This window comes from Corylus avellana, chromosome 11 (assembly GCF_965113065.1).
Source record: "Corylus avellana chromosome 11, dhCorAvel1.hap1.2, whole genome shotgun sequence".
NCBI lineage: Eukaryota > Viridiplantae > Streptophyta > Magnoliopsida > Fagales > Betulaceae > Corylus > Corylus avellana.
This window is the reverse complement of record NC_142500.1, coordinates 8246757-8318845: the sequence shown is the minus strand read 5'-3', so window position 1 is coordinate 8318845 and position 72089 is coordinate 8246757. Positions and strand designations below refer to the sequence as shown.

Below are 72089 nucleotides of genomic sequence, written 5' to 3'. Positions count from 1 at the left end.
AAGGGATGCCTGAGTCAATTGTATGTGATAGAGATCTGGCGTTTACAAGTCAATTTTTGACAGAATTATTTCAAGTCCAAGGGACTAGTTTTAATTTCAGTTCTGCATATCACCCTCAAACGGATGGACAAACTGAAGTTGTGAATCGCACATTGGAGATGTATTTAAGATTCAAACTCCATGGGATGCCTAAGTCAATTGTATGTGATAGAGATTGGCGTTGACAAGTCAATTTTGGACAGAATTATTTCAAGTCCAAGGGACTAGTTTTAATTTCAGTTCAGCATATCACCCTCAAACGGATGGACAAACTGAGGTTGTGAATCGCACATTGGAGATGTATTTAAGATGCTTCACGAGCTCACAACCAAAGGAGTGGGGTAGGTGGTTGGCTTGGACAGAATACAGCTACAACACTAGACTAGTTTTAATTTCAGTTCAGCATATCACCCTCAAACGGATGGACAAACTGAGGTTGTGAATCGCACATTGGAGATGTATTTAAGATGCTTCACGAGCTCACAACCAAAGGAGTGGGGTAGGTGGTTGGCTTGGACAGAATACAGCTACAACACTAGTTGGCATTCTACGATAAAAACCACTCCTTTCTATGTGGTTTATGGGCGGGATCCTCCCACTTTGCTCACCTATGTGCATGGTATAGCTAAGGTTACTGCACTGGAGGGAGAATTGATAGCAAGGGATGAGGAGCTCAAAAGTATCAGGGAGCACATTCGGTTGGCTCAAGAGAGAACGAAGAAACAGTATGATTGCAAGCATAGGGAAGAAGAGTTTGGCAAAGGCGAATGGGTATTCCTAAAGCTCCAACCATATTGACAGGGTTCAGTAAAAGTGCGTCAGAACGCAAAACTTGCGGCCCTTTATTTTTGTCCTTTCCAGATTATTAAGAAGATTAGTTAAGTGGCTTATAAGCTTGATCTGCCACCGGAGTCCATAATCCACCCTATTTTTCATGTCAGTTTATTAAAGCAGAAGTTGGGAGGTAATCAAATATCGCTGTCACAATTACCAAAGGTGAATGAGATGGCCACATCTTCCCCATACCACAAGCAGTGCTCGAGGAGCGAGTGAAAAATAAAAAAAGGGAATGTCTGGTTCACTGGCAGGGACTTTCCCCTGCTGAAGCTACTTGGGAAGACATGGCGTCTATTTAAGAGAAGTTCCCAAGTTTTTTCCTTGCAGTCAAGGAAAATGTGAGAGGGGAGGGATGATGTGTACACGTCATCGCAGAGAGGAGTTTAGAGGTCTTGTAGTCCAATAAGGAACCTAAGTTCTAGAGCAGCGTCCAAGTAGCGTCCATCTAAGAACTCTGTTCCTCGTTAGTCTTTTATTTCCTAGTTAGTCAGTTATTCTAATTCCTAATTGATTTAGAACTCTTTCTATTTTATCGTAGAGTCAGTACTGGTTGATAACAACAAGGATAGTAGAAGTCAAGTGTATTTCCTACACTTCAATGTAATCAACCTTAATGTTCTCCTATAAAAGGAAGAACTATCAATAAAGGGAAGTATGTTTTGGGTATTCAATCTATCATATAGTTTCCTTGGATTCGGTACTAGTTGATCCTCATCAGTTTTGATGGCAACAACTACAAATGCTGTTAAGTGCTAAAAATTCATATTTTCAGCCCTTAACTTGCATGTTTTAATCCCTTGGTTTTAGTTAATTAGGTCATTTTAATTCCTTTTTGTGTTTTTCATACTTTTGTAGGCATTTGGAAGAAAATGAAGTAAATCTAGAAGATTTGGGCTCAAAAAGAAGAAGGGAAACTTGGGAGCCCCCTGACACTGCGATCGATCACAGGGTACCTGCGATCGAGCGTAGTACCCGAGAAGACAAAGCACAATTCAAGCCATGAGCAATCGAGCACATGACAGAAGAGGATCGATCCTAGACATGTGATCGAGCGCACATTGGCTGCGATCGATCGCACCCGTGCGTAGGAGACACATCAAGTGGCGGCCAGAATGTCTTTCTTTCCATATTAGGATTTTCCAACTCCCAATTGTAATAGGTTTTGAAACCCTACGAAATCCCTAGGTTTATTACTTTGACAAGGACTTCTAAAGCCCATAAATAGACCCTTAAGCCTCTAGAATAGAGAGGCTTTGTAAGGAGAAGAATAGGAGCTCTTCAAGTTCAAGTCTCGGGTTTATTCTTTTCTTTTCTTTTCCTTATTTTATGAAGATGTTTAATATCAATTCCATGTGTAGTTAATTTATTTAGTAGGGCTAGATTGAAGCCCTAGTTATGTTTTGTTAATATTCAATATTGGCGCCTTTGTGATGATCTTGTTATGATGTCTAACTTGATTAATACCTAGTTTCATGAATTTCTCATATGTGTGTGCCTGATCAACATGTGCATGTGGTATGTACTAGTTGGTTAAATCAATTTGGATGACCGAGTCCTAGGTTTAACATAAGTAACAAAAGAATCCACACCGCAATTCTTGGGTTAATCAACATGGGGAACCAGGAGTAGACACCCATGCCCTAGGCCTCATGTGTTTGTCGATTTTCATAGTTTTATGCTTTCTTAGAGAACAACTTAGTAGACACCCATGTTAAATCATTTAAGAAAGAAAAGAATTAGAGTAGACACCCATGTCTAATTCGTTGCTTAGGGAAATCAATAGCTTAAGGAGTAGACACCAATGCCCTCAGGTTGACAAACATTAAATATTCATAACATGATCAAAACATTGGTATATTGATATATTAGCTAAATATAATTAGTGGTGGATATCAAAGCCTTACCTTTTTATCATTATTAGTTTAAATCCAATATTTTGTTTTAATTTTACTTTGGCAATTTAATTTAGACAAAATTCAGCAGTCCTTGTGGGAATGACTCCGTATTTGCACACTATGCTACTATGTTAACCTCATGCACTTGCTGGTAAAACATACAATTATTTACCTATTAATTTAGGTAGATATTTGCAACAACAAACACTGGAAGGAGAAAGTTGAATTTCTACTGACAACATCGAAGGTTTGTTATGTGCTCGACACACCCTGTCCAGACGTTCCTACGGAAGGAGCAACTAATGAACAAATTTATGTAAAGTTCAAATGGTAGGACGACAACTACACATGTCGGGGGAATATCCTCAACACCCTCACTGATCCTCTATTCAATATGTACACACCAAAGAAGTTTGCCAAAGAGATCTGGGAGGCATTGGAGAACAAATACAATACTAAGGATTCTGGCAACAAAATCTATCTGGTAAGTAATTATTTTTTATTTTAAAATGGTCGATAATAAGCCTATTTTGAATTAGGTTCATGAGATTCAACTTATTGTCCAACAATTGTATTATGAGGGCATTCCAATTGATGAAAAAATTCATGTGGGTGCTATTATTGCCAAATTGCCATCAACTTGGAAGGATTACTGTAACTCACTTAAGAGAAAATGTGATGATCTGACTCTGGAAGGTCTTCAGAGACAACTTCATATTGAAGAAGAGTCAAGGCTTCGAGACAAACTCGAAGACAAGGCTAAAATGAGCAAATCTGCCCATGTTGTTGAAATACACAACAGAAAATGGGAAAAAGCCCAAATATGAAGTTGGTGGTCCTAGTAAAATAGGTCCAAAGAAAAAGGGCAATTTCAAGACAAATGTGATTTGTCATTACTGCAAGAAGCCTGGTCCCTTCATCAAGAATTGTAGAGTTTTGAAGAAGAAGGAATAGGCCAACAATGTTGAAGAAAATCTTATTGCTGTAATTTCTAAAGTGATTATGGTAATCAATGATTCTAGTTGATGGGTTGATACTGGTGCAACTCGTCACATTTGTGGAGATAGAAATCTCTTTAAGAAATATGAGAAAGTTGGTGATGAGATTGAACTCTACCTGGCAAATTCAACTACCACAAAAGTAGTTGGAAAAGGTACTATTGAGTTGAAATTTACTTATGGCAAAATAGTTACTCTTATTGATGTATTTCATGCGCAAGAAATTCGAAAGAATCTAGTTTCTGGTGGTCTTTTGTCCAAACATGGCTATAAACTTGTATTTGAGTTTGACAAATTTGTCTTGACCAAAAATGGCATGCTTGTGGGCAAAGGATTTACTATAGATGGAATGTTTAAACTAAATTTAATAAAGGAGAATGTTTTTGTTTATATTGTTGACTCTTATTCATTATGGCATGCTAGATTAGGACATGTAAATTATAATTCTGTGAATCATATGGTTAAATTCGGATTGCTGCCTTCTAATTTGCATGATGATAGAGTTAAATGTTAAATTTGTGTTAAAACAAAGTTAACTAGAAAACCGTTTTCAAGTGTTAATAGATCATCTTCGAATTTACTTGAATTTATACATTCTAATGTATGTGATTTGAATGGTAAAATTACAAGAGGTGGTAAAAGATATTTTAGTACTCTTATAGATGATTTGTCTAAATATTCTTATTTCTATTTGATTAGAACAAAAGATGAAGCTTTACATAAGTTTAAGATTTATAAAGCTGAAGTTGAAAATATACTTGGTTGCAAGATTAAATCATTAAGGAGTGATAGAGGTGGAGAATATTTTAATAATGAATTTGACAAATTCTGCGAGATTAATGGTATTATTCATGAGAGAACAACACCTTATACACCGCAAAAGAACGGTGCAGCGAAAAAAAAACATAGAACACTAATGGACATGGTTAATGCAATGCTTAACCATTCTGGTTTGCCTGTAAATCTTTGGGGTGAAGCTATTTTTTCTGCAATTCACATATTAAATAGAGTGCCTTCTAAAAGAAATCATTTTTTCCCCTATGAGTTATGGTTTAAACGTAAACCCAACATAAATTATTTTAAATTGTGGGGGTGCCTAGCTAATGTTAGGTTGCCTGATTTTAAAAGATCTAAATTAGGACCAAGAACTTCTAAATGTGTTTTTCTCGATTATGCTTTTCATAGTAAATCTTTTCTCTTTCTTGAATTTGATTCTAATGTAATTATTGAATCAAGAGATGCAGAATTTTTTGAATCCAGTACAATTAAAAACTCTAATTGTTCTAAAGCAAGTACTTCTAATAATGAAAATATTGTTTCAGAAAATGATGAGAATTTTGAAATTAGAAAATCCAAAAGAATTAGAAAAGAAAAAAGTTTTGGTCTTGATTTTTTGACATATTTTATAGAATGCAACTCTCAAGTGATTGTGAATGAAGTTGGTGTGTGTTACAATATAGAAAATGAACCTTCCAACATTGAAGAAGCTATGAGATCTAGGGATGCCACATTTTGGAAGGAAGCTATTGATGATGAAATGGAGTCCATTATGTTTATTAACACATGGATTCTTGTAGATTCACCTTCCGGTTCTAAACCCATAGGATGTAAATGGATCTTTAAGAAAAAGATGAAATATGATGGATCCATTGACAAGTATAAGGTTAGATTAGTAGCCAAAGGGTTTAGACAATCAAAGGGCATTGATTATTTTGATACATATGCTTCTGTGGCTAGGATTTCTTCAATAAGAACTTTGATATCTTTGGCTTCCATATCTAACCTTGAAATCGATCAAATGGATGTGAAAACTGCATTCTTAAATGGTTATTTGGATGAAGAGGTATGTATGGAACAACCATAAGGGTTCATTATTCCAAGACAATATAACAAAGTTTGTAAATTAGTCATGACATTATATGGTTTAAAACAAGCTACAAAAAAATGGTACAAAAGATTTGATAACGTAGTTATTTCTAATGGTTTTCGTTTGAATGAAGCTGATAAATGCATTTATTTTAAAATGTTTGATAGTGATATTGTCATTATATGTTTGTATGTAGATGACATGCTAATTTTTAGTAAAAGTATTTCTTGTATTAAAGATACAAAAGATTTTTTATCGTCACATTTTGATATGAAATATATGGGTATAGCAAACACTATACTTGGTATTAAATTACACAAAATAGGAAATACATATGCCATATCTCAAACTCATTATATTGATAAAGTTTTAAATAAATTTAGTCATTTGTGAAAAACCTAATTGACTCCAATTGACACCTATTCTGCTTGTATAAGTGTTTTACAAAATAGTATGCGGAAATAGATCTAACCTAACATATAAAAATCAACCAAATACAGATATGCAATGAATACTAAAGAACACAGATATTTAGTTACAAAGAGGAAACCGTTTAGAAAACACTCTAAATGTAAAACCTCTCCGGGGCAGCCAAACCTAGGAAATCACTTCAATATAAAAGATTAAGGATTACAAAAAGTTCACACTTACAAAAATTTGCAATTGATACTCCCTTGCATAAGACAAGCGATCCAATTGGCTTATACCGCAGTAGCCCTTTCCAGAACATCTAGCACAATTCTTCTATATGATCTCCTTCACCAAAAACGAGAATGAGATTGCTCATCTTTACTTTAAGAGAGATCCAAACGCTCCAGTTTGATATCTCTATCTCTGTCTCTTAGCTCATAGTATTCGCTCACTGAATACATACTTAATAATGTGCATAAGGATCGTTTAAAAAGAAATTCGCACAACAATTAAGCGTCCGTGTCCGGATAGGGATAAGTAAATGTCTAGACACGGCTAGGGGTTACATATGTGTAAACCCTTAATGTCCGGATAGCCAAGCCCAGTGTTCGGATAGGCCAAGCAAAATGAACTTTCTGTAAATGCTGTCCAGACACTACTTTTGGCCATCCGGATAGGTGTTCAAAGAAAACAAGTTGAACTCTCTGTAAATGCTATCCGTACACTGCTTCTGTTTGTCCTGACAGCTCTTCGAAGAAAAACAAGTTGTGCTCTCTGTAAATGTTGTCCGGACACTACTTCTGGCTGTCCGGACAGGATGTGCCAAAACATAAACTAACAAACTTCCCCTTTGGCCATTCGAGGATAAAAACATTCATGAAAATAAGACAGACATAAACCGCCGCTTTTTGTCATAGAAGGACAAAAGGAAGCACAAAATAATTCACCTGAATCTAGAGTTCAACAAATAAACAACCCATAAACCCTAGAAGCGTACAGTTAAAATAGGCAAAGCAAACAAAACTGGTAACAAAAAAAAAAAAAAACATTCGTCTTTTAAGAAAGAAATGTCAAAGAGAAGTCTTGTCATTTGTGGTTCTTGATGTGCTTCACATCTTTCTCCAAGCAGCAAGGCGTTTGTTGATAGCTTCGATGCTTTGGCCTTGAGATTGGATGCATTGACTTTGAGCTTGGAGTAATTCAATGATTGTGTTCAATTGACTTGACACATCTGATGACCTTGAGGAAGACGCAGTTTGTGGGTCGGGAATAACTAGAGGAGGAAGTTCTCCTTGAGGTTGGAACCTTTCAAGTTGAGCAATTGATTTCATCACTGCTCCTTTGCCAAAATTTCCTTCAGGAATTTCCTCACGTTCATTTGCAGCAATTTTAGGCACCGTACCTTTCAATAGCTTAGTGATGAGGATGCCATATGGAAATGCAATAGAATGATCCTCATGAAGCTCAAGGATGGTCAGCACCATATGAGTACACAAGCAAAACTGAACACGCCGAATGATGCCATAAATCATGATAGCTCGGTCAAGGGTCACATCATTGTTACGGGAGGTGGGCTAGATATTTTTCAGCACAATATGAGTCAACAACTGCTCTAGAGCCAGCATATATCCAATGGGAATTTTGGTCATGTTGTCGTCATATTCGAGCCCCCCACCAGGATTAAGAACCGCCATAATGTCAGCTTTAGATGGTTGTGGCTCGGTCTCTAGAAAAGGAGTTGACTTTCCATTTGTTAAGGGAATCCCAGTGACTGATAAGTGCTAAAATATTCATATTTTCAGCCCTTAACTTGCATGTTTTAATCCTTTGGTTTTGGTTAATTAGGTCATTTTAATTCATTTTTGTGTTTTTCATACTTTTGTAGGCTTTTGGAAGAAAATGAACTAAATCTAGATGATTTGGGCTCAAAAGAGAGAAGATGAAAAATTGGGAGCTCTCTGACACTGCTATCGATCACAGGGTACCTGCGATCGAGCACAATACCCTAGAAGACAGAGCACAATCCAGGCAAGGAGCGATCAAGCGCATGCCGAAGAGGATCGATCATAAACCTGGGATCAAGCGCACACGGGTTACGATCGATCGCACCTTTGCGCAGGAGACATACCAAGTGGCGGCCAGATTTACATTCTTTCCATATTAGGGGTTTCCAACTCCCAATTGTAATAGGTTTTGACCCTACGAAATCTCTAGGTTTAGTACTTTGTCAAGGACTTCTAAAGCCTATAAATAGACCCTTAAGCCTCTAGAATAGGTATGCCTTGTAAGGAGAAGAAGAGGCGCTCTTGAAGTTCAAGTCTCGAGTTTATTCTTTTCTTTTCTTTTATGAAGATGTTTAACATTAATTTTATGTGTAGCTAATTTATTAGTAGGGCTAGATTGAAGCCCTAGTTATGTTTATTTAATATTTCAATATTGGCGCCTTTGTGATGATCTTGTTATGATATCTAACTTTGATTAATACCTAGTTTCTTGAATTCCTCATATGTGTGTGCCTGATCAACATGTGCATGTGGTATGCACTAGTTAGTTAAATCAATTTGGATGACCGAGTCCTGGGTTTAACATAAGTAACAAAAGTAATCCACACCCGGTTCTTGGGTTAATCAACATGGGGAACCGGGAGTAGACACCCATGCCCTAGGCCTCATGTGTTTGTCGATTGTCACAGTTTTTATGCTTTCTTAAAGAACAACTTAGTAGACACCTATGCTAAATCCTTTAAGAAAGAAAAGAATTAGAGTAGACACCCATGCCTAATTCGTTGCTTAGGGAAATCAATAGCTTAAGGATTATACATCAATGCCCTTAGGTTGACAAACATTAGATATTCGTAACATGATTGATGTGGTATTTTTGTGACCAAAAATATAAATTATAAAAATAACCACTCGCAATAGGACGAATCTTTGTAGGATACGGCTATAGAGAGGGTGTCGAACCTCGGGGACTGCAGGGGTTTTATTATCAAATTCGAAAGATCAAAATGAACTTATTTAAAAAGAGAATTGATTTGATTTTGCTTAAAACTTAAAGTGCATAAAAATAAAAGAGATTTAAAATAAGAGAGAGTGTAGGGTATTGACTTCACCTCTATCCGCACAACAATGGTTAATCATAATTAATCCCAGAAATTCATTCTATGCATGTTATAAATAAACAAGAAACTACCTTATTAAAGAATAAACATAATCTATCTTCGGTTAGCACGAATCGTCCACCTAACCACTAAGATGCGGTACGACCCGTCTTCCCTAGGTATAAATTATCAAATTCTTTAACAGGATACATACAATCAATGCATAAGTGTAACCCATCTTCGGTTAGCACGGATTGTCTACCTAAATTACACAAAACTAGGGTGTAGTACAATCCGTCTTCCCTAGGCATGGCCAATCAAATCCTATTGATCATATGTCAATTAAACCTACTGTATAACCATCATTCTCATAATCACAGAAAACAAGAATGATTTGAGATCAATAAAAGTAAAATACTTTCTAAGACAAGAGAAGAATTTCACAAATATTGATTTTCGAATTTAAGAACAATTGCATTTAATATGAAGAACAGAAATCAATTGTAGCAATCCTCATAGTTATACAATCTACATGCATAAATTGAAAATCTAGAAATTAAATACAATCAAACCATTGTGCTTGGATAGGGTTACATCAACACCCCACGAAGGGGTTTAGCCTCTCATGATCTTCTCAGCTCCAAAGACAATTTACTGAATTTTTACTCTAGAAAGCGGTGTGTCTGTTTTCAGTGTTTAGAACCCTATTTATAGGGATTAAGAAAACCCTAAAAACCCTAGAAACCCTTAGAAAAATGCTAAGGAATTAACATATGTAAATTAAGGGGCTTGAATGTGCAACATTCGGTGCTTATCAATGATCAAAACATTGGCATATTGATATATTAACTAAATATAATTAGCGGTGGATATCAAAGCCCTACCTTTTTATCATTATCAACTTAACCCAATCTTTGTTTTAGTTTACTTTTGGAATTGATTTTAAGCAAGATTCAGCAATCCTCGTGGGAATGACTCCATATTTGCACACTATACTACTGTGTTGACCTCGTGCACTTGCGGGTAAAACACACAATTATTTGCCTATTAATTTAGGTAGGTAATTGTGAACAACAAGTTTTTGGTGCCGTTGCCGGGGATTGCGGCGAATTTTATTTAAAATTATTTTCCTTTAGTTGTGTTATTTTAATTTTCAAATTTTAATTTAGTTGTTATCAAAAATCAAAAAGAATTTCTTGTTTTCCTTAACTTTTCTATTTTCTGTTTTAGGTTGCGAATTGGCATTCTGTGATTGCGATCAATCATCAGCCAAGTTCGATTGAGCTCATTGCGATCGAACGCAACAACTTGCGATCGAGCGCAGTTCCAGGGAGCATCTGGACCAGCAGCACTGAAGCTGCCTAACTGAAGAAGTAATTCAGTTAATGCAAGGTCGTCGATCTCAAGCCTTAACCGTTCTTCCACTCGATCTTGAAATTGGGCGGACAATTCGACAATGACCTAGAGACAAAGAAGAAGAAGAAAAAATCGATATGGAAGACTTGCAAGAGAATCCAATTGGACCAAGACCATTAGAGGCAAATCCACCACAGGTGAGGAGACCAATGAAGCAGGCATACCTTCCAGCAAACCTCCATCAACCCTCATGCATAGCATATCAACCAGAGGTGCATTGTAGCTATTATATCTCTCCCCAAATCCTTAATGCATTGACTCACTTCAGAGGCACAGCTACTGAGGATCCCAACTTGCATCTTAAAGAATTCTTTGATTTATGCAAGTTGCAGCATGTCTAAGGCCTAACTCCAGAGAGGCTCAGGTTAGTCCTCTTCCCTTTCTCTTTAAAAGATAATGCTAAATTGTGGTACAATTCCTTGCCTGCAGATTCTATCCATACTTAGGAAGAATTGACCACCAAGTTCCTGAAGAGGTTTTTCCCAGCCCAGAGGACAAAACAACTTAAAAGGGAACTTCAAATGTTCCAATAGCAAGACGGAGATTTGTTCTTTGACTGGGATCAATTCAATTCCTTGCTTCTAAAGTGCCCACATCACAACATCCCTCAAGATGAGTAGGTACAAATTTTCTATGAAGGTTTAGATGATACTAACAGAGAGATGGTTGATACAGCTTGTGGAGGTATGCTGATGGAGAAGAGCAGTGAGGAAGCCATAAGGATCTTTGAGAGGTTGAGTGAACATACTCAACAATTCCCATCCAGAAGGAGGCAAGGCATAAGGAGCAAAGGCAAGAGTGAAGAAAATAGTGGAATGCAAAATCAGATGGCTGCTATAGAAAAGAAGTTGGACATGATTGTCAAGGCCATGGCTGCTCAGAAAATTTCACCTCTACAACAGGACACACCAATCCAGGTATGTGCTATTTGTTCCCAGCTAGATCACACCACTGAGACGTGTCCTTTGTCTCCATTTGCAGAGCAAGAAGAGGTGAATTATTTGGGACAAAACAATCATCCCCACAAGAACAATCCATACTCCAACACCTATAAGCCAGGGTGGCAAAACCACCCTGATTTCTGAGGGGATAATAGTCAAAATATTCTGAACCTTCAAGGACAGAAAAGCAATCCTCAACAAGCAGTCCAACCAGCTCAAGAGCCAGAGAAGGATGACCTGAAGGATCTTGTAAGACAATTGGTGACTTCACAATAGCAATTTGTGATTGCGCAAGAACAAAGCAATACAAGGCGTGATCAATCCATTCAAAGACTGAAGTGCAAGTGGGGCAAATGGCTAAGGAATTTAGTGAAATAAAGCGGGGTGAATTTCCATTCCAAACAATATCAAATTCAGGAGATCAACAGCAGATGAAAGCAGTCACAATTCTCAGGAATGGCAAGGTTATAGGAACTGAAGAGCACCCTCAGGCATCTCCAGATGAAGCATCAACTTCAGAGGTAAATAAAATGGAGAGCGTCAATGCACCCCCCTTTCCTCAAAGGTTAGTCAAACCAAAGAAAGAAAAACAACTTATGGATATCTTTGAAACCTTGCGGAAAGTAGAAATTAACATTCCTTTATTAGATGCAATTAAACAAATTCCTTCATATGTTAAATTTTTAGACGATTGTTGCACTAACAAAAGGAAGTTTCAGGAATATGAGACAGTGGCCTTAACAGAAGAGGTAAGTGCAGTCTTGTTAAGAAAATTACCACCAAAGCAAACAGACCCAGGTAGTTTTACCATTCCTTGCAGGATAGGAGACCATTCTTTTGAAAAGGCACTACTGGATCTAGGAGCAGGGGTGAATTTGATGCCTTACACTGTATATGAAAAGCTGGGATTAGGGGAGTTTCAACCAACCTCTATCACCTTGCAATTGGCAGACAAAAGCATCAAACGACCAAGAGGTATACTGGAGGATGTTTTGGTAAAGGTAGGCACATTTATTCTACCTGCTGATTTCATTGTATTAGATATGGAAGAATCTCCTATGCCATCACCTTTACCTATTATCTTAGGAAGACCCTTTATGAGAACTACTGATACTACAATAGGTGTAAAAAAGGATATTGTGAGCATGAAAGTAAATGAGGAGATGCTAGAGTTCAAAATATTTGATGCATTGAAATTACCTCAAGAAGATTTAGAATGTTTTGATATTTGTATGATCCAAGATGTTAGTGAGACAGCTTTGCAGGACCAACATAAAGATCCAGTGGAGGCCACCCTCACCCATAGTTTCACATGGCAGGACATTGAGCCAAAACCTGAAGATGTTACTAATGACATCATTGAAATAGTGCATCATCTTGAGGCCTCTCCAAAACACTCAAGTAAGTATACCCCTCCCTTTGAGATTCTTGAGCCTACTAATACCTCTCTTGTTCCTTCTATTGTCTAGGCACCCAAGCTGGAATTGAAGCAATTGCCAGACCACCTAACATATGCCTACTTAGGAGACAACAAGACACTACCAGTCATAATTGCAGCAAATCTAAGCTGTGACGAAGAAGGAAAGTTGCTGAGAGTGCTTAGAGAGCATAAAACTACTTTGGGGTGGACCGTTGCTGACATCAAAGGAATAAGTCTAGCCAAATGCATGCATCAAATCTTTCTTGAAGATGAAGCCAAGCCAACTAGGGATGCACAAAGAAGACTCAACCCACACATGAAGGAGGTAGTCAAGGCAGAGGTATTAAAATTACTGGATGTGGGCATCATCTATCCCATCTCAGATAGTAAATGGGTCAGTCCAGTCCGAGTAGTGCTGAAAAAGAGCGGGATCACAGTGGTGAAGAATGAAGATGATGAGCTGATACCCACAAGAGTAACCACTGGGTGGAGGGTATGCATCGATTAAAGAAGACTGAACAAGGTAACCCGAAAAGACCATTTTCTATTACCCTTCATTGACCAAATGCTAGAGAGGTTACCTAGCCATAGCCACTATTGTTTCTTGGATGGGTACAGTGGGTATAATCAGATTGCAATAGCACCAGAGGATCAGAAAAAGACAACCTTCACATGTCCTTTTGGCACATTCGCCTATTGAAGGATGCCATTTGGCGTATGCAATGCCCCAGCCACATTCCAAAGATGCATGATGAGCATTTTTTCACACATGGTGGAGAAAACCATTGAGGTATTTATGGATGACTTTAGTGTCTTTGGGTCTAGTTTCGATGAATGCCTCAACCATCTGAAGAGTGTCCTCAAGAGGTGTGAGGAATCCAACCTAGTGCTCAATTGGGAAAAATGCCACTTCATGGTTCAACAAGGCTTCGTATTGGGTCACACTATTTAAAGCAAGGGCATTGAGGTAGATAAGGCTAAGATTGACATCATCTCCAAACTTCCTCCGCCTCTGACAGTGAAGGGGGTGAGGAGTTTTCTTGGACATGCCGGGTTCTATAGAATGTTCATCAAGGATTTTTCCAAGATCTCTAGACCCTTCTGTGCATTGCTAGGGAAAGAGGCCAAGTTTGAATGGACTACAGAATGCATGACTGCCTTCAACAAACTGAAAAAGCTGCTCACATCTACACCAATATTGAGGGCACCTGATTGGAGACTACCATTTGAGCTCATGTGCGATGCCAGTGACTTTGCCGTGGGAGCTGTCTTGGGACAAAGAATCATTAAGGTACCTCATGCCATATATTATGCTTCCAGGACATTGAATGATGCTCAGCTAAATTATTCTACCAAAAGAATGAATTATTAGCCGTCATATTTGCTTTGGAGAAGTTTAGATCATACCTAATTGGCTTTAAGGTCATTGTATTCACTGATCATGCTGCTTTGAGATATTTGTTTGATAAGAAGGATGCAAAGCCAAGACTAATTAGATGAGTATTATTACTACAAGAGTTCGATCTTGAGATCAGAGATAAGAAGGGCAGTGAGAATGTGGTTGCAGATCACCTATCCAGACTACTTCATGAAGAAGAAGGAGATGAGCTTCCATTGAATGAAAAGTTTCCAGATGAGCAGTTATTTGCAGTTAAGGTCCAAGTCCCATGGTATGCAGACATTGTAAATTATATAACTACCAAGGTTTTCCCCCCAGGAATGTCTAGTCAAGAAAGGAAATGGTTGATGTATATATCTAGACAATACCATTTGGATGACCCCTATCTATTCAAATTTTGCCCTGATCAAATCATTAGAAGGTGTGTCTCAAAAGAAGAGCATTGGAGCATTCTGCAGCATTGTCATCAGTTTGCTTGTGGAGGACACTTTGGGGCCAAGAGAACAGCACTTAAGGAAAACATCTTTGCTTAATTTGGAACACCTAGGGCAATCATTAGTGATGGGGGGAGCCACTTTAACAACTATGCCTTTACCTCTGTGATGAAGAAGTATGGCATCACTCATAAGGTTGGCACTCCCTACCATCCCCAAACCAGTGGCCAAGTGGAGATCAGCAACAGAGAAATCAAAGGTATCCTTGAAAGAATAGTGAACCCCAATAGGAAGGATTGGTCACTACGCTGCACTATGGGCTTATAGGACTACTTACAAGACACCTATCGGTATGTCTCCATATCGTTTGGTTTTTGGAAAAGCATGTCATCTACCATTGGAATTGGAACACAAAGCGTATTGGGCCATCAAGAAGTTTAACTTCGATATGTGGCAAGCTGGTGACAAGAGGAAGCTCCAACTAAATGAACTGGAAGAACTGAGGCATGACAAGAAACTGGACAGGAAGGAGTTTCAAGTAGGACAGAAGGTTTTGATCTATAACTCAAGATTGAAGCTCTTCCCTGGGAAGCTTGAGTCAAGATGGTCTGGGCCTTGCATTGTCACATAAGTATTTCCTCATGGAGCTTTGGAAGTTCACGACCCCCAGACCGACCAGTCCTTCAAAGTCAATGGACACAGAGTCAAACCATACATTGAAACAAACTTTGCACCAAGAGATCAAGATTTGGCATCACAAGACTTGGCACTTCAGTCTCTCCAATATGCTGCACCACCATCTGGAGCATCTACTTCTAGACAGCATTGAGCGAGGACCACTATCTGGCTGAAGACGTAAAACTTAGCGCTCATAGGATGCACCCCATAGCGTATCCTTTTGTTTTGTTGTTTGCCTTATATGTTGTTTTTGTTTTCTTTTGTGTTTTATTTTACTTTGGTGTTTTAGTGTTTCAAGTCTTTTGTCATGTTTTTTTTTACATTCTGTTACTGCGATCGATCGCAACCTGCGTGTGATCGAGCGCAGGTCTCCACTTGTGTTTCATCGCATTCTATTAGTGCGATCGAATGCACCATGCGTGTGATCGAGGGCACTTGGGTAGCATCACATAGTTATCTTTTTATTTTATTTTGTTTAGTGTGTTTTAAGTTAATCTTTTGATTCATCTTTAGTTTTGTTTCTTGTTACTTGTTTGTGTGTTTTATTATTTTGCAGGGACAAGTGTGCTTCAATTCAAGTTTGAGGGTGTGCTATGAGCCATGCTTTCCAAGACTATGTCGACCATCTCTCTGATACATTCTTTCCTTTACTTAGACACATTGGGGACAATGTATCATTTAAGTTTGGGGTATGGGCACACATGTTCACACACTTTGTCCCAATTTCAAGTTATTTGTTTGTGTTGTTTGTTTATTTGAAAAAAGAAAAAAAAAAAAGTTATGCATGTCATGTTTGCTCTAAAAATTTTAAGTTGATCTAAAAGAATTGTGGCTTGAATTCATCAGTAAGCTTAAAATTTTGAACACATGATCTGATGAGTGAATTTGTTAGTCTGCTTACTTGCTTAGGACAGTTGAAAAATCACATGTTTGATCTGATCACACAAGCACATTAGCACATAATCTGTGAGGTATGACATGAGGTCTGATATGTGTGTTTTTGCATCTTCGATGACTTATTAGATGACACTATGGCATATATAGTAGTGATGAAAAAAAAAAAAGATATGAAATAAATGATCATTGATAGCTTTTCACTGAGTAACTGGACCTCTTGCCTCAAAGCATTGAGTGTTCACGTCAAAAGGTGAAAAATTGTTGATTTGATCAATGTCATGGTTAGTTGGTTTTGTAGCCTTTTGGACTCGAGTTAGTAGGTCCTTAGGGGTGTCTATACACCTAATGCCCTAAAGCCACCTGGTTTGGGAGCCATTAACTTAACACTCGCTATAAGGGTCAATTAGAAAGCTTAAGGGAACCAACATTGCACAACCTGATTTAAAAAAAAAAAAAAAAAAAAAAAAAAAAAAAAAAGAGAGAGAGAAAAAAAAAAAGAAATATGCCATTATGTCATTCTAATAGGAATTTCAGTGAATTATGAGATAAGGAGACATTACATATTGGAAAGATTTGGAAGCCTCATAATATTGTACTAATTCACTGTACACAAATTTCAAACTTGTGATGATTTAGCATGTCCTTTGTAAGTAATTGCACTTTGAGATTCCAATTCATTGTGAAGATGGAGTTCATCTTTGTAAGCTTGCTTATGAATGAAAATCATGATCTTGAAGTGATGCTTTAATTTTTGAAATAACATGAACTGTGCATGATGTTTGTGGGTAACATCTCTGGAAAACCCTCACGAGACTTCACTCGTCCACTAGGGAATTCCTAGGGGTTTAAAAGGCTTGTTGCATATGTTAAATGCAATCGTACATCCCATGAAAGATGGATTTATCTTTTGTTTTCTGTTTTGCCATTCCTGATTTAGTTTTGTATTGCTAAGGGACTAGCAATATGTAAGTTTGGGGGTGTGATAAGTGCTAAAATATTCATATTTTCAGTCCTTAACTTGCATGTTTTAATCCTTTGGTTTTGGTTAATTAGGTCATTTTAATTCCTTTTTGTGTTTTTCATACTTTTGTAGGCTTTTGGAAGAAAATGAAGTAAATCTAGATGATTTGGGCTCAAAAGAGAGAAGAAGAAAAATTGGGAGCTCTCTGACACTGCGATCGATCGTAGACCTGCGATTGAGCGCACACAGGTTGCGATTGATCGCACCCGTTCGCAGGAGACATACCAAGTGGCGGCCAGATTGTCATTCTTTCCATATTAGGGTTTTCCAACTCCCAATTGTAATAGGTCTTGAAACCCTACGAAATCCCTAGGTTTACTACTTTGTCAAGGACTTCTAAAGCCTATAAATAGACCCTTAAGCCTCTAGAATAAGTATGCCTTGTAAGGAGAAGAAGATGAGCTCTTGAAGTTCAAGTCTCAGGTTTATTCTTTTCTTTTATTTTATGAAGATGTTTAACATTAATTTTATGTGTTGCTAATTTATTAGAAGGGCTAGATTGAAGCCCTCGTTATGTTTATTTAATATTTCAATATTGGCGCCTTGGTGATGATCTTATTATGATATCTAACTTGATTAATACCTAGTTTCATGAATTCCTCATATGTGTGTGCCTGATCAACATGTGCATGTGGTATGGACTAGTTAGTTAAATCAATTTGGATGACCGAGTCCTGGGTTTAACATAAGTAACAAAAGTAATCCACACCGAGTTCTTGGGTTAATCAACATGGGGAACCGGGAGTAGACACTCATGCCCTAGGCCTCATGTGTTTGTCGATTTCCACAGTTTTTATGCTTTCTTAAATAACAACTTAGTAGACACCCATATTAAATCCTTTATGAAAGAAAAGAATTAGAGTAGACACCCATGCCTAATTCGTTGCTTAGGGAAATCAATAGCTTAAGGAGTAGACACCAATGCCCTTAGGTTGACAAACATTAGATATTCATAACATGATCAAAACATTGGCATATTGATATATTAACTAAATATAATTAGCGGTGAATATCAAAGCCCTACCTTTTATCATTATCAACTTAACCCAATCTTTGTTTTAGTTTACTTTTGGAATTGATTTTAAGCAAGATTCAGCAATCCTCGTAGGAATGACTCCATATTTGAACACTATACTACTGTGTTGACCTCGTGCACTTGCGGGTAAAACATACAATTATTTGCCTATTAATTTAGGTAGGTAATTGTGAACAACAGTGACTTCACTTATCAACCTCGGAGTGATAGTGAGAGTTTTCCCTAAACCCTTGGTCTTGAATGACGGATCACCAACCAAATCAATATCCTCAATGTGGTAGTAAAATTCTTGAACTAACCGAGTGTATGCATTCATAGGTGTGAACAATGATTTCCATTGGTTGTCGCATAAGTGTCATAAATGAACCAAAAAGGTTCAACGAGAAGATCAATCTGCATCACTCCACGCTCAATAACAATGTTGTGGGTCACGATTTTGTCTTGCAAAATTGATTTTCCCTCACGAGTGCACTTCCGTCTATGTGTGGACTCCAAAATTGGATACACCATGGTCTGCAGTCATAAGAAAACAACACATATCCGCGCACAGATGATCATCAAACCTCAATGATTACAACATAATAAAATGCCAAACAAGAACAAGAGTTAAATTGGACTAGGCATTTTGTCAAACACATGGAGGATAAGGAAATGAGGCATGTGAACAATCAAATGAGGCTAAAGAACAAGCATGCTTACATACACCATAAACAAAGCCTAAAGCATAACCACACCACACATGAAGCATTTCAAGAAGATAAATGAAAAACAAGTGCAAAAACTTCATTTAGGCATTTTATCGAACATGTGGTATGCATTGAATATAGAGTTGGGAAAAAAATTTCATGAACAATGGAAATACCTTGTTAAGTACAACCCAACTAATAGCTAAATACTAGAGACATTAAACAAGAGCAATCCAAGTGAAGAATTATAGCAAATGGCTCAATAATATCTTTTAGGCATTTTATCGAACACATGTTATGCAGAAAAATTTAGACATGTAAAATGAGTTCAAGAAAAATAAAAAACTCATGCCTAAATACATCACAAACAAAGTATATTTCCACAACCACATGATAATCAAGCAAAACAATGAAAGAAAATCACACAAGTTCGGATTTTCACAATTCAACCCAACTTTCAAACCCTAGGATTTAATTCTCATAACAAATGTGAAATGAGACAAGATTGAGGTTTAGAGATCATACCTTAGGTGAAAAAGGAAAGAGCTATGCTTGAAAATGGAAGCTAGAGCCACAAAAATGGAAGACCCAAGAAAAAATGGAAGAAGACAGGATTGAGGCCGAGAGAGAGTGAGGGAAAAAAAAATGAGGGTTTTTTTTTAAAAAAAAAAAAACTTGCGAAGGGACTGCTGAAGCACGCGTGTCTGGACAAGCAAGTGTCCGAACATACCACGTGCTCCCCCTCAAAGCTAAAACCAAAAAAAAAATAATAATAAAAAAATGATTTTTTTTTTTTTTTAACACAAAAAAAACTTGTATAAATACCCAACACCTCATGCCCGTCCTTATGAACATCTTAGCAAACTAGAGTGATCAATATAGTACACAAACACCAGAAATTCAACACATGTATGAAGCACCATGTTTTGTGAATGCAGCAAAGTAAGCAAGAACTCAGAAAACTCATGTGAAAGGTGTAGTGTGTAAGAACTCCCATTAAATAAGATTTCATCAGTTGAGAGAAAAAAAAAAAAAAAATAGACAGACACCTTGTATAGGAAAGACAAACAGTCTGAAACAAACAACAGTCAAATCTTATCATGCTACGGCCTAGACTCCCGCATTCGATACACTCCCCCTGAGACAAATCATTCACTTTTCACCATGTCCTTTAGTGACCATCTGTTTCCTCAATGATTTGGTCACTGATTCTTTCTATAGGGACATATTGAAGCAAACATAAATCATTTAGCACATTTTATGCTTTTAGCATATTGAATTTTTCATATTTATGCTTTTAGCATGTAGGAGAAAATGCCGGAATGTTTAGGAGATAGGTTCAGCTAACGAGTTGGTCAAGTTGATTGAACTGGCACTACCTATCTTCCTTAACAAAAATGTCTTATCAGAACTCCCAAAAACATATCAAAAATACAAACTTAATAGGGGCATAGAGTGCACAAATTCGATCATGAGAAGAATGATTCTTACTCCCTCAATAGTGTCCAGAAGAACAAGGCAGATCATAAACATATGAATTATCATATGTAAATTGCAGAAGTATTGACCCCACACACATGCAGGGAAACAATACATGATACAATGAACATCGAACAAGGAAAAAATTTACACAAAAAACACACAAAAACAATAAAATAAAATAAAAATGCCCTAGAATACCAAAGAGTAAAATATGCATGGATTCTAGGCATGTTATGCAAACGATCAAGAGAGATCACATACACTAGTAGCATTCCTAAGAAACTCAAACCTGGATCCATCTAAGGGTTTTGTAAACAGGTCAGCTAATTGATGTTCAGTAGGCATAAATTCAAGAGATACCACCTGGGTTCCGCTAAGTCACGGATGAAGTGATGATGAATGTCAATATGCTTCGTGAATGAGTGTTGAACAGGATTCTTCGAGATATTGATAGCACTAGTATTGTCATAGTAGACAATCATCATCCCTTGAGCAAATCCATAATTAGCAAGAAGTTGCTTCATCCAGATTAGTTGTGTTCAACAACTCCCGACAACTATATATTCGGCCTCAGCAGTGGAAAGAGAGATGGAGTTTTGTTTCTTAGTCTTCCAGGCAACCAAGTTTGTACCCACGTAAAAACAACCGCCAGATGTACTCTTTTGATCATCAGCATTTTCGGCCCAGTTAGCATCGGAATAACCTGCAAGCTCAAGATTTGTGTTTTTAGAAAAACAAATACCAAAATTGACAGTGCCATTTACATACCTGAAGGATCCGTTTAACAGCTGTCAGATTAGATTCCTTGGGATTAGCTTGAAATCGAGCACATTCACCCACACTAAAAGATATATCGAGCTGGCAAGCTGTAAGGCAGAGAAGACAGCCTATCATGCTTATGTACAAAGATTGTTCAACAGATTTCCCAGTCACATATGCACTCAGCTTAACACTAGTAGTCATGGGTGTGCGAGCATGACTTTTGCCATCCAAACCGAATCTTTTCACAAGATCTTTGGCATACTTCAATTGTGATACAAAAATACCTTTGGTGGATTGCTGGACTTTGAAACCTAGAAAGTATGTCAGCTCACCAATCATACTCATTTCGAACTCTTGTTTCATTTTCTCAGAGAATTGATGAGCATGTGAGTCGACCGTAGAGCCAAAAATAATGTCATCAACATATATTTGGGCAATGAGTTTTTGGCTACCTTTCCCACGGATGAACAAAGTACGGTTAGCTTGTCCTTGGATGAAACCATGTGCAAGAAGAGATGTCGTCAAACGCTCATACCATGCTCTTGGAGCTTTTTTCAATCCATAGAGTGCCTTCTTCAACTTGTAAACATGTTCCGGATATTGAGGATCCTGAAAGCCCTTTGGCTATGCTACATAACTTCTTCTTGAAGAATGCCATTTAGGAAAGCACTCTTGAAGTCCATCTGATACAATTTTAATTGGGGATGACATGATATGCTCAACAAAATTCTGATGGATTCCAATCTGGCTACTGGTGCAAACGTCTCATCAAAGTCCACTCCTTCAACTTGAGTGTTTCCCTAGGCAACCAATCGAGCCTTGTTTCATACCACTGTACCATGCTCATCGGATTTATTCTTGAAATATCCATTTAGTGCCGATGATATTATGCTCTTTTGGTCTTGGAACCAAGTCCACACATCATTCCGAACAAACTAATTTAGTTCATCATGCATAGCAGTAACCCAACTCTCATCCTCTCATGCCTCATTAACTTACGTTGGCTCAAGTTGAGAAAGATAACAGTAATAAGAGACTTGATTAACCACCCTGTTTCGCAGTCGTAGACCTTCATCGACATGTCCCAGCAAATTTTCTCTAGGGTGATTGAGTTTAATTCTGGAGGATGGTATGTGGGATACCATGTTTGGGACTGGTGATCGAGGTATGTTTTCATCTTCTGCAACTGGAGGTAATGTCGGACTGACTGTAGGAACATTCAGACTTGTAGGTTCGTGAGTCTTATTAGAAATGCCAGCTTGCTCCCCCTCAACATGAGGTTCCTCTTCCTCAAGATAATCAATAGTAGTTTCATCATCTATGACAACATTGATTGATTCCATCATTGTCTTGGTTATTGAGTTATACACCCGACTACTCGACTTGTGGTGGAATAACCAAGAAAAATACCTACATCACTCTTCGCATCAAAGTACCCCAAGTTCTCCTTGTCACAAAGAATGTAGCACGCACTTCCGAACACCCAAAAGTATTTGACAGTGGGCTTCTTGACTCGCCATAGTTCATACGGTGTCTTGTTAGTTGTCGGTCTAAGAAATACTCGATTGATATTATGAGATGCCAAATGGATTGCTTCCCCCCAAAAATGTTGGGACATATTCTTAGCATGTATCATGACTCTTGCCATTTCCTAAATTACTCAATTTTTCTGCTCAACCACCCCATTTTGTTGAGGAGTTATAGGAGATGAGAATTCTTGTTGGATACCATGTTGAGCACAAAAACCTTCAAAATTGGAATTCTCGAATTCTCTGCGAGGATCACTATGGATTCGTTTGATTAGACAGTCTTGTTCATTTTGGATCTTCTTGAACAAGATCTAAGCTTGGTCAAATGCCTCTGATTCCTCTCTCAGCAATATTACCCAGGTATACTGAGAAAAATCATCAACAACCACCAGAATATATTTCTTACCTCCTCCCAAACTAGCTATCCGTGTAGGCCCCATGAGGTCCATGTGAAGAAGCTCTAACTTTCTAGAGGTGAAAATGCCTGTAGTCTTCTTATGTGGAGTTCTAGTTTACTTTCATAGTCCACAGTTTCCTTTATCATCCTAATGAATCTTAGGTAAATCAACTATAGCTTCCGTCTTTGAGATTTTGACCAAATCATGAAAATTCAGATGCCCCAATCGTTGATGCCACAATTCTCCAGTGTCCAAGGTTGCCTTGTTGCAATTTATCTTAAGAGTTTGAGGAGAGACAATAGCAATTGTCAATGGTGCATTCTCCTCCCATCAACCATTTTCCTTGAGAGTCGAATATATTGCATTCTTTCTTAGAGAACTGAACCACTAGATCATGATCACAAAATTGACTAATACTCAATAGATTTGCCTTGAGACCTTCAACATACAACACTTCTTGAGGAGTAGGAGCACCGGGAATTTCCACTATTCCTTGACCGATCACCTTTGATTTGCTTTCCACCTCCTCTTCCTTCTTTAAGCTCTTTGAATAGAGACTTATCACCTGTCATATGCTTGGAGCAACCAATATCTAGATACCATAAACACGAGTTAAGCACACTTAAGGTAGTATGAACAACTAAGCATAGATGATCTTTCTTTTTAACCCAGAGCTGTTCTTTTTGAGGAGTTGTTTTCACATGATTATCAGTCAAATTAGGCATATCTTTCATATCAACAAAATTTGACAAAGCATCTAACTTCTCACTAATGAGTTTCACTTGAGCAGTTAATACCTTTAATTGATTCCCAATTCCAGGTTCATCTTTTTTAGGGATAGTTTGCTAAGACCATGGTTGTTTAGCCCTAATTTGAAAACAGTTTGGGCAAGTATGACCCATGACACCACAATGATAACAAGTAGGGATGAACTTAGAATTTAAGTTTGTCCTTCCTGGGACCTTGAATTTTAACTTTTTGGTCACATCTTCTGAGGTTTCTTTTGGTAAACATAAGTTCTCAATCACCATATCTTTCATTTTAGGTTTCACAAACATAATCTTAGAAGTGGAAGCAACATTTGTAGAAGATGAAGCAGTAAACTTATTAAAACCCAGTCCAATCTTGTCATATGAATGTTTCTAATTTCCTAACATTCGATTCAATTTATCGCTTGAAAATTTGTTTAAATGATTAGTGGAATCATTCAAATCCTTTTCCAGATATTTAACTTTAGCAATTAGCATGTGGTTTTCAGAAATCAAGGTGTTTCGAATAGCTAGACATTCATCCATAGATTTCATTAACCTTTCTTTCTCAAGTTCAGCTTCTTTAAGAATTTTTAAGTTTCTTCTGTTCTACTTGTTCAACTTATCACATTCCACAAACAAGTCATTATAAGCAATTTGTAAATCCACCTCATCATCAAATTCATTTTCAGGATGCTTTAGCATATGAGGTGAGTCAATCGCCTTATAATCATTATAATAGGAGGCAGTAAAAGCTAGATAATTCACTTTTCCTTCAACTTCCTCTTCAGATTTCTCGTCATCAGACTCATAGCTTTGAGTGACATTAAAAGCTTTACCTTTGGACTTTTTCAAATTAGCACATTCAATCTGAATGTGACCCCGACCGCCACATTCATGGCACTTGCATCCACTAGTAAACTTATCCCTTTGATCAGTCTGAATGTTTTCTCTTGGGTTACCTCTAACCTCACCTCTAGGTTTCACAGGTACTTTTGAGCCTCTATTTCTAAAATTTCCGTTCACGGGTGTGAAGAATTTTCTAATTTTTTAAGCAAACATGGCAATTTCTTCATCATCCCTAGTATCCTCATCAGACGAACAACAAGAGTTGACCTTAATATTTTTTGCCTTAAGAGCAATATTTTTGGTTTTCTTGTGTTTGGGTAGAACTAGCTCAAAAGTCTAAAGTGAACCTACAAGTTCATCTACTCTCATTGTATCTAGGTCTTTGCTCTGTTGAATAGCAGCAATTTGAGGTATAAACCTCTCAGGTAACGACCTCAAGATTTTCTTCACAACTTTAGCATCATCCATTTTCTTTCCTAAATTGATAGTAGAGTTTCCAATGACACTAAGCTTTGAGTAGAATTCATCAAACATTTCATCTTCCTGCATTCTAATCTCTTCAAACTAAGAAAACAACATTTGAAGTTTTGAAGTTCTTATAGCCTTAGTTCCTTCATGTGTGATTTCTAAAGTTTGCCAAGCTTGCTTTAGCTATCTCACATCGAGAAATTCTTGAAAAATCCTCAATTGAGACAAATATGTAAATTGCATTTATAGCTTTGTCATTAGCAGTAGCAGCATTCTTTTCCTCCGTTGTCCATTCGGTTGTTGCTTTGTCTAGACGAGTCCATCTAGTTTCAACAATATGCAAAATGTTAATGGATTTCAAGTATGCTCTCATACGAATTTTCCAAAGCATATAATTTGTTCCATCAAAGACGGGAAGAGAGTTAGGATCAACAGTATGAGACATTTGATATGGAGTCTCGAATCACACTCAGGAAATAATTCCTTCACAAAGTGAACCTGCTCTGATACCAGTTGAAAAACCTAATTGACTCCAATTAACACATATTCTGATTGTATACGTGTTTTACAGAATATTATGCGGAAATAGATCTGACCTAACAGATAATAATCAACCAAATATATATATGCAATGAACATTAAAGAACACAGATATTTGGTTATGAAGAGGAAACCATTTAGAGAACACTCTAAATGTAAAACCTCTTCGGGGCAACCAAACCCAGGAAATCACTATAATATAAAAGAATACGGATTACAAGGAGTTCACATTTATAAAACCTTTGCAATTGACACTCCTTTGCATAAGACAAGCGACCCACTTGACTTCTACCGCAGTAGCCATTTCCAAAACATCTGGCACAATTCTTCTATATGATCTCCTTCACCAGAACTCCGATTGCCTTCAAGTATTTAATCATAGAAACGAGAATGAGATTTCTCACCTTTACTCTAAGAGAGATCCAAACGCTCCAGTTTGATATCTCTATCTCTCTCTCTTAGCTCACAATATTCGCTCATTGAATACATACCTAATAATGTGCATAAGGATTGTTTAAAAAGAAATTCGCTCAACAATTAAGCGGCCCTATCCAGATAGAGATAAGTAAATGTCTGGACACGGTTAGGGTTACATATGCGTAAACCCTTAATGTCCGGACAGGCCAAGTAGAATGAACTTTCTGTAAATGTTGTCTGGACACTGCTTTTGGCCGTCCGGATAGGTCTTCGAAGAAAACAAGTTGAACTCCCTGTAAGTGCTGTGTGAACACTACTTTTGGTTGTTCGGACAAGATGTTCATTTTCATCAGATTACATGCAAACCAAATGTGCCAAAACATAAACTAACAATTTGCATGACAAAATTTCTTGTGTTCCTTATAACTCAAGTTTAATGCATGGAATAAATAAAAATCGATGTGTATCACAACTAGAATATTCTAATGTTATTGGAAGTCTGATGTATGCAAGGCATTGCACACGTCCAGACACTGCATTTGCCGTGGACAAATTGAGTAGATACACAAGTTTTCCAAACATTGAACAGTGGAAAGCAATTTCCATAGTGTTGGGTTATTTAAAAGGAACTAGATCATATGCTCTACACTATGGAGGATATCCCTTCGTAACTGAAGGGTACAGTGATGCAAATTGGAATTGTGCTGATGATGGGTCTAAATCCACGAGTGGATGGGCTTTTACCCTTGGTGGTGCAGCTATCTCTTGGGGATCTAAGAAACAAACTTGTATAACTCACTCAATTATGGAGTCAAAGTTAGTTGGTTTAGGAGCTGCTAGAAAAGAGGCTGAATGGTTGAGAAATTTTTTGATTGACTTGCCTGTATGGCCAAGTCCCATGCCTCCAATTTCTTTGCATTGTGATAGCCAAGCCACATTATCAAGAGTATATAATAAGTCCTACAATGGAAAGTCAAGACATATCAGTCTTAGATATAATACTGTGAGACAATTGTTGGAAGAAGACATTATCACAGTAGACTATGTAAAATCGTGCACGAACTTAACAGATCCTTTTACAAAAGGCTTAAGGATTTGATTCATAAAACCTCATTTGAGATGAGTCTAAAACCAATTGAATAGATCACTACAAGATGGTAACCCAACCTAGACTTTGGAAACAAACTTTGGGTTCAATGGGAAAAACAAATCTTGATGGTGATGATATTAGCACTAAATTAGACCATCTATAGGAATAATTGATGTTTAGTACAAGTCCTGTAATGAAAAGGAAAGGTTGAATATAATTTTTAATGAGTTTGTATAAAATGTGTTTTTTAATCTACAAGCGCACCAAGAAGAACTCTATGGTGTGCTGTCGTAGGCACCCAAAAATAAAACCTATACTTCTAAAAATACATGTAGTAGTGCGAGTAAGGGTCGATCCCACGGAGAGTATTTAGCCTAATTTTATGCTACGTGAACAAGGATGGGGGGTTTTAGTATAACGAAAACAATTTTAAGAAGAACAACTAAGGAACAATTCAAATTAAAATATTGAAATCAATCAAAAGAACAAACATTGGTCTTAGTCAACATCCACCATCGGAATTTTACAACTGATCATCGATGCAAATATATATCAATTCATACTTTGAATATTCACCGTTGGAACTATTTTCCTATCTCTCCTTAGTCGCAATTAATTAGAAAACAAACGAGCTAATTAACCTTAACTACTAAACAACCCAAGACAAGCGCTAAGGGTTTAATCTAGTAGCAGCTTTAAGAATTAGAGAGATCGATGAAGCTAAACAACACAAGCACAAGCGGTTGCATTTAATTTCGTCGAACGTTCTTCCTAAGATCTAATAATTTCTGACGCAGTAAATCATTAAATCTTAGTTGCTTCACAAATTAGAGGGATCAAACAATTACAGATTTGATGTCTAACCTAGCAGTAGATTGCAACGAATAATAAACTAGTAGGCCTCCTAGTAATTAAACGTGACAATCATAAAAATAGGCACAGAAGAACATCCAATACTCAAAGCATAAATTGTACAATAAAAACAAATTAGATCTCACAGTTTTATTGATTCCGAGGCTTCCGTTTCCTTCGATCAATTATGAAAGTTTAGCCGTGCAAGGCCATGATTAAAACTCAAAGGAGAAGTTAGAGAAGAGGGGAGAAGATGCTCTTCTAGTCTGATGATTCCCCTCTTTATACACGTTTATGCCCTATACTAGAAGCTTCCAAAATCTCCTAAAAAAATATTCTAAATATTATCCTAAAATAACAATGTCCAAATTTGACTAATTAAGGAAAATATTAAAAATAAAATAAAGTACTAATATAACTAGGAAGGTGGTATTTGCAGCTGGAATTTTCGTGCACCAGATCAAAACTTCTGCAAATAAACTGCATCAGATCCACATATTAGATTTGCATGCTAAGGAACATTCCAGAACGTCAACAGTGTAGATGCCCCAAATTCAAGCCCGATTTCGACCTTGATGTGGTCAGTATCTCTAAAACTCAAAACATGAAAGTTGTAGAAATTTTTCTTGGTGTTCCATAGAATCTTGAATCATCTTAATCAGAGCTTGGATGAGAGAGTTAGGCCCAGATTACGAAGCGATGTCGAAACTGTCCAAAACCGCCCAATTAGCTTTCTTTTGCATTTAATGCCTCCATTTGCATCCTAAATCAAAATAAAAGAATAATGAGTACATTTAGGCACCAAATAAGTATAAAAGACTAAACATTAAGGGAGAAAAGTTTAACATTTTGCATTCTCATCACTCTACCTATGTAAAATCATGCCGCTTTTGTCGGGGTTTGGTAAGTCACCTAGAGCACTCATGAAGTTGGGATAACGCGTATGGCCAATAATGCACAGCTGAAAAGAACTATAAAAATTATATAAAGCTTTGAGGATTATACACTAAGTGAAAGTTCAAACCCTAAAGGTACTTTCATTTATGTATCAACATTTTCGTGTAACAGCAAATTTTTATTTTATTTTTTGTGAAATTTTTTTTAACTGAAAATTTTATTTTCTTGAAATAAGTGGGGGATTGTTGATATTATTTCATGAAATTAAAAGTTCAAATTTATTCTTATTTTATGATTATTTTGAATTTCAAATAAATGACCGATCTCATATTATCATGTTTTGATTAGTTACCACTACTGTTTCAATATTTCCTATTATTATTATTATTATTATTTTTTTTTTGATGAATAAGGAATTTCATTCAAAAACAACCAATCCAAACTACAAAGATATTCCAATTACAAGCCTTCTCAAAAGGCTAAAAACTTAACCACGCAGGGCTTCACACTTACTCCAAGCAAGCCAAATGCATACAACATACAATTTGGCAAAACCAGCACTACCAAAAGAAAACCAAAGCAGGGCTGCTCTACAAAGAAACAACAAACAAAAACCAAACCTGCAGAAAAATAACCACGCAAGGTCTAAAACCAAAAAAACAAAACAAAACAACTGCAAAGACACTACTCAACACCATTAGCAACACTAAAAAAAGGCTCTCCAAAAAAGAGACCAGCCTTCAAGAAGAAGAGCAAGGCAGAAAATAGAACATCAAGCCTCCACAGAAACTATAACAGCAAGTCAGCAGGCAGATTCCACAAAGAAACTAAACCCAAGTTCTCTCTAGTCCTTGGAAACTTTCCCTTCCCAGCAATTCTTGACCTCACCTCCCAAATTATCTTCTTCAAAAGCTGCTCCTCAGTGCTAGGTTGACCAGAATGTATTAGCTCATTCCTAGTGCACCATAAATTGTAGATAACAGAACCTAGAACCAATCTGCAAAGAAAACCTTTAAGAGACTTATTCATCCAATCTCGAATTCCTATCTGCAGAAACTCATCCCAAATAACTGGAGTATTGTCCACTCCACATCGAGCCATACAGAATTTCCAAATTCTATAGCTAAAACTACATTCAAAGAACAAATGCCCCCTATTTTCAACTTGATTATGACAAAACAGACACTTAATATCACCTTGAAACCCCCATTTAAGCAACCTCTCACCTGTTACAAGTCTATCTTGTATAGCAAGCCACAAAATGAAAGCATGCTTGGGAATGGCATATGAGAACCAAACCAATTTCCACCAGTCAATCTTCTCTTTCTTCTCTCTCAGCAGCTCCCAAGTTTCTGAACTAACATATATTCCCTTCCTAAATGCAGTCCACAAAGGCTTATCATAAGGATCAAACCTAATCTTAGGAAGCCTAGCTTGGATTTCAACCAGAGCATCAGATCTGGCTGGTCTCCAATGCCATTCTCCATTAAGAATTACAGAAGAGAGTTTGGCCTCCACATTGCTTCTGGCATCATAAACAGCCCTATGCCCATAAACCTCATACAGAATACCTGAAGGATGCCATGAATCCAACCAAAGGTGAATATTCTCCCCATTTCCAACTTCAAACTTCAAAATCCTTTTAGCTATACTCCTCAACTTCAAAATCTTTCTCCAACTCCAAGAACAGGTTTGAGGAAAGCCAACACTCCAAAAACTCCTCCCTTTCAACAAATTTTCTCTCACCCAGGCCACCCAAATAGAACCTGATCTAGCAAAAAGACTCCATACATGTCTTAGCATAGCAAATTGGTTCCAAATCTCCAACTGTTTCAAGCCCAAACCTCCTTCCTTCTTAGGGTAACACAGCTCTTGCCAAGAAACCTTAGCCTTTGCAGCCCCTTCACTCTTCCCATTCCACAAAAACCTATTAAATTTTTGTTCAATAGCCTTAATGACCTTCTTAGGCAAAATAAAGATACTAGTCCAATAAACTTGCAAACTGTAAAGCACAGAAGATAATAATTGGAGCCTCCCTGCATAAGATAAGTGCTTAGAAAGCCATGAGTCAATGCGCCCAGCAATCCTATCCAACAAAGCCCCACAATCAGCTGCAGAAAGTCTAGTAGAAATGTGGGGTACCTAACAGGAAGATGGCCCTCATTCATTCCCAACTCTCCTAACAACACTTGCTTCATCCTATCTGAAATCCCAGAGCAAAAGAAAGATTTCTTAGAGGGATTTGCTTTCAAACCAGAGAGTTCTTCAAATTCAAGTAAAGCAGCTTTAACAATAGTAATAGCATTCAAATTTGCTACAAAAAAATAAGAAGATCATCTGCAAAACATAAGTGAGTAAGTTTCAACTTCACACACTTGGGATGAAACTGAAAACCTGATCCAACACCAGTGTGCTCAGCCATAATCCTTGAAAACACCTCCATGGCTAAAACAAACAAGTAAGGAGACAAAGGATCCCCCTGCCTAAGCCCCTTCCTGCCTTCAAAATAGCCAACCAATGTGCCATTCAAACAAATGGAAAACCTAGGAGAGGTGATACACTCCTTAATCCAACTTAAAAACTTCAAAGGAAACCCAAAGCAATGAAGACAATGTAACATGAAGTTCCAATTGACAGAATCATATGCCTTCATAAGATCAATTTTCAAAGTACAACGAGGATCCCCTTTACCCTTGTGATAATTTTTCACAATCTCTTGAGCCAATAAGACATTTTCTGAAATGCTTCTTGAAGGAATGAAAGCTGATTGATTCAGGCTAACGAAATCACTCAACAAAGGGAGCATCCTATTAGAAATGATTTTCGTGATGCACTTATAAATCACATTACAAAAAGCTATAGGTCTGAAATCCCCTATAGTAGATGGATTCACCTTCTTAGGTACCAAAGTTAAAATGGTAGCATTTACCTCCTTAAGCAACCTACCACAAGCAAAAAATCCCTTAATAGCTGCCACCACCCCTTCTCCATCAATAGACCAAGAAGCCTTAAAGAATTCTGTAGAGAACCCATCAAGACCAGGGGCCTTGTTGGCTGGCATGTGAAATAAAGTTTCCCTTATCTCTTCTGCAGTAACCTCCTTCTCCAAAATAGCAGCCTTATCACTAGGAATGGTAGAAGGAATAAGCTGTCTAATCCTAGCTGCTTTCTCATCAGTGAATTGCAACTGATCTGACCCTAACAACTTCTCATAAAACTGGATAGCCACCTTCTTTATCTGCTCCACATCCTCCACTCTATTACCTTGCTCATCCCACAAATGAGTGACAGTGTTCTTAGCATTCTAAACCCTAAGGGACCGATGAAAGAAAATGTTATTCTGATCTCCTAGCTGTAGCCACTTATTTCTAGCTTTTTGCTTTAACAAAGACTCCTCAGCTTTTGTGAGAGAAACATAAGCATGAAGACATTCTCTCTCTTTAAGCAAGCAATCAGCTCTCCCAAAATTAGCAATGACAGCCTTTTGAGCCATATCTAAGTTCTCACGAGCCTCCATAACTTTCTGTTTTAGATTCCCAAAGCAAGACAAATTCTGAACTTTTAGCACAGCTTTCACAAATTTGAGCTTAGCATACAGTTTATACATAGAAACCCCATCCACCTGAAAATTCCATCCATAACCCATTTCAAAAAATCTTGATGCTCCAGCCAAAAATTGAAAAACTTAAAAGGCTTTGGACCAAAACTCTGCAAACTACCAACTGAGATAATAGCAAGGGAATGGTCAGAAACTCCCCCATAGTGAAATTCCACAATGGTTTTACCAAAATCATTCAACTAAAACTCATTAGCCAATACTCTATCAAGTTTCCTGGCCACAAAACGAGGCTCCTCACTTCTATTAGTCCAGGTATAAAAACAGCCACTGAAATTAATATCCAAGACCTCCAAATCATTCAAACACTGCCCAAACTCAATTTCATAAGAGTTTAACTTGTCAGATCCCCACTTTTCTGCCAAGGTCTTAACAACATTAAAATCACCACAAATCATCCAAGGATTAAGTCCTACTCTAGCTTTCAAAGAAACTAAATCAGTCCACAACAGCTTCCTATTTACACCATTATTATCCCCATATATAAAAGAATGAAACCAACAAAGATTATGTTTTGGGGATTTAATGACATAGTTTATACTTTGATCACTCCTATTAAGAACAGTTACTTCAAAATCAAAGTGCTTCCAACAAATCCAAACCCTCCCCAAAAAATGCTGATCATTGTTATACACATAATCCCAATCAGGAACAATGCATGATCTAACTTTATCAGCTTTATAAAACTTAACCCTAGTTTCAATCAAACACATAAGGCTAATCTTATGAACCTTAATCAATCGCCTCACCTCTCGCTGTTTAGAGGGATGATTTAAAGCCCTCACATTCCATACGAGGAAATTCATGCAGTAGGAGAAAAACCCCTCATTAACACCTCCTCCTCTTCCCCCATTTTGCCTTTCCCCTTGTCAACCAAGAGATTGGCACTCTCCTCATTTAAGGCATATTCAATCACTTTTTGCAAAGTATTTGAAACAGCTCCTGCACCTTTCACCTCATCAGCATCACCTCTGCCATCAGCTCTTGCCAACAAGTGAAAAGAATGAGTCCAATGAAGATTATCCCTAGCAGAAGGCTTAGAGATAGGAGTTCTTTTAGCAGATCTAACTTCAGTCCATTGGTCTTTAGCAGCAACCCTAGGAGCTGACACAATTTGCACCCCAATGGTTTTACCAGACCCAACACCAACCTGCTTTTGCAATTCTTGCTGGACAGGTTCAGTCCTTTTAGGAATCCAAACTTGTTTCTCCACTTTGGTACAAGCATGTGCTAAATGACCAAAAGATTTACACTTCTTACATTTAATAGGCAACCATGGGTACTCAATTCCTACTGCAACCCTCCCCCCATCAGCACCTACAACTTCAACCTCTCTTGGAAAATCAGAATCAATATCCACTTCAACCAATACCCTAGCAAATCCAAGCCTAAGCTGGTCTTCAGTAACAGAATCAACACAAAGAGGCTTACCAACTCCACTAGCTACATAACTCAAGCATGTAGAGTTCCAAAATTCAATTGGGAGAGATTATGCAGCTTAATCCAAACAGGTACAGTGGATAAAGATATTTGAAGTAACTGCATGGCTGGATTCCATTTACGTAGGATCAAAGGTTTGTTTGCTATATGCCATAGCTTAGCTTCCATGACCTTATCCCTGGTCCTTTCATCAGCAAATCGAAACAAATAGAGACCATTCTCCCCCAAGAAAACCTCCATTTTCCCATATTGAGCCCACATACTATCCATAGTACGGTTAACAATATAAAAAGGGAGAAGTTTATCTAAAAACTGACCTACCAGTGATGGAGACCACTTCAGAATACCTGCCTCAATCGCTTCCTTAGGAGGTTTGACAACAACTTTTCCCTCCTCTCTAGTAGGTGCAAAAAACTGCAAAGCACTTAGAGACTTCTTCGTTCTGAACAATTGTCTCTCCAATCATGAGTTACATTCTTATTGTTCTTAGCCTCAGAACCTCCAGCTTCACTCAGATCCACCTCCTTATCCTTAACAGGAACAACCTTTACACCATTTCCAACCAATTCAACAACAGAGTCTCCTTCGACAACAGAAGTACCCTCAACTGGTAACCTCAAATCATCCAATTCTGGAATCACATCTGCACACTCCAAAATCTTACAATTATCCTCCTCCTCACTCAACTCAACATCACACTCTCCAGATCGCGAAGCATCTTCCATAGCCACCTTCTCTTCCTACAAATTCACTTTGGAATTCTTTTTCCCGCCACGACCTCTATTGCCTCTTCTAGCCATCATTCACCAATTGATCTCCACCACCTTTGAATTGCAATCACCAGTGTATTTCCGGCACACCTCCACCAGAAACACAGTCGTCGGAATAGTCATGCGCCCTCACGTGCAGAAACAATCAAGTGCATAGCCTCAGTCACAGAAAACCCAACCAGTTTTCAAAAACCTCTAGTAAGCCTATGCCACGTCAGCAAGGCCCAAAAAAAAAACCCAACAAGTTACAACCGCTTTTCAAACGTTAGGTTTTAAAATATCTATAACCATTATTTCAATTGAGAAAAAACTGCTTCTGAGATAATAATTATAATATGGAATTATATAGATGTATTTATTTTTTCAGCAATTTTATTAAGTACAGATATTCTATTTCTCTTTATTCTTCTCTTCTTAAAATTACGGCTGTTACAAATCTAGGTTCTGGGTTGTGTTCAGAATTTGCAATCTGCATACATCATCGGGCGGTATTGTATCCGGAAGATTTCCTTTTGCAAAACTTCTAATATAAGTCGGAGAGAATATTTATCTAAGAGATAGTCACCATGCTTTACTGTCCAGATTTCAGTTCCTTCCCGTTCTGTTTATGTTCTACGTTTATTTTTCTTGCAATTCCCACGTCTTTATTTCCAACATACTTGCATTGGATAGTAATGATAAGGAAAAGGGTTTTGATAAATTCAAGAATTTACCAAAGCTCACTGATGAAAGCTACTGGGTTAGTAGTGTGGTAAGTGGATGCTGCGGAATTGGAAGCGAAAGTGGTTGGAGAGCGGAGGTGAGGAACGTGGAGCAATGGAAGGCTGTGGTGGAGAAGAAGAGGGAGCTTGGGAAGCGGTTGATGGTGCAGTATGCGAAGGATTACGAGGCATCGAGAGGACAGAGTGGGGATATTAAAATGTTGGTAGCCACTCAAAGGTTTGGCACTGCGACAGATAAGGTGTCGACTTTTTCGGTTATGGTGGGGGATAATCCCATTGCCAATTTGCGGTCACTCGATGCGCTTTTGGGTAAATTTGCTTCTGGAAATGAAAAATTTGCAATTCATGATTTGTACATTTGAGTTGGGGGTTTTCAGTTGTTAGTTTGAAATGTAACGCCTGTTTATCTAACTTTAGTCTTGATGCTGAAACGTGGTGATTTAATAGGAAGGTTTGATTTAGCTTGTGAACAAGAATATTGTTGAGAAGTTTTGTAGGCTCATGAAATTTATGCAACTTAGTAATATTTTGAAGTTGTGAAGAATGCCCCAACTCCCAATAAGATAGAAGTGAAGTGCATTATAAATTTGTCTAGTGATTGATCAATCTATGAAAGGGTTACGAAATCCTCCTTGTGTTTCTTTCAGATAGACTGGGATTGGGATGCCAGACAGTTGTGTTTACCGGTTTCTAAGCAATTTTTGTACAGATATGTGTTTCTCAGCTTGGTAGTCAATCACCATTATGGTAGCTTTCATTGAAACACTTCCTAAAAGATATGTCCCTTCTTTCCATGGAATTTTTTTGGTGAAAGCACTGTTAGATGACCGTTAAGATCTCAGTTTTTCTATGACCTAACTCAAGATGCTACTTCAATACGGATTCTTGACTCATTCATTGTTATCATTATGAATACATTGGCTAATGGGCAACAGTAATAATAACCCTAGTTTGCTGGCATTGTCATATATTGCATATTACTGTGGCTTACAAAACTATGATGAAGCCAGAAAAGGTGAGCTAATTTGGTTAAATGCTATGCATCTGAATGCTTCTTGTTTTTCAAGGATGTTGGATGTGCATTAGTTCTATTATTGGCCTTACTATGTTCTGTCATTAAGTTGGCTTTTAATAGAACAGATTATTTGTTGCAGGAATGGTAGCATTAAAAGTTGGGAAGTGCCATGCATTGACAGGTTTTGAAGCACTGAAAGAGCTGTTCATTTCAAGGTTCTCTCTCTATGTATTTTCATGACATCTAATAACATGGGAAACGCCTAACCAGTTGTAGTTGCTTAATGCCCTCTTGAGGCAGAAGAAATGTATGAAGCGTGTCCACTTTAATCAGTGTTTAGAATCTCTCTCTCTCTCTCTCTCTCGCTATGAATTTAGAGTCTCATTAGTTTAATGGTCAGTTTAGTTTGTGGGAAGTTCTCCATTCCTAGCTTGGCATGCATCATGCCAAATGAACAGGCAATAAGAAGCTGGTCCACTTTCAGTCTAGAATTTCATTGGCTTCAATAATTCTGTTTGTACTATAACTCTCATTCAATAATTGTCTACTTTGCATATTTTTGAATTGCATGCTTCTTTGCTGCACGGGTTTATCTCTAATAAGAAGAGCCTCTTGCAGCGACCAGTAGATAATCTTCCTGAGACGAAGGATGGTTATTCCCTTTTACTTTTCTGGTATTGGGAGGAATGCTTCAAGCAGAGGTATGTGTTATATCTGTTTTATTAAATGAGCACTGCTTCTTGTTCTACATGAATAAACAATTTTTTGCAGGTATGAAAACTTTATTTTTGCACTTGAGGAAGCATCAAGAGATATGTTGCCTGCACTAAAACATAAGGCATTGAAGGTTAGTCCCGTCATTTATTATCTGCTCTTAGCTGTTTTTTTCTTGTCTTCCTGTGACTATCCATTGTGCTTGCTCACAAGCATTTTCAGTTGGTGATATTTATTTTTTATTTATCAAAAAAAAAGATCACCAACTGAAAAACTTTTCCTGATTATATATTTTCTCCTCTTGAAAGCACTTTGCATAGGTAGTTTTGTAACTTGGAAGGTGTGGTTTTAAGAATTCTGACAGCTCTTTAAGTTACTGAATAAGCTTCAATGTTAGGTACTTTTGATTCACTATATATGACATTGAATACCATAAACTGAAATCGAATAATGCTAGGTTTGGGAATTGTAAGTAGTATATGTGAGAGATTAAAATCTAATACGAATTGTGGATTAGAACTTAGATTCTATAATGTTGATGTTTAGTCAAAGTTGGTGGTGACATCTAAGGCATATTTTTCAGACAATTATGGGCTGCTGAAGAATAAATCAGAGCAAGATCAGACGTTGCTCTCTGCATTAGTTAACAGAGTAAGAGTTGGAAACATCATAGATTGAATTTTTTCCTTTTTGAAGCTAAACGATAGAAGTTGCTGCAACCTTTTAACCTGGTTTCTTGTCTGTTTCAATTACTGGATTACTTACAGCTGGGAGATCCTGAAAACAAGGGTGCATCCAATGCTAACTTTCACTTAGCAAACCTTTTGTCTGACCATCCCAATATGAAGGTATGACTATCTAGTATAGTTACTTCTAATTGTTTGCTTTATGTATGATGTGAAGGCTTATGTGTTTGTTAACTGCTTTAGCAGTCTTGTTTTAATAAGAATAAATACAAGCTTAAACTTCACAAGAGTTGGAGTATTGGACATTGCATTCTAAGTTGGGAGCATATACCCAGGTCATATGTCAAATATAGTAAGATATGCCATATTATAACATGGTCCATTTGTCATTAGAAACTCTACCCCCCCCCCCCCCCCCCCCCCCCAAACACCAGAAATGGAAGAAAGAAAAGAAAATTTTCTTGCCTTTTGGTTGCACTTACTAAGATAAGATTCGTAGGTGCAATTCTGGATGTGATTTCATCCACTTATTAAAAATAAATGTTCTGGCTTTTCAAGTGCACTTACTAAGATTCATAGGTGCTATTTTGGATGTGATTTCATCTAATCAAGGACCTCCTTTTTACAGGTTGTGGTAATTGACGAGGTTGATTCTTTCCTCTTTCAGCCGCATTTAGGATTACGAGCCAAGTAAATGCTGTATGCCCCTTCATTTATACTGCTGATAATTTGAATCTCTACCATGCACTTTGGAGCAAACTTGTAGCGTGGTTTGAAGCATAGTTTTTCCTGTATATTTTGCTAGTAGGCTTCATAATGTGGGCGATCTTATAAGCAATTTTATGGTGCAATCTTATATATTATCACTGTGCTGACAGCAATCCAATGGCCATTGCTGTCAGAGCAGCGGTAAGGAATTTGGTGGACCTCTCTGCATTCGTTGTACCAAATCCATGGTTTATAGGATCAACCTTCAAGAGTTAAATCTCATACAATCTCTTATACCAGATTAGTTTGGCACATTTTTCTACTCATCGTGTTCTATGGGTACACATAGAATTACAAAGGGAATTTTAGAAAACACACTCAATGCATTAGGACTTTTCTATTCGACCCCGAAAAGAAAAAGGAATGGCCAAAACCCTCTTTGAACCCCAAAATGGTTTTAGATTGCATGAAGAAAGAAAGAGAGAATAAATGTGTGGGGCAGGGAGCACCATTTTTGAGCCGACCCGAACTATGGCAAGCCACCTGCAACAAGAAAATAAAGCCATAACACCATGAAATCCATTGAGAAAAAAAAAAAAAAAAAAAAAAAAAAAAAAGAAAAAAGAAAAAAGATCTAATGCAAAAAATAAAGATACACACCAAAACCCATGAAACAGTTTCCAGTGTAATACCTGAAGCCAAGGTCGAAAACGGATGAACCAGGTGTAATAAGTTGTTATTGCTTCTGCATTTGAAGCATCTGTTTCACACGCACAGAGAAAGTGACTTTCTTAGATTAGTAAAATGAAGAGGCGAAGGAATGCGTATAGGCATGGAAGAGTCCCTTGAGGGTGGAGCAAGTGACATATTTGGAATCATATGAGCAGAGTGCTGTATTTCTTGTAGTCTGGTATTTGTTTTTCTTTACTGAAACTGCCTCTGTACAAATACTGTAACTGGTTCCAATAACCTGGATTTCGGTTTTTCCACTAAATGGTTTTGTAACTCAACTTCCATACTACCCCAATTCTCCTTATTGATATTTGTTTGGTTAACTTTTTTTCATGATCATATGCTGCCCCCATTCATTTCATTTGTTTTAACCTGTGAATCTTATTGATCTGTCTTGTGCAAATGTAGGTTAACTTTTAAAGCCAAATTCGACTTAGTCATAAAGGGGATGGACCAAAGGTGGCAAAACATTTAATAGATGTATATTTTGCACTTTTCAAGGTATTCATTGTTGATTTGTATTATTCATAATACCTATGTCTCCTTTAACATTAAATTAAATTTACACATTCTCTATACACTTTCATCCTTATTATTGTAATTATAAATATGTATATCAAGAGATCATCTCCTACTTAAAGGATTTTTTGTTAGACACCTAGTTCCTTTACTACAATATTGGGTTGAGAGGTGCTGTTGTTCGGTCGAGGCAGAAATCAGGGGGTTTTTGCCACCAATAAGAAGTTGCCACCTAATCCAATCTTATCAAATTTAAGTTCACAAAATAAACACAATAACACCTGATTATTGACTTAAAATATTAATAAATTGTTTAAAATAAAAAAATGGAAGGCCCAAGGGAGGAGGAGCAGCCACCCTATTGCTACTGAGGTCGGCCACCCCCGTAGCCATGGGGTAGCTCGCCGGCCACCCCAATAGCCATAGGGTCCCTCGCCTACCACCCCATTTCCTATATCTCTCAGGCGCCAGCACCCGCACCATATTTCTCTCCTTACTCACTATTTTTCTTCCTCCCCCTTAAATTCACTCCCAAATCTCTCTCTTTACTTCTCCCTTTCTCTGAAACCTTCTCTGCCTCCCACGCTCTCTCTTTTCTCTCTTTATCTTTTACTCCCTCTCTGTTTCTCCATTTTTCTTAATCTTCTCTACCTCAACATCCCGAAATTTCATGCCATGGCCACCAGTAAAAACGTGGCCACCGGAAGTCCCATCGCCACCGCCGTCCTGGGACCCGTGGAGGATCAAGTGGTTGGACCCAATTTGAGTTGGAACAGGGAGTGGGATGAGTAGGAGGACGAATCGCTGATGGATCCAGGAGATCGGTGGCTGAGGGCTGTGAGGAGGATAAAAATCAAGTGTTTTGTTCTCATTGTATTTTCTTGCTCCAAGTTGATTTGGCATTCATTTATTGGTGGGCAAAAAACCCCCCTTGTTTGCCACGACCGGACTGAAGTTATTCCCTATTGGGTTATCCTTCTGTCTTGTTGAGAATGCTATAAGAGCCTAATATTTACAATTCACAATTCCAGGTTCTGAGTACCGAGGCTGATGCTGATCAAAAGAAAGATAAAAGTTGAAAAGCACTAAATGAAAAAGTTTACGGTTTTCATAAGGATAGCAAAGTGAAAAGTTAATCTGAAACTCATGTTGAATTGGATTCCAGACTTTTACCGCTCTTCTAACTGTGAGTATAAGCTTATTCATTCTTTGTCAAAGTTATTTTATATAGGATATTTTTGTTAGCTTCCAATAGTTGTAACTGTGCTTTAATTTTTGGGCTTTTTGAAAAAGCCTACTCTGAATCTTTACTAATTACTTCTGCTTTTCCTCTCTTCCATCCTCACAGGGAGTTAATAGGGCATTTCCTTTTGTCTTGAGCAATGAGGCTGATGACATTATTGAGGTCCAAACATCAGTGCTCTTCAAATTGGCAAGTGTAACGTTTGATGTCAATTTATTGCAATAAGGATGAGAGAAAACTTTGTAGGAGTTCAAGCACGAATGCTACTTGATAAGATCTCTTCTAAAAATCAGCTTGTTAGTGACCAGTTTTACCGTGCCTTGTACTACAAACTTCGACTTCCAGCTGCTTTGAATTCTTCGAAGGCAAGTAAATTTGGGTCATTTTATTGTGTGCTTTTTTCTGTATGATGAAATATGTTAAAGTCTTAGATCAATAATGGAGTGCAGTTGACATGGTTCATTTTTGTTTGATTGCACATTCTCTCAATTTATATTTCATTTCTAAGGGTTCATAAGCATGATCTTCTATGTATCTGGTGCAGGGTTATTCTCTTCGTCATCCTCTTCTTATTATGATTATTATCTTTTAACTTTTTGGGGGGTTTTATGATCACATCATTTGGGTGTTCTGTCATCATGTCTGATAGCATTCACAAATTTAAACTCACACATGGTGTGGAAGTAAGCGAGGATATTTTGATTCCTGTTCACGTTTACACAGCTTCAGATATGTGTTTCCTAGTGTACCTACTCTGATCCTCTAACATCTATGTGGCTGGTAAAGTAGTTATGGAGGTTTTTCTATATACAGATGCCTACCATTTATCCCTAAATGAGAGAGAGAGGACCCTAAGTTAAAATTTTCACCGTAACAAGGCAACCTTGATGTAAGTCAAGCTTGGATAAAGGGCACCCCTTTATCATATACGTCCCTAGAAAGGGAGACTCTGCTCACTAGTTCCTAACAATTTCCTGTTCGATATCCTCTTGCTTGCATATAAATAAATTATTACAGAATTTGAATAATGTAGTTATCAGTTCTGCAAAGGCTATTTAAACTTTTCAGATGGCCAACCTGTCCAGGGATGTGGATTCTTTGGCTGCTGATGTTGGAATCTTCAGATTATGGTATCACTTTCTAGATATGTAGCAAATTTAAAGTCAATAATTCTTATCCATGTAGCCACCATCAAGCCGCCAACAGTTTTGTGGTTTATGAGTCATCAATTTGGTTTTTCTTATAGTTCCTGCCATTAAAGTAATTTATTTACAATTTAGTTCCTGTTTGATTCGATGTAAAACATTTTTTGGCGTAAAACATTTTCAGCAACTTCTCAAAATTTTACCAAACCAACCTATTTCTCCAATTTTCCCTTTTGAAGATACTTTCTGCATTAGTTTGTCATGGTAAAAATAATGGAAGTAGTGTCATGCATGGGACATGGACGAGGAAAATTAGAGAATTTGTGTTAGATCATACTCTGTCGTTGGTAGGCATTCTGGATTTTTTAGTAGTTCTCGTGGATTGAGATAGGAGGATCCGGCATTGCCACTATTGTTTGTGGTGGTTATGAGGGCATTGAGTAGAATGTTATTTGCTACAGTAGATAGGGGACTTTTGTATGGATTTTCAGTGAAGTTGTGGATCAAGGAAGAGCTCATTTACTGTTTGTTGGTGATACTTTTATTTTTTGTGATGCAAATTTCGAACAACTACGAATTTGTGGTGTATTTTATTATATTTTGAATCTGTATCAGTAATGAAGATTAATTTGACAAAATTAGAAATTGTTCCTGTAGGTGACGTGGGAGATGTAAAAGGGTTGGCCCATATTCTTGGTTGTAGAGTATATGATGATACTTTGATTTTTTGTGATGCAAATTTTGAACAACTACGAATTTGCAGTGTATTTTATTATGTTTTGAATCTTTATCGGTTTGAAGATTAATTTGACAAAATTAGAAATTGTTCCTGTAGGTGACGTGGGAGATGTAGAAGGGTTGGCCCGTATTCTTGGTTATAGAGTATATTCTTTACCGATGAAGTATTTGGGTTTGCCAGTGCTTCTTATAAGACTATAACGATTTGAAATGGAATTATTGAAAAAAATGGAACGTCGGTTAGCTAGATGAAAAAAAGCTTTATATTTTTTTTTTGAGTATTTGTATAATAAGTCCTTGAGTCGACTTTCTAAAATTTTTAAATCCTCAAGTTTTTTTTTTCGAAAATTTACTCATTGGGTCAATGGAAATGACAATAAAATCCCTACCATAAAAAATTTTTAATAGCCGTTAGTCAAATTCAAAACGCACCATTTCACCTCATTAAAATATGAATTTTTTATTAATTTAATTTTAAAATAAATCTAAAAAAATAAAATAAAAATAATAATAATAAAGGACAGGGGTGGCCGAACTACCGCATAAGGGGTGGCCGAACCACCCCCAGGCAAAATGGGGTGGCCGGCCACCCCCTATGGGGTGGTTCGGCCATCCTTGTCCTCCCCTATTTTTTTTTTTTAAAAAAAAAAAAATTAATATTTTAATGAGGTAAAACAGTGCGTTTTGAATTTGACTAACAGCTGTTAAAAATTTTTGACGGCAGGAATTTTATTGTCATTTCCATTGACCCAAAGAGTAAATTTTCGAAAAAAAAAAAAAAAAAAAAAAAAAAAACCTTAGGGATTTAAAATTTTTGGAGGATTGACTCAGAGACTTATTATACAAATACCCTAGTTTTTTTTTTATTTTTTTATTTTTTATAAATAATTGAAATATCATTAAAAGCGTAAGACGCTCCCTGATACACAAAGTATCCATCTAACTAAGAGGGGCAAAAGAATAAGAAAATCATGATAACTTATTATCAAAAAGAGAAACAAAAGCAGTTGTTTAAAGATACAATGTGTTGAAAAATAGAAACTTAATCTCTTCCTAAGTCCTCTCATGGTCCTTAAAACTTCTATCATTATTTTCCTTTTATAGGCACTACAAAAGGCACGAAGGCACAATCTTCGACATAATAGCACTCCAATTGTTGCCGACTCCGAAATGAAGATGACACGTTACTAAATCCCCACTAGTTGCGTCCAATTTCTTAACCCATTAGACACGTTACTAATGACACGTCACTAACCATTAGTAACGTGTCAACGGCCTTGAAACGTCACTGGTCAGTTACAAAAAAATTAAATTTTTGTGGTGTTCTAATTCTGAAGATGATGTTTCAGATGAAGCAGAGTAACTGCTTATGAGAAATGACTCAAAAGATCTTGGGGAATCCATGACTGTATCTGATCATAATGAGCAGCAGGCTCAAGCGTATTCTAAGAAGTCTTTGTTGCCTGGAGGGTACAATCCGCAGCATAGAGAGTCCTCTTATTGGTCAGTCATCTATTCTAGCTTATTTTAGATGGTTCCCACTTTCCACTCCTCACGACACATTTACATTGGCAATGAAAGACAACATCAATACTTTCGCGACAGAAACCCAGATCATAAATAGTTTCCGCAAACTATGCAAATTATACCATCAATCTAGTCGTTGCATAGAAGTTATTTTGATCATTGAGGAAGATTGAACATCTCTGCTTCAGGAACAACCTTTTCGGTTGTGTTATCATTTTTTTCCCGGACAATTTGCTTGACTGTATATCCAATAGGCATGTTGTTTCTTTCGTCTCTTGTTTAATTTTTGATGCACTTTCAGCAATGCGGATCGAATAAGCTGGTGGGAGCTGGTGCTACTTGCTTCTCATGTGCATCCATCAGTTGCTACCATGGCTAAGACCCTTCTTTCTGGGGCCAACATCGTCTACAACGGAAACCTATTGAATGACCTATATATCACTTACTGATTCTCTAGACAAGCTCATGGAGAAGAAACCAAAGCCAAGCACATGGCAATATGGCATGGTGGTTGTTACGAGCAAGTGGCTAAGGGCTGGATGTGTTGTGTTACGTGTGCAGTGCAGTAGTCATTTATTTCGATTAGGTTTCATTGTGTTTGTGTCTGTCAGTATTGCTAGATATTTGATGGGTTTGTCACGTAGTACTGTATTTAGTTATCCTTATTGCTTTAGGAGACTATCTTTATTGCTTTAAGAGTCATAGGAAAAAGGTAATTTTTTTTTAGCTAAAACACGTGCTTCATACAGACGGACAAGCCCCACAGCTGCAGTTAAAGTTGATGGCCTGGCAGCTTGAACTTCAGTTCTAATGTTTTCTTTCAGCCCACTTACAAAACATCCCACCTGATGCACTTGGGAAAGTTTTCCCACTCTACTAAGTAATTTTTCAAATTGACATTGATATTCTTTAACACTACCAGCCTGTCTCAATTTTGAGAGATCTCTATAGAAATCTTCAAATTGTGTAGGCACAAATCTAACATGCATTCAGTACGTTGAAATTCAAAATATTGCTCGACCTCACAAACCCAACTAGTTGGATCTTCAGTCCCATCATCGCATGGAAACTCTAATTTAGCCAATTTTGAATTTATTGACCAATGATGAGCCAATGGCCCCCTTATTTTTGCCGGATTTAGAGGGAGATGCCTCCTCACTACTCATCTTTTCAAACATTTGTCTATAGGAGGTCCAGGATTCCTTGAAAATCTTATCGCTAGAGTTGTTTTTTCCTTATTTTCTCTACAATAGGGAAGTCAAGGAAGGGCAATCCTGGTAAATTCCCAGTTCGTAAACCAATTATGCGTTTGGAGTCCCAAGCCCGTAACAGTGGTTCTCAAAATTGAACCATCATGCCATGTGCTTGGCTTTTCTTCCATACTGAACTTTCTAGACCATTAACTATTTTGCTTTACAAGTATTTTCTTCTCCATCCATCTCGTGAAGTTCTTGTATCTTGCTCATGATTGATGGAATCAGTTTTAGTAAATAGTGACAAATGAAGAAGCCAATTAATTGTGTTGCTGACTTACTTTGTTTTCCCAGCTTAACATGAACAACCTTTTGATTGGTCCAGAGATTCTCTCATTGGCCGAAGTTGATGTACCCCCTGAAGATTTGGTCTTCCACAAGTTTTATGTGGATAAAATGAGTTCTTCAAAGAAACCAAAGAAGAAAAAGAAGAAACCAAAGAAAAAGAAGAAAGCAGAGGAAGAGTCTGAGGACGACTTGTTTGAAGTGGACTGTGGTAATGACTAATGAGAGTGATAATGAAGAAATTGAGAATATGTTGGAGTCCACTAATCTTTCTGCCATTCCATTGTCTTCATATCACTACAAAAAAATTGTACTCATGTTACGTGGATAAAATGAGTTCTTCAAAGAAACCAAAGAAGAAAAAGAAGAAAGCAGCAGAGGAAGAGTCTGAGGAAGACTTGTTTGAAGTGGAATGTGGTAATGACTAATGAGAGTGATAATGAAGAAATTGAGAATATGTTGGAGTCCACTAATCTTTCCGCCATTCCATTGTCCTCATATCACTACAAAAAATTGTTTTTTTCCTTACATGCAGTTTTTGACGTGTTAGGTGGTCTGATACGTCAGTAAAATTTACTGACATGTCACTTTTAACACGTCAATAACTTTTGACGTGGTAGGAGAGGCACATCAGAAAAATTTTTGACGTGTCAAATTGCTACGTCAAAACATTTTTTGATGTAGTAGGAGAGGCACGTCAAAAAAAATTCTGACATGCCAGTCCTGCCACGTCAGAAAAATTTTTTGACGTGTCATTTTCTAACACGTCAGCAATTTTTGACATGTCAGAAATTTTCTGACATGTCAAACGTTATGACACGTCAGAAAATTTCTGACATGTCAAACGTTATGACACGTCAGAAAATTGTGACGGGTCATAACTTGACATGTAAAAAAAAATGGTCAGTTTTAAAATTTGTTTTTTTTTCCTCCCCCTATATATTTTTCGAATTTTTTCAGGGCTATACCCGAATTTTGGATTATAATTAACTTGATATACAATTTATCCATCGATCCATGCAAATAACATAATTCATATCCATCAACGTCGATCACAGACTATCAATCAAAACCAGCTTCAAGACACAAATAAAGACATATACACCAAGTGTGAATGGCAAACCACAAAAACTATACACCAATAAAACTATACACCAACCACAAATAAATACATATACACCAATAAAACTATCTCTGTTATCATATATATCAAACTACGTACATCAAGAAAGCTATCATAAATACAATTACATTAACAAAATAACTTATGTACATCAAGTGCGAATGGCGAACCATTTGTTTAATCCAAGTCATCATCGATATCAATAGCATCCTCTCCATGATAGCCACTAGTTGCAAATGATAAAACAAACAATCACCAAATAATATTCTAGAATATTATCAAGTCTTAATCATTGAGCAACATCACTATATAAACAAAGGTCATCATACTCAACAAATTTAGATTTATATATACACCCCCAACATATTTTCGTGATCAAATCAAATGCACTAAACAATATTCTACAAGGACCATAGTGGTCCATCTCACAATACCAAACACTTCAAATGAAAAGCTATAACCCACATCCACCACCAAACCAACCATGATATAAACCAAATTCAACAGGATTTGCAACATCACTAATGAGAATCACTACAACAAATCTAAACTCTAAATTTAGAAGTGCACATATATATATAGGGACAGTTCTAAAACCACATTGACCATTAAAAAATGTCATTGCTTGATCCACTATCGACCGACGATCTCACAATCGCAAAGGGTAGGGAAGCTCTGTCTGGCGCTCCCTTGTATTGAGTCACCTCAGGCGCGGAGCTCGATCGCGTCATTTCCTCGAGCTGGCGAAAACAGGCCTCAAACATTGTTGTCATCTTAGCTTCCTTTTCCGCAAAATGCGCCGCCATTTGAGCCTCCTTTTCAGCCAACTGCACATCTTTTGCAGCCACCTGCTCTGCCACTTGCAGAGCTACCCGAGCAGCTGTCTGCTCTTGCTCTGCGGCCGACAAGGCATCCATCTCTGCCTTATGCTGTGCTCTCTCCGCCTCAAGCGCTCTGTCAAGAAGTTCTTGTGAGACCACAAAGTGCCAGGTGTTTTTTGATCGTGCCTGTGCCGGTGTATAGTATGAGTATATATAGCCCCGCACAGGTAGAATATTCGGTCCAACCTGCCGAACCCTACCAGCGTACTCAGGCTTATTTCCAAGCGCCTGGGCGTACGCGTCGTTCGACGCCCACCTGACTGTCCCCTTTGTCACGCTCGACAATGCTGCAGGGTGAGTGGGTATAAGCTCCTCCATCCTCTCCTGTATGTTACATTAATTATTGGGTCAGTGAGTCATACAACTGTTAATCACAAATAAATTATCACATATATAAGCAAAACAATATATGAAAGGTGAGTAGCATACACATCTCTCCTTGACTATGTCATTCGGATATCGACCATCCTTCTTCTTATGTGTGTGGATGTAAGATTGTGCTCGTGTAGGAGGAGTGCCCACACGTACGGTTTGCCGAAAAAGTAGAACATATATATAATGTTTACATCTATAAATATAGGGTAAATTACACACATACCTCCTCATGTGTCACCTTGGCGTAGCTCTTCGACCCGATGCAATGGGGCGTATTGTTCAATGCTCGCAAACTCTTCATATACGCAACATACTCCTAGACAATTAACATTCTTAATATGTTAATACTAACACAATTATAATAATGAAACTACACAAAATTATAGTATAACTCATGACCTACCTGGTTCTTCTTGATACACCATTTATCCAACAAGATCTCCAAGTCGACGGCATTGTACTCGGAGAGCCTTTCTTACCCCACTCTCGCCCGTACGGTGACCGAAATATCATCCATCTTAATGGCAAGAACTTTTTTTAATTCGTGCCTCCAAGTCCTCCACTTGGTGCCCATATCTCGAAATGCGTCCTTCTTTACTGAACCAAGTTGCACTTGGGCGGGACGAAAAAGTCTACCTGCACAAGTTCAAAATTGATAAATTAAAAAAACCAAAAATATATGTGTATATGTATATACATATAAACACACATATATATGTACAACTTAGAACGTATAAATACATGCATTAGGAGTGCTTGACATAATAAAATACACATACCATTAAGGCGTCCCATATATCCTCCTTGGTACGTTTAGGTACCTTCATCCAATCATCCCGTATTCGGACATAATTTCCGCTCCTTACAACCTTACCGGTCATTCGTCTAAACCTCATAGCGCTAAATCTGACAGGCTGCCATGAAGTATTGTACTCAAGTACGATCCTTTTGCCAGCAGGGACCCCCGGCAATTTGTGCAAGCCAAGAATGGTGAACACCTCAAGAATGGTGTTTCCATCTGGATTGATACCTAACATATTAAAAATTACCGATGTAAGTTATTTCGAATTGAATACTAACTACAAGTAATTAAGACTTATATGCATGACATTTGAGCATATACACTTACTTATCGTTCGGACCTGTCAAGGGCCTAACCGGCCGTGGGAGCAGGGTCGCTGGGCTGCGGGTCATCCATAGCACTTGTCCTAATAGTCATGTCTTTCGGTGGCTATGTCTCATTGTCTTCGCCACCTGCTTTGTATTTTTTTAGAATGTTTAGAATTTTATGAAGTTTTAGTTGCATTGAAATATAATTGATATCACAACAATAATATTAGAAACTAATGCTTTGATAATCAAAAAACTTTCAAAAGACCAAATAGATAATTTCAAAAACTTTCAAAAAAACTTTCGTCCGTACCTGCGCTATACTGGCCATATAGCCGCTACACATGGCCCTGAGAACTCAGCCCTAACTTGCTGCACGTTGACCAGCGAGTTGGATGAAATGATGCATCCATGTCGTACGGAAACAAATCAGGCCAATACCCCATCTGGGCCAAGTTTGTCGAACATTATAGATTATGGACATGGATCTCCCCTTCCACATCACCTGGAAGTACTGGTCGATACGTCTCCTGCTGCCCTATAAGCTGAGCAACGTCTTGTTGCTCGCTATCATCAAGGAGGAATAGACCCATGCGACATAGACTGCTGCACTAAAGACGAGGCCCTCCGTGCTCGTCTTCCCCCTACTACTCATGGTAACCTGCGAAAAATAGCATGCACCCAATCAATTACATAGGCAATGCATGAAATATTAACTACTATATGTAAATGACTCACATATTAAAAATAAGATATATATACCAGATTTTACCCAATGCACAACTTAATTAATTGTGTTGATGTAATATGTAGTGAACAACTACCAATCAATATATATATATATATATAGGGAAAAATGCAGTTTACCCCCCTGAAATTTCAAGGGTTTTTCAATTTTAACCCCAAAGTTCAAAAATTGGCAATCTACCCCCTAAAGTTTCAAAAATTGGCAATTTAAACCTTCCGTTTAATTTTTCCGCTAAATTGAACGAAAATGTTTTTAAAAAAGCCTGAGGGTAATGATGTAATTTCATAGATTTCCATCCATTTTGATGGAAAAATTAAACGGAAGGTTTAAATTGCCAATTTTTGAACTTTGGGGTTAAAATTGAAAAACTCCTGAAACTTTAGGAGGATAAACTACATTTTCCCCATATATATATATATATATATATATATATATATATATATATATATATGAATTTGTATCTGACTGTTGACTCCTGAAACTTTATTGTATCTGACTGCTGACTCCCTCGGCCCTCTACAATACATTACCAATTTGTCACCAAGTTCCTTCCTGGATTGATCTTCCAAACGATCGACATGTGAATCCTAGATTGATCTTCCAAACGATCGACCTATGAATATATTATGTACAATGTAAAATGTAAGGTTAGTTTCTTTAGTTTATTTGAACTAGAAGCAAATATACTGCGACAATTCTTTTGTTAAACATCACATTTGTCTTACATAGTCACGGTACCACTTGCAGAACAGCTCATAATGTTAGGTTTCCAACTGATCTTCTGTTGTTCACCCTCTATTGCATGATCGCCTAAGCGTATCCATGTACATCCTACAATTCGAAATTAGGTTCCTTATAATTTAAAACTAATGGTACAACATGATTGAACATACATATGCCAGTAAAGGATCTCGACTTACATCCGCAGTTGAAGGAACTCGTCCGAGTTAAACATAATATACAGGTGAATCTGTGTCAATATGATTCAGTCGAGTCGGACTCGTGTTCCATGTCCCCTTGAACCATCTGGATTTCTTTGTATCCTATTGTGAAATGTTGGTGCGTTATCTAAATATCTTGAACAAAACGTCACAAACTCAATTGCTATGTAGCCCTCCACAATGCAGCCCTCAGGAGCCGCTTTGTTGCGCACATTAGATTTGAGCACTCTAAGGCTCCTAAATATGAACATCAATCAGTCAATCAGTTCAGTTAGTAATTGTCTTGTATTGGAGTGAAAAATAAAAATCAGGAATATCCATAAACAAATTTTACCTCTCTGCCGGATACATCCACATATACTGTACCGGTCCACCGAGTCGGCATTCACGGACAAGATGCACAACCGCATGAACCATGCTAGTAAAAAAGCTGAGGTGGAATACATGTTCCATCTTGCACAACGTGATATCGACGTCACCTTATAGTCGGTCAATATCCTCTCGTGTCAATGTTGTTGAACATACGCCCCTGAAGAATGCAGAAATCTCAACAAGAGGTCTAACCACATTGCCTGGAAGTGATCCACGCAATGCAATAGGTAGAAGCTATTGCATCAGTACATGACTGTCATGACTCTTTAATCTCGATATAGTACGGTTCTTCAGTCGTACACAACGGAAAATGTTCGAGGCATATCCGTCGGGCACCCTTACATTTCGTAGCACTTACAAAAAATGTGTTTTATCATCCTTAGACATCGTGTGGGAAGCTTGTCGCATATAGGTCTTACCATCCTTGTCAGTGTAGGGATGAAGTGTACATCTCAAATCCATTTCTTGCAAATCTGTGCAGGCTTGGAAGTTGTCATTCGTTTTCTCTGGAATGTCTAGTATTGTACAAAGTATCTTGTCCATCACGTTTTTCTCTATATGTATGACATCAAGGTTATACCGCAATAAATTATCTTTCCAATACGGCAACCTAAAGAAAATACTTTTTTTCCTCCATACTACATTATAAGTATTTGTCTTCCGCATCTTTCCTTTTTCTTTATCATCCATCCTTGTCTTACTGGCGTTTCATCCCCAAACACCATCCCTTCTAATTGGCTCAGGATTTCATCTCCATTTGGCACATCGGGGGCACATTATAGTTCTTGGTTGCTGTCAAATGTTCTTTTGTTCCGCCTCCACTAATGATCCATGGGCAAGTATCGTCTGTGGCCCATAAAACACCATTTATGACCATGTTTTAACCATTTGGACCTTGTCGAGTGCATACAATAAGGATATGCCTTTTCACCCACAGTAGACAAATCTGCGTATGCTGGGAAGTCATTAATTGTCCACATCAATTGCGCTTGCAACACAAAATCATTTTTTTTTGAGACGTTATATGTGCATACCCCTACATTCCATAGTTCTTGTAACTCTTCAATTAAGGGTTGAAGGTAGACATTTATATCCATTCCAAGTGAACTTGGGCCTAGGATAATCAGGGATAGTATGAAAGACGTCTGTTTCATGCACATCCAAGGAGGCAAGTTGTACGGTACAAGCATTACAGGCCCAAGTGTTGTGGGATGTGCTCATGTTCCCAAATGGATTAAATCCATCTGAGGTTAGTACAAGCCTTATATTCCTGCTGTCCGCTGAAAACTCCTGATGTAAATTGTCGAATAACTTCCATGTTTTGCCGTCGACCGGATGCCTCAATACACCGTCCTTAGTGCGGCCTTCTGCATGCCACCTTATATAAGGTGCAGTATGTTTTGACATAAACAGCCTCTGTAGTCGTGGTATGAGTAGAAACCACTGCAACACCTTCACTGAACGTTTCTTGCTCGACGATATGGGTTGACCATCCTCATCTAAATTGATTGCATCCTCCCATTTAGATTTTTCACAGACGGTACATGAATCCAACTCCTTATTGTCCTTCCAGAATAGCATACAGTCATTACGACACGCTGGAATCTTCTCATACCTGAGTCCCATGTCCCGTAGAATCTTTTTTGCCTCATATGTATTAATTGGCAAAGTTTCATCACTCATAGACAGCAATTGATTGATGAACTCAAGTAAAGACGAGAATATCGCGTTACTAAGTCCACCAACGCACTTCAAGTTGTACAGGTGTACAGTTGCACTCAGTTTGCTATGTTTGGTCCCAGTATGAAGTGGTTTCTCCGCCTTTTTAAGAAAGTCGTAATACTTTAGTGCGTCACCTTTAGCGACTTCGTGGTTCACAATTTCTTCACCCCCTTGCACCATGACCTGAGGCTCACAATTGTCTTCCCTGACTTCATGCATGCTGAATAAATCACGCAACATTACGTGCATGTCTCCACCCTGATTTGCGCTTGCACCCACATTTGCGGCCTGGCGATTCGAATTAGAGCCTGTACCAGGACCCTGTACATGCTTTTCACCGTGACAGTACCAGTGTGTGTATTCCGGTATCATTCCTTTACCCGCTATCAAGTGGTCGAATACGAAACCTGGTGGGTGGCGCCGGTTATTTCGACAAATCTTACAAGGGCAATAGATGAATCCATCAGCGGTTCTACAGTTACTAACTGCAAACTTCACGAACAATCTACACCCGTCTCTGTATTCCCTCGTACCTCTAGACTTTGTCATCCAACTCTTGTCCGTCTTTCTCTGCGTACATTAGGAACAAATATATAAGACTTAAAAAAATATAAACCTAATTTCAAGCACATGCATATAAACCTATATATAGCATTATATATAAACACTAAAATATATATATACATACATAATCTAATCTTGAAAAACCAAAAATAAAATAAAATACTCAATCCAAATTTTAATGCATTTTTGGTGAGACCCTAAACAAAATAATTCTAACTAGGTTATTTTATATATTTGAATTAGGATTTTTTTTTTTTTTTGGTTTTGGTTTAAGGTTTTTCTATATAACATCAACCTAGGTTCGTTATGAAGACCCTAAATACAATAAAATTTGGCTAGGTTAGTTTTTTTTTTTTTTTTTTTTTACACTAATATATATATATGTGTGTGTGTGTAAAATGGGGAGGGAGAGGCATTATGGGAGTTGGGCGGGAGAGAAGAAGAAAAAGTGTACTAGTCGAGGGAGAGGGGAAAAAAAAAATGAAGAAGAAGAAATTAAGGCGCGATGGGACGGCCAGCAGGCGCGAGGCGCTGGCCTTCCCAAGGCCAGTTTCTGATGTGCCACATATGGCACGTCAGCAATTTTCTGACATGCCAGATATGTCACGTCAGAAAAGGGGTCCTTAATTATAATTAGCTAGGTAAATTATAATTACCAGAACTTTCTGACTTGCCAAATGCATGTGGCATGTCAGAAAATGGGTCCTTAATTATAATTGGCTAGGTTAATTATAATTAAAATTAGGGGTAACTTCACTTATCCCCTCTATACTTTCACGCTTTTTGCAGACACCCCCCTATTGTTCAAAAGCTCTCACTTTAGTGTCTCAAACTTTCATTTCCTTTCAAATACCCCCTACCGTTAGCTTTTGCAGTTAAATCAAACGTTTAATTTAGTAAAAGACCTTTATACCCCTAATTTTTTTTTTTAAAATTCCAAATTTACCCTTATTTATAAATAAAAAATTATAATTATAATTATTATATTAAAAAATAATATAAAAAAGTGACCCACCGGGGGTCACTTGTGACCCGTCGGTGGGTCACTTTGTGACCCGCCGGTGGGTCACCGGGGGTCACTTGTGACCCACCGGAGGGTCACTTGTGACCCACCGGGGGGTCACAAGAGACCCCCAGTGGGTCTTGTGACCACCGGAGGTCACTTGTGACCCTCCGGTGGGTCACAAGTGACCACCGGTGACCCACCGACGGGTCACATGTGACCCCCGGTCACTATTTTTTTTTTTTAATATATATATATATATATATATATATATATATATATGCCACTATTCTTTTTTTCTTTTTTAAAATATATATATATAATGCCACTAGTTTTTTTTTTTTTTATATATATATATATATATATATATATATATATATAATGCCACTATTCTTTTTTTCTTTTTTTTTAAAATATATATATATATATATATATATTTTTAAAAAAAAAAAAGAAAAAAAGAATAGTGGCATTATATATATATATTTTTTTAAAAAAAAAGAAAAAAAACTAGTGGCATTATATATATATATATATATATATATATATATATATATATATATATATAATAATGCCACTATTCTTTTTTTCTTTTTTTTTTAAATATATATAATATGACCCGTGGGTCACAATACGGGTGGATTAGATCCACCGGTAAACCCACGGGTCAGGATTTAAAAAAAAAAAACGAAAATTATTTTTTAATAAAAAATAAGGGTAAGATTGGAATTTCACACCCTTCCGTTAGGGTTTCACGAAAAATTCTAACGGAAGGGGCAAAGTGAAAGGAAACGAAAGTTTGATACACCAAAGTGAGAGCTTTTGAACAATGGGGGGGTGTCTGCAAAAAGCGCGAAAGTATAGGGGGGGTAAGTGAAGTTTCCCCTTAAAATTATAACCTAGGTTATAATTATAATTATAATTATACATTTGGCCACACTTTCTGACGTGCTACATTTGACACGTCAGAACTTTCTGACGTGCCAAATGCATGTGGCACGTCAGAAAATGGGTCCTTAATTATAATTAGCTAAGTTAATTATAATTAAAATTATAACCTAGGTTAAAATTTTAATTTTAATTATAATTATAATTATACTTATAATTATAATTACCATAATTAGTAGCTAGGTTAAAAGACCTAGCTAATTGTGGTAAGTATACTTAATTACCATATATAATTAGCTAGGTTTATACCGTATAAGTTAATTACTTAATTACTTAGTAGCTAGGTTTTATAAAGGGAAATGCTAGGTGTTCTTCTAGTGTTCTCCTAGTGTACTCCCAATTCTGATGTGGCTTTTAAAATTATCGTTGAATTTGAGATTATCATTACTGATTCTTAATTTATTGGTGATTTTAAAAACCACATCACAGTTGGGAGGACACCTGGAGAAAACACTAGAAGAACACCTAGCATTTCCCTTTTATAACACTTAGCTACTAATTAAAAATTTAATTTCAAAAATAAATAAATAAAAAGTGGCTTTTAAATCACTTGATCATTTTTTTATATTCTAGAGTATCAAAACGTAATTATTTCAACACCTAATTATTTCGAAAGCTCGCTAATTATTTTAACACCTAAGCTAACTATACGTACCATAGCGATGAAAGGTCTAATTAAATAATTAAGTATGATTAATTTGGTAGTGAAAATAATCAATATAATGCATGTCAAGTTTTAGTATTGTGAAGCATTGCATAATAATTAATGAAGCACCTTATATATATATATATAATGAAGCCTATAATTCAAACCCATTAAATTTTACAATTTTTGTAAAATTGATTAAACAATCCAATTAATTAGATTATGCATGTATATTACCTAATATTATTTTTTAAACACATAATTTTTATTATTAATTTTTAACGTGTGAATTAATGATACTTCAATAATTATTGACGTGTCAAAACGGCACGTCAATAGTTATTGACGTGTGGTAATTTGTCACATCACTATTGTATATAATTTAAATATAATTTATTTAAATTAAATTAAATTTAAATTTAGTAACATGGCAATTTTTGACACATTGCAATTCATTGACGTGTAGTATGTGTCATGTCACTAATTAGTGACGTGGTATATTTAACACATCAATAAATTTTTTATTGACGTGACACTTTTGCCACGTCAACAATTAGTAACATGGCAAAAAGTGATTTACTGTTTGACATGTCAAAAAATCAACTGATTTTTGTAGTGTATTCGGCAAGGACTTCCAGAACCATAAGACAATCTCAAAAAAGTGATTATAAACCTTAAACAAACATCATGTGAATCATTTTCTTTTTTCATTAAAGATACTAAATTGCTTGCCCAAACCATCCAAACGCTGTACCCAAACTAGTAACAATCTACTTTCCAAGTGTTTTGGTTCAAGTTGACTAAAAATAGAGCCATTGTATTACAATATATGACTAATATCATATAAAATTAATCAGAATTCCTGCATAATGTGTACTGGGAATGAAATCACACTTGAGATATGGTAAAAGTCAAATAATTTTGATCTACACAAGAAACAGTTACAATAAAAACTTGTTATATGTCCAGTAGGTTTAAGGATTTTATAAGCTTGCCTGTAACTTTTTATTGTAAGAAAACTATACAGATAGAGGAAAAGAAAAAGGCAAATAAAAGAATAAGTTGCCATGAACTCCAAAATCCTTTATTTGTTGCTGAGAAACAGAGAAATTAACTTTAAATTTTACCTTTTTTTATTTTTTATTTTCTTTCTAAAGTTGATTATGTTGTATTTATTCCTTTGTGTGACTAGCATAATCATTTGTTTAGTTGTAGGTTCTTAATGGGACGGGCCAAATTTTGTAGACACATGAGAAAACCCTTTACTCTCACCCTATATATAAGTGAAGTTGGTTCATTAGACCTCCATTAGGTCATTATGTGAAAATTAGGATCGAGAGAAACTTCGAAAAGACGGCAAACTTAGCTAAACCTCCCAATTCCCAAGGAAAGTCAAATTTTGTTCTCCTTAATTTCCCATTCTGCACAATTAAAATCCAAGCTTAGGTTAGCTTCAGTAAAATGGATAAAAGACCCCTGAATGAAACAATAGATGTTCTAAAAATTTTATTCCAATCACGAATGACATGTATGGTTCAAATGTTTGACGTGTGGCATACGACATATAATGATTTCAACTTAGAATTTTATTTTTCTAAAAAAAGAAAGAAATAAAGAAATTTTCACAGCAGAGCCCTAGTTATGTCTAAATTTTTTAAATTTTAAGGGAAGATGGTTAGCAAGAAGTTAAATATCTTTCATGAACTTAAACATGTGTAAAGACCTTGTCCATGTAGTTGTTGTAGGAGAAATTTTAAAGTTGAAATTCAAATTTTTTTCAAAACTAGATTAATTGTTGCATGAAATATTTGAGAAAATTCAAAAATGTTAAAAGAGGAACATCCAGCCCTTATTCAATGCATGCGATTTCTATCCAAGAATTTAGAGACCCACCTCTGCCGTTTTGGACCACATGCCACTCCAAGATGTGCTTCAAACATGGAACATGAAACATGTACTATATATATTGTGACCTGTTAACACAGTTTCCGGCCAATTGGGGGAGTTGATGAATGGGGCCCGCAAGGGTGATGAACAGTGGTTATTATGCACAATAATGGACTTATAATCCAGCAAGTGAGCAAAGCATGAAGAAGAACAAGACAAACTTTTTTTATTTTTTATGAATATGCTTCCTTTTTCCATTTAGGAAAGATGGTCACCTTTTATACAAACAGGACTTTTTACGGTCTTGGGTTTAAAAAGTAATGTAATCTAATGGTCTTCGGCGGTTTACAAATGTCCACCGTTCAACTGACTCAAGATTGGTGTAAGACCAAGTTCATCCATGCCAAGACACGTGTGCAGTTGGGGATTGGTCCGGCGTGGCCATGTCAGGAAGTGGGCCCAGTCTTGCTTGAGAAGACATGGCGCCCATGATAAGTGCTAAAATAATCATATTTTAGCCTCTTAATTTACATATGCTAGGCTCTTAGTTTTGTTATTATTTGATGTTTTGTTTCATTTTTGTGTTTTATGTCTTTTTATAGGTTTTTGAAGAAAATGAAGCAATTCTAGAAATTTCAGACTTAAAGGGCATTTTTGAAAAAAACTAGAGGTCAAGATTGAGCACATGAAAACTAGGCTCGAGCACAGGCATGCGCTCGAGTGCACATACGCCTAGGCTTGAGCGCAGCAACGCTCGAGCGCCAGAGAGCAAGGAGCAAGCGCATAAGCACGAGCGCACACGGGCAAGGATCGAACGCAGGCTTGCGCTCGAGCGCACCGCACCTGGGATCGAGTGCACTCATGCGCTGGAGCATCTGAATATACGGCTAAATTCCTTTTTCAACCCAAATTTGGTTTTCAAAGTCCTACTTGTACTAGGAAATAAACCTTCGAGTTTATTAGGTTTTCTAGGGCTTCTATGTTTTCCTAAGCTTATAAATAGACCTTTAAGCCTATAGGGAAAAGGGTGAAAAAGCAGACACAAGTTCTAGAAAAGAACTGAAGGCTAGATCAAAAAGAGGTTGGGCTTTTCTTCTCTTCCACCTTTTATTTTGTTATGTAGTTTCTATTTTAATTAGGGCCAGTTTGAAGGCCTAATCATGTCTCTTTAAGATTGTAATATTGGCGCCTTTGCTACAATTATCTTTTGGGTGGTTAATTTGATTACTTCCTGTTTATTTGAATTCTTCATATGAATGTGTTTGATCATATGCATGTGTTTAGATTTATGTTATTTAAGTCAATTTGGATGACCAAGTCCTAGGCTTTATAAAGTGACAAAAGAACTCCATCATAGGTTCTTGAGTTAATCAACATGGGGAACCAAAAGTAGATACCATGCCCTAAGCCTTGTGTGGTTGTCGGTTTCCATAGATTTATACTTCCTTGAAGAACAACTTAGTAGATACCATGTTAAATCCTTTGGGGAAAAAAAAAAGTAGAGTAGATACTATGCCTAGTTTGTTACTTCGGAAAATCAATAGCTTAAAGAGTAGATGATAAGTGCCGAATGTTGCACATTCAAGCCCCTTAACTCGCATATGTTAATTCCTTAGCATTGTTATTTGTTTGATTTTGTATTGTGTTCTTGTTTTCAGGTTTTAAATAAAGATGTAATTAATTCCATTGATTTTGGGCTTAAAGTATACTTTGAGAAGACCTAGAAGATATGAAGAGGACTTAAATGATGTGGTTAAGTTTAATCAAATCAAGAAAATGATTAAATCGGAATTTCTCTAATTGGAGTCATAATTGGATTGGATTCAAATTTGGATTCTGCACATGTCTCAGTATTTTAATCATAACATTCTCTTCAGGTATTGGATTCAGGTGATTCTAACGGCATTAGAAAACTAACTCAACATACTACAAATTATTGTGAAATAAGATTTTCATAATTCAGACGGTTGCTATGCCAAAATTGTCCTGCAATAAAAGAATATAAATGTGGACGAATCCTATTCCGATTTGTATTAGGATTGCTTCCTAATTTGACTAGGAGACTCAAGTACGATTTTTCTGGGATTCCTACGGCTTTTAGGACATGTTTTCTCCCTATAAATAACCTCTAAGTTTCAAAAGAATGTGTGCTTAGTTTTAGATAGAAAAGATCTTCTTGGAGGCTTGAAGAGTTGAAGAGAAGATGAGCATGGCAGGAGGCCATCCCAACACCACCATGAGCGGCTAAACTTGTAATAGGGTGTTGATGTAGCCTTTTTCAAGTAAAAATTGTTTAATTGTATTTTAACTTGGGATTTTCTATATTATACATGATGGTTGTATAACTATAAGAATTGGTCTTAATGTTCTTAATGTTTATATTCAATAATTATGAATTTCTTATCTTGTCTTAGAAAGTCTTTTATATTGATTGAACTCAATCCTTCATATTTTCTGTGACTATGTGAATGATTGTTATACAACGGTTTTAATTGTCATATGATCAATAAGTTTAGATAGCTCATGCCTAGGGAAGATGGATTGTACTACACCCTAGTTTAGTGTAATTTAGGTAGACAGTCCGTACCAACCGAAGATGGTCTATCTAATTCCTTAATAGTTTACATACAATCAATGGCATAGCATAACATACATCCCTAGTAACGTAGGCCACCCGAGGTCGGACTGGGTCGGGCTACTAGTGTTATAGATGGTAGCGTACAATGGTCGGAGCACAGGCATTGTATTACTGGTCCCTTAGTATAGCGCCAACCCTGCTGAGAATGGGTAATATCTCGAGTAGACCATACATGAGAGTTATGACGTATAAAGCATTAGTTTTTCCTACATTAAAATACTTAAGCGATTGCCGCTGGGAGTACACTACATTTTATCAAACCAAACAATATTTTCAATGTGTATTAACAAGGACAACACCTCTTTTAAATGTTTATCAAAACTGCATGTTTGTTTCTGCTTAATAATAATGAGCTCGTATCATACCCAATTATGAGGTTTACTTACTAAGTCACTAGACTTATGCTGTTATTACTCTTATAGGGAGCCTATTACTAGGATTTAGGAGTGGCATAGTTGTCACAACAGCTTTATCTTACGATTCTTCATACAGTTATTAGGTTTGCTTTTTATTATTGATTAGTTGCTCCATGTCTTTATCTTGACGAATATACTTGTACGGAAATGTTTATAGCTTTTCTTATATTTATTTCACCTTCCTATGCATTAACTTTGATAATACTTATAGGGGCGATTCCTCATTTAGCCACCAGTTGGTTTAAGTGGGGTAATTGCTAGTAACCCTGCTACGCTGGCCAAGGCCAATTTTGGGGGCGTTAGAGTATGGTATAAGAGCATACGGTCTTGCGGACCAAAGCTGACAATTTGAGAATAAGCTGCAATACCATAGGTGTAAATCTCAAAGACTGGAGCATAGGATAGACCTAGGTTCCTTGTTTGTTGTTTGATTGAGGTGCGGGCTATAGTAACAGCCTTCTTGATTGCTTAGTATAGAGTTGAACGGGATCGCCTGTTCCGCGTTACAGGCACTTGATCCTGCTTCACACTCAGATGCGCGACAGATGTCAATGCTAGGCAACTGTTCAAGAATGGCCAACAAAGTATGGGCCTTATGCACCCAGATACAAGCCTTGCCTCAGCAAGCGTAAGGTTTCAACCCGGTCCTTTCAAAGATAGAAATCCCTACATCAATTCCGATTCAAGAAGAGAAGGCCCTAACAGACCCCAAGGATGGCTAAACAATGGCAAAGTGGAAGCGCCGTAGTGTCTCATCTGTATGAGACTTTCCACCTATTCCTGGAAGGTTTAACCCCTACCATAGTACGAAAAGAAAGCTGGAGATGCACACACACCTGACTCAAATTGCGGATGAGTACGCCAAGAAGGAGCAGGAAGAAATCGAACTACTCAAGGCAAGAGCCTTACCGACTGGGCCTGACCGGCAGGAGACTGCTTTCCTTTCTAGCATTGACAAGGACTACAAAACCCTAATCAAGGACGAAGAAGACCCGTCAAAAGAATCGACCAGAGAGTGTTAGATGTAGGAGTTGGGTGGCTTTGGAGTAGGTGGGTTACTAGGTGGCTAGGTTATGCACTGTACTTATCAGTACATTTTGTATGAGGCACCCATGTATTTCTCAAAACGAATTTCGAAAGAGAAAGAAATTCACTCGTACCTCTCATTTTCTAAAGTAGCTTTCGTGTCAATTTTAATCCCAACTGTCCTTAATTGTTTTAAGGAATACCTTAAACCCAAAAAATAAAAATAAAAAATAAAAAATTGCTCTCGAGATGAGCACTCGTACAGAACCCAATGCATCCTTCTTTTAAAAACAGCCAAGCACTCATTTTAACCTATTTTCTGCACTTTCTCTCATTTTCTCCCAACCCAAACACTTTCAAGATTTTCGGCCGTGTCTCTCCAAGAATCAAAGCTCATTTCATCTTTTTAACAACATGGTACGTGATTTCAACATTTTAAATTCAAAAATTCTAGTTTTATGATTTTAGGGTTTTGAGTTGGATTTTTATTTTCATGCATTGCATGACATTTAGCTGGATTGGTTGTGGACTAGGATCATGCTCTAGGGTAGGCACATGTGCTTAGGACCACTTTTTCATTTAAAATCATCACACATTCAAATTTGGGAATTTTTTCCCAAATTCGAAATCTTCAAATTTTCTTGCCCTAACCATGTAATTGATGCATGGGTTATAACCTAAACATCCTTATATTGACTTAGAAACAAAACCCGCTGCTTTGACCATTTTGGACAAACCCGAAACCTAGCTTTGGATTGGGGAATTTTGCCCTAAATTCGAAGTTTAATTTTTATGGTCACCATTGGACTCTATGGGCCAATTGAGGCCCAAAACCTCTAATTGAAACCCCGATCTAAGCTTTTGATCGATTGGATTCAGGAGTTTTTGCCTGAATTCCAAAATTACCAAAATGCCCCGCACGTTCAAATTAAGGGTTGTCCTAACTTGGGGACGACCTAATTTCATCATAGGATTAGGCCTGCCAACTAAATAAAACCTCAAACCTTCCCATTGAAGGCCTAACTTATGAACCTAGCCATTGAATTTTGAAATTTCTATTCAAACCCTAAATGACTAAAATACCACTAAGACCTAGACCTTAAATTCTGTGGCTGTTCAATCACCCGGTGTTCTCGCATTTTGAGGTTGCCAATATTTTTGGATTAACTAAGGAAAATATTTCGGTATTTTGAGCTTACCCTAAGGGCATCTTTGCTAGCGATAACCCATCTTGACATTAGAGGTCAAACCTGATGTTTAAGCTTACCATTAGTTGGTCGATCATTTGATCAAGTTTCCGATCAACGGGCCAACCTCATTTTTCAACTCTGCTAGTTTTATTTTTGAACACCCCTCGCTGTTCTAATGGTTACTTGCACTCTTTTTAGCACTAAGGGAAAGGGGTAATTTCTGTTTTTAGGAATTAGGTCATCTCTATTGTCATTAGATGTATTAAGGCTGCACTTAGAATTTATAGTAACGGTTTGATCCGATGCAGGATATGGCACAGACCAAAGCTAGTATGGCAACTTCAACAACCTCCTACTCGAGCCACCGTAGGACCCTAGCCCAGCTTCAGGAGGCTCAAGAGCCCGATTCTGACCCAGATTATGAGATGGATGACATAGGGGACGCGGCCCATGACCCTAAGGCTACAGATTTGGAGAGCACTGACACTAAGAGCGACAATGACCAGCAAGACTACGATGATACCCGCTTTAGAGTTGCCAAAGTTAACTTTTTGACTATACTTACGCCCAATAGTACCGTACGTACGCTCTTGTCTTTAGTGAAGGATGTACCTAGTGGGACCACCGTACGTACACTTATAAAAAGTACAAGGACATACGCTTGGGGATCACCCAAATGTATGCTACTTTTTGGAAAACCCCTGGATAATACCTAGACATACACTAGAGCCTTTGGACCATTGGATAAATAGTACCGGACGTACGCCCCAATAGTATCAGACGTCCGCTACTTTTCAAAATAGTTGGTAGCGCCCTCTGCTTTTTCTCACCTATAAATACCCCTTACCAGTCACCATTTCACGCCCATTCTTCCCTCAGGCTCTCTCAAACCCTATGTGAGTGTGTTCTTGTGAGTTAAGTGAGTTTTGTGGTGGAAGGAGGTGATTCTTTGGCTTCAAGGAGGCAACCTTCGAAGCTCTGGTCATTGCTTAAATCGTTATGCTCTTTTATTGCTTTCAAACTGGCTTAGTTGTTGAGTTTCTAGCTAGGTTATGCTTTAATCTTGATTTGAGATGGGTTAGTGTTTCGTCTTTATCGAACATGTTTTCGTATGCATGAAGGTATCATTTTGAGATAGGAAGTCTTAGAATGCCTTTTGGTAACCTTAGAAATTGGTTTGGGAGGATAGGAGGATGCATGGACAAAAAGAGGTTCCACCTAAAACCTTTTGGGCGGATGCATGGCCTCGAGCCCAGACTTACGATCAGAAAGTTTCCAAAGAACGCTATTTTGGCCAGCCGTCCGACAGCTCATGTTTTCATGCTCTAGGGTTGTTTTAGTCAGACTTAGGACTAGTAGAAGGTTTTCCACATATTGGAGAACCCGGACCGTTTGGAGAAATACTTGGAGACTTTGTTCGACCCAGGTGAGTTTTAACTCACATAATACTTGCCATTATTTTTCCCGCATTCACACGAATATTTTATGTGCCGAAACATGCATATTTGCAACTCTCACGATATACACTTTGTTGCACATGAACTCTAGCTTTTGTGAAAAATGTTGTGATGAATATGTTAAAGAAAGTGAGACTTGTAAAAGCATGCATGTAAAATACAGACAAGATTAATTGCATCGTATGACATGGTACACCGATACGTGCAGGATAACAGCTATGGGCTTACTATACATGTTAACTTTATGGTCAAATGTGTGTGTTGTTATGTGGGCTTTGGATCCAATGGTTTCTTGATCGACGCAGCCATTCCCTAATGGTTGGTTACTACAAGACGTACATCATTAGTGGTGTGGGCCACCCAAGGTCGGACTCGGGCATGCCACTTGTGTTATGACCGGTAGCGTACAATATTCGGGGCATCGGTGTTGTATTACAGGTCACTTGGGACAACGCCAACCCTGCTAAGAAGGGTTAATATCTCGGGTAGACCATATTATTGAACTATTACTGTTACTCTATATCATATGCATATATCATATATTTATATCATACTTATGGAAAACTGTCATTATTGAAATGTTGCATACTTTATAAAATAGAGTTCATCACTAAACCGGCATGGGTGTTATCTGTGTGAACATTCACTAAGTCTTTAGACTTACCTCCCTTATTTTATGTTTTCCCCCTCCATTACGAATAATTGTGCGGTTTAGCTATCCTAGGCAAGGATGCCTCGGACCAGACATGGGTGATTACACAGGACTTGATCCGAGTCATTTTTTAGGATATGGACTCAATTTGGTTGAAGTCCATGTGGGATGACGGAGGAACTACCCGAGCAGAGATGATCGAGATTATTATTTCTTTAGCATTGCTTAAGCTTAAGATTTGATTTGTTGATCTTTTGTGTGACAATTCTGATTTGGGATATAATCCTTGTATTTTGATGATGGTCTAATGACCGTACATTTGGTATCTATCTTTTATATTATGAGGAATTATGTTTGCTCTGGTATATGAATGTGTTATTGCTTTGCTATTATTCTCTATTCCTATAGTTTAGAAGCCTTTCGCTGAGGTCTCTCGCTTATGAGAGGTTGTGATCCCTAAGTCTTGTCCCGTAAGGGATAGGGCTGGGAAACAAACCATGGAGTCAATTACCAGTTAATTGATTTGCCCATTAAGCTCGTTATAGGGAGTTTTTTGCGAGCCTACCTGCCCTTTTGGATGACGACCGGCTTGTATACCACGTGATGATCAGTCGAGTTCTTCCGGTCAAGAATCTCGCCACTATCACATAAGATAGGATTCTTTGCCTTTACGCCCTTCTAACTAGGAGCACCATCGACTACGAGCGCCACGAACACCAAGGGTGGCACCAGGAGGACGCACAACTGATGGAGCCTCCTCATCAACACCAACGAACGACCTTGATCACGAGCGTACCTATAGCACACTCAGTGGACTTCAACAGTCTATAGGTAGTCTCACCTCGGAGCTAGGGAAACTATTGATGGCTTTCAAGACGACATTCCAGGATCACTCCCGCAGATTCACAGTCACATGACAGGAACCCTGCTCAACATGCATTCGGAGCCCAAGTATCAACCTAGGAAGAGGGAGCCCTAGCACGCAAGGCACCCCGGGTCGAAGATTAGCGGAGCGCAGACGACCTCGTTCGTAGGACAATTTCTATAGATTTTTGCTTGGTTAGTTGTTTGTACATATTTTGCTATGCTTGGTGATGGAAATGTTGTATATATGCGATTATTTCTTTTCTTTTCTTTCTTTCCTTGGATTTGATTATGCATGCCTATAACTTACCGATCTTTTTAAAACCATATGTTTCTTTTCAAACCATTTTCTTCTATCCTAACTTTTAATTGTTTTAAAAACCTTCTCCGTTGAGAGGATCTTGTTTATTACTAAAAACAAATTTCGATGACATAATTTTTATAAGGGGGAAAGTGTAATACCTTGACTTTTAAAAGAGTTTTAAACCCTTACTCAACAAGTTATTAGCCTTCTAAACTAGTCCTGAACATAAAACCTTAAGCCACCTCAGCAGAATCAAGCCCTAAGCAACTTTGAGAAGCAAAAAGCCCAAAGCACCCTCACTGGGTGAGCGCTTGCCCTGGGGACCACACGAGCGCTTGTTTGAACCTCACGCCAGCCTCGTGAAATCATACCTCTGAACACTTTTGGCCTTTTATGAATAGTACACAAGCGCTCGCATAAACAATACACGAATGTTCGTTGACCATTTGTAGACCCTTGGTTAATACCCAACTCATATGCCTGAAAGACATTTTTGGCCTATTGTGAACAGTACACGAGCACTTGGCCATGGACCACACGAGCGCTCGCTTTCCCATTTTGCCCCCAGCTTCTTCCCCTATAAATACCCCATACCCCCATTCGACCCCAACCTCATTTAGCCTCTGAAACCTTGAGAAAACCCTGCTACTTTGTCATTTGAGTGTGTGTGAGGTTGTGAGTGACCTTGGAGAAGAGAGAAGCATCCTTGGGAGGCTTGCTTGTTGAGTTAACCACTATATTCCTTTATGTTTTATGAGCTTCTTGATTTACAATGGCATAGTTATTAATATCTAGAAGTTCTAAGCTTTTCTAAGTGTTATGATCATTCTCTTTAAAGTTTCAAGTTTTAAAATGCTATAACAAGTCTTTGTACCTTTCTTCATGAAATAAGAATGATTTCGAAAAGGTTTTTCAAATCACCTTTGTTCTCTTTAAAGTTGTATGTTTTGCACTTGGATGTGCCTATTTCTTAGAAAAAAAAAGATAAGTGTTTTCAAAAGGCTTTTAAACACCTCCTTGATTCTTTGTGTTGTATTTTCTTGTGGTACTTATGTTTATTTTGATTCTAGGAAGAAAAAGACCAACCCATAGCTTTAGAATAAAAACTTAGCACACATTTTAGGTTTTTGGGCTGGGCTTTACTCCCTGGGGGACACTCGTCCTAGGGAACGAGCGCTCGCCCAGAGAACAAGCCACTCGCCCCTTAATCTCTGTTATGTGGCGCAAGGTTTTAGCAGCCCTTTTTAGTTAGAAGGAACCCCGTAGAATTCTCTAGTACTGCTTATAACGATGAGTCGTGTTTCATTATAGCAGGGATTCGTGATGTCGGAGAACTCGAGGGAGCGTACGAGGTAAGTAAACACTTACGAACACTTTCCTTAAAAACGTGGGATATATTAGTTAACTGACCACACGTATAATGTGAGCATGTCTGCATTTTTGTAATAACTTGGTAATTGCTTTTAATAACTGGTTGATAAGATGCATCATATGACATGGTACACCGGTACGTTCGGTATAATGGTCATGGGCATACTATATGAACTTGATTTTATGGTCAAATGTATATATGATATATGGGCCTTAGATCCAATAGTGTTCGTGATCGGTGCAGCCATTGCTTAATGGTTGGTCATTACAGGACGTACATCATTGGTAGCGTAGGCCACCCAAGGTTTGACTCGGTTAGGCTACTAGTATTATAGACGGTAGCGTACAATGGTCAGGGCACCGGCATTGTATTACTGGTCCCTCGGGACAACGCCAACCCTGCTAAGAAGGGGTAATATCTCGGGTAGACCATACATTAGAGTTATAACCTATAAAGCATTAGTTTTTTCTGCATTAAAATACTTAGGCGATTGCCGCCGGGAGTATACCACATTTTATGAAATCAAACGATATTTTCAACGTGTATTAACAAGGATGATGCCTCTTTTAAATGTTTATCAAAACTGCACGTTTATTTCTACGTAATAATAATGAGCTCATGTCATACTCAATTGTGAGGTTTACTTACTAAGTCATTAGACTTACGATGTTATTACTCTTATAGGGAGCCTGTTACTAGGATTCAAGAATGGCATGGTTGCCACTACAACTTTATCTTAAGATTCTTCATACTATTATCAAGTTTACCTTTTATTATTGATTAGTTGCTCCATGTCTTTATCTTGAGGAATATACTTGTACATAAATGTTTATAGTTTTTATCAGATTTATTTCACCTCCCTATGCATTAACTCTGATAATGCTTAGAAGGGTGATTCCTCATTTAGTCACCAGTTGATTTAAGTGGAGTAATTACCAGTAAACATGCCAAGCTGGCCAAGGGCAGTTTTAGGGGCGTTACATGTCTGCTCCCCGGTGGCCGACATATTTATTTAATGGGAAAGGACTACAACTCTTTACTTGTCGATTCCCATAGACGGCACCAAACTGTTAATACAGTTTTTGGCCAATTGGGGGAGTTGATGAATGGGGCCCGCGAGGGTGATGAACAGTGGCTATTATGCACAATAATGGACTTATAATCCAGTAAGAGAGCAAAGCATAAAGAAGAAGAAGAACAAGATAAACTATTTTATGAATATGCTTCCTTTTTCCATTAAGGAAAGATGGTCTCCTTTTATACGTAAATGCCTTTTTACGGTCTTGGGTTTACAAAGTAATGTAATCTAATGGTCTTTGGCAGTTTACAAATGTCGACCGTTCAACTATCTCGAGATTGGTGTAAGACCGAGTTTATCCATGCCAAGACACGTGTGCAGTTGGGGACTAGTCTGGCATGGCTGTGTCAAGAAGGGGGCCTAGTCCTGCTTGAGAAGACACGGCGCCCACACTCTCTAAATAGATGGGACGTGCTAAATTAATGCTTCGTAGGTGGTAGTTGCCACAACCAGCGAGGGCTTCTGTTCGCTGGGCTCGCTAAAGGGTGTCCTTGGGGGCGCCACGTGGTGAGCTTTTGGGTCTTTTGGGTCGTGGGGAAAAGCACAAGCTACGGCTGTCTTGTCCCTGTAGGCGAGTTACTATGCAGACCCTTCAGTAATACAAGTTAAAAATCAATAAAATATAATGACCAATTTTCTCTCTAACATGACCAATGCAATGGTCAAGCCAACTTCAAAGAAATGTTAACAACATTAAATACAATACGTCAATCGGTGTAATATGAATGTTATAGATGGATGTGAAGAGTAACGTTCTTCGGCAGCCCTTCATGCATATTGAAACCTAAACATTTTGCTTCTCAAATAAAAATAAATAAATAATAAAAATAAAAAAAAAAAGAAAAGAGGTTTGACTTGATGAAGAGATTGAACCCCATGCGTGTAAGTAGTAATGTTTAGTATAGCATATAGCAAGAATCAAATATTGAGCAATGCTAAAAGAAGACTATTTGTGTTCTCTATAATGTCAAGTAAGTTTTAAAAATATTAATTGATCAAAATTCAATAATAATCATCTCAGATTTAATAGTGATTTTAAAAGTCAAGTCACATTTGGATGGACACAAAGAGGACCATAATCCTCCTTCAAATATTACTCCCAAGTATTAGTGACATTCACCCACTATTGATCATGATCACCACTTGTTGATCCCATCCCAACTCAACGATGATCAAAATCTCAGGCCAAAAATTAGAAAAAAAAATCTCGATCCATAGAAATGAAATAAATATTTTAGAAGAAACTTCAAAAAGACCCGTTAACTTCCACATGTTTTGAGAATACTCTCCAAAAGTTGAAAACTCTCAATTTTACCATTGGAACTTTTAATTTGATGCAATCTACCCATTAGTTAGCTTTAACGTTAAACATACGTTAAAAATTGATGAAATGACCTTTATACCCTTGAAACTTTTCTCAAATTCTAAATTTATTTTTAATTTCACATTAAAAAAAGAAATTAAAAAAAAATGGTTAAGTACCAAATACTCCATTGGGGTTTGGTAACTTTATTTTTATCACTGGACCCCCCTAGGGTTTTGATAAAGGACCAAGTTAGTCCATCCGTTAGTTGACCGTTAGGACTGACACGTGGACCAATCAAATGATGACACGTGGCACATATTTAATTTTTTTAAAAAAAAAAAAAAAAAAAAAAATTGGGGGTGGCTCTTGGCTATTTGGGGGTGGCTCGGCCACCCCTTGGGCTCAAGGGGGTGGCCGAAACCACCCCCTATAAAAACTGGGGGTGGTTTCAGCCACCCCCTTGGGCTCCAACGGGGTGCCTGGTGCCCAGGGGGTGGCCGAGCCACCCCCATCCAGCCAAATGGGGGTGGCGGACAATTTTTTTTTTCTTTTTTTTTTTTTAAAAAAAATATATATACATTTTTTTTAATTTAAAAAAAAAAAAAAAAAAAATTAATATGTGCCACGTGTCAACATCTAATTGGTCCACGTGTCAGTCATAACGGTCAACTAACGGATGGACTAACTTAGTCCTTTATCAAAACCTCAGGGGGGTTCTGTGATAAAAATGAAACCTCAGGGAGGTAAAAATAAAGTTACCAAATCCTATGGGGTATTTGGTATTTAACCAAAAAAAAAAAAACAAACAAACAAAAAAGCAAAAAGTCGAAGGTATTTTGATATTTTTCATAGTCTTAATTAGGATTTGTCGTAACGGAGAGCATCAAATTAAAAATTTGAGAGGTAAAACTAAGAATTTTTAAACTTTAAATGAGTATTTTTAAAACGCGTGAAAATTCAAAAACCATTTTGCGAAGTTAACCCAATATGTTATCATTTGAACCAATTGACACTCATCAGTCTTCTCCTTGCTTTTAAAGCTTATATAAAATGCAAGCGCGTTTTGCCGGCTCTCCAAACCACCACGCTACGCGTTCCATTAAATTTGGTAAGTGCTATATATTTAATTTAAGAGAAATGCCCATTCTCAAGTGCTTACTTGTACGATCGCAACGGCGACGTATCAAACTAAGAAATTGGCCACCGAGATTAATATATTATAAATGAAAATGATAAAAAGGATCA

The 72089-nt window shown here is 37.4% G+C and overlaps 1 protein-coding gene and 1 pseudogene across 1 annotated transcript; one reads left to right on the top strand and one right to left on the bottom strand.

The window, feature by feature from the left end:
- Nucleotides 1-26771: 26771 nt before the first annotated feature.
- LOC132165090 (protein SLOW WALKER 2-like) lies at nt 26772-46552 on the top strand (annotated as a pseudogene).
- A 1400-nt stretch (nt 46553-47952) lies between these two features.
- LOC148583058 (uncharacterized) lies at nt 47953-53865 on the bottom strand. The gene is made up of 4 exons (XM_088511522.1): nt 53489-53865; nt 48822-48848; nt 48655-48754; nt 47953-48549 (listed from the first exon to the last, which is right to left on the bottom strand). The coding sequence occupies exons 1-4, from the start codon at nt 53863-53865 to the stop codon at nt 47953-47955; spliced, it is 1101 nt and encodes a 366-aa protein (XP_088367648.1).
- Nucleotides 53866-72089: the final 18224 nt, after the last annotated feature.

What these genes read in the sequence shown, in the direction of transcription:
- LOC148583058 (XM_088511522.1), bottom strand. Translation starts at nt 53,865, where the DNA reads ATGATACCGGAATACACACACTGGTACTGTCACGGTGAAAAGCATGTA. An exon ending in AAGGTGACACATGAGGAGGT is followed by an intron (nt 48,755 to 48,821) that starts ATGTGTGTAATT and finishes TTTTCGGCAAAC; the next exon opens with CGTACGTGTGGGCACTCCTC. An exon ending in ACATAGTCAAGGAGAGATGT is followed by an intron (nt 48,550 to 48,654) that starts GTATGCTACTCA and finishes TGTAACATACAG; the next exon opens with GAGAGGATGGAGGAGCTTAT.